This window comes from Fringilla coelebs (genome assembly GCF_963513975.1).
Source record: "Fringilla coelebs genome assembly, chromosome: 6".
Classification (NCBI taxonomy): domain Eukaryota; kingdom Metazoa; phylum Chordata; class Aves; order Passeriformes; family Fringillidae; genus Fringilla; species Fringilla coelebs.
Window position 1 is genome coordinate 10,453,628 of NC_140034.1, and position 70,927 is coordinate 10,524,554.

Sequence of the window (70,927 nt, forward strand, 5' to 3'; positions counted from 1 at the left end):
CAGGCAAACCTAAGCGGGTTTCTGGCTCATTTGTGTCCTGGTCTTCAGCAGACTCTGAGCTGCCCACCCCTGGGGTTAAGCTGTTTGTTTAGGGCTGTCCCTCTCCAATACCAGCAGAATGCTGGGGCTTTACTGAAGGACTGTAAGGATGCAGGAAAAGAAGCGATTCTGGTAAATCACGTGTCTCAAGGATTTTGAAACTGTCCAGGCTGCCAGACATGACACAAGCTCAGATTTCAGCCTGCTTTAAGCGCCGTGTCAAAAGCAAGGCTGCAGCTACCAACAAAGGCAGAGCATGGCCTGAGTCATTTGCTTGGAAAATCCAGATCCCAGTTCTTCCATTTGTGGACAAATGACACAACACTGCCCTGGAGAAACAGCAGCAGTGGTTATGACACTACACTGGAGGAACAGCACTCTGGGTTCATTTAGATGCCATCTGATTTCTATTTTCATAAAAGCAGAGATGTTTATGTTAGCCTCAAATGTTTTGCACAATACTGGGCTGCTATGTTTTCAGCACTGATAAAATTTCCCTTTCACCTCAGAGAGGATGCAGATGGGTGCTTCTCTCCTGGCCATAAGTGAGGGCTGGGGACAATTCCTGTGCTGGCCAGGTTCTCCTGGGACTGCCAGGCTCTGCCAGCACAGGCAGGGGAGCACTGCCGTGCCACTGACATGCTGAGGCTTTGATACCAAGAGCAAAGGCTGTTCCCCAGCCTGGGCTGACACCTCCAGCATCTTCCCCAGGGCTGTGTTCGGAGCTGGTGTCAGAGGGCCTGGACACAAGACCAGCAGCCTGTCCTCTCACAGCCATTGGCTTGGGGAAGGCACTGTTGTTGGCCAGAAGGATCTCCACTGAAGTCTCCACTCCATGCCTGTGAGCAGGAGAGACATATGCCAGTAATGAATGTGTAGTCAGTAGAGGGTGTAGGATGGGTCTAGACCATGAACAGAGGTTGCAGAAGCTGGGCTTAACTTGGCAAAAAGTAAGATAAAGGAAAATTTGACAGCAGCCCACATGAAAGGTGGTTATGATGGTGACAGTCAAATTTTTTCAGTATCAGCAGGGGCACCAAGGGAAAATGGGCACAGGCTGTAGTTCAGAAAGTTCAGGTTAAACATCAAGGAAACACTTCTTCCCTCGGAGAGGATTCAGCCCAGAGTGGTGGCAGACTTGCTGCCTAAAGGTTGTTGAAGACTTCTCTAGGCAAAGACACAGGATGGCCTGAGCTGGTGTTGGCAGTGGTCCTGTTTTGAATGGGAAGGTGGAGTGGACTTCCAGAGCCCCCTTCCAGAAGTGGTGTCATCCTGTGAGGCTCACAGCCAGGCCAAACTGACTTACAGCTTGTGTATTTATGTGTAATGGAGCATCACTTCACTGACTGACAATAAACAGGAGGTGAGGGTTCTCTGGCCTTTTTTGGCAAGTTTCTTCCCAAGCATGGTGCAGCAGGGAGGTGGATGGAGCAGAGGGCTGGGGTGAAGGACACATCTGTAATTTTGTAACATTGACCTGTTGTACTAAGAGAAAGGGCAAACAAAGAGAGGGAAAACATAATAGACTAGAGGGGTTTGCATCTCCTCAAAGGCAGGAGTCTTTCTCTTCGCCCCACACCATGTGGGACTGACAAAGTCCCTACCAGGGACCAGATAAAAGCAGAATAGAAGGATAGGAATTTTCTTGTGTCACTGAATGGTCCTTCCCAGTCTGAGGCATGCTGGCACCAAGGACCTGCATTTTTGTATTGCTTCCTGGGAAGCAAGGCCTCCCAAGAGGCTGTGGCAAAGCTGGAATTTCCCACAAGGCCCTGCTTTCTAAGTCATTGAACCAAGAAGTGGTGCTTGCTTGGAATGTTTGTTCTTGTTGACATGACTGAAGAATAAACACATGTCCCAGCTGCACACAAGGACATGAGGCAGAGCTCCAGGCTCCCATTAAGTCCAGAGCAAAAGATTTGGGAGTTTTTTATGAGGTAAAGTTGACTGGAATTAATAAATGGAATTTATAAAGGGTCTCTTGTAAAGACATTTTCTGTATTTAAGGTAGCATCATCTCTGTTTTGTTTTTCTACTGGGTGACAAGAAGAAGAGAACAGAAGACAATTTTTATAAAGAAATATGGGAAGACTGGTTTACCAGTGTGACTTCTTACACTGCTTTTGGAATTGAAAATGAGGTTTGGCAATGTCTGAGGATGACCTTTCACAGTGTCACTCCCTGCTTCTCTTGAATCTCTGGGCAATGCACCAAAATTATTAAAATGAACACAGATTTCAGATAGTATGGAGCCAAATGACCCAATCTGCAAATCTCAAACACTTTGGGCATCTGGGAGCGGGTGCAGAATGGCAGCATGGCTCAAGCCAAGCAGCCCAGCATCCTCTTCATGCCAGTGTCAAGAATAGGTGCCCAGAGATAGCTGGAGTGTTGGGAGAGGCATAATCCACCCTCTTATACTCTCCCATACCCCAACACTTTTCAGTTTACACATTTCCTGAGCCAGAGCAGTGTCTGTATTTGAGAGCCCTCAATGTTGTTTTGTTCTTTCTGTCCCTTCTCCATCCCTGACTGTTTCCTGCTTTCAGCTGAGCTTTTAGTAACCACAGCATCCTGCAGCAGGAGATGCTGCAGCCTAATTACACCTTTTACAAAAAAAAAGGTTTCAGTTTTCTGTTTTTGGATTATGCACCTACTGTCTTAATCTGAAACCTTTTGTGTGGGAAGAGACAGTTTTCCTCTTTTTATCTTATTTAGTCTTCTGCTATTCTGCAGCCTCCCATCCTCAGCTGGCCCATTTCCAGCCTGAGGAATCCTGTTCTGCTCATGCGGAAGCTCTGCCCTGTCTCTGGACTTTCTCCTCTGCTATCACATCTTCAAGGCAAAGGGACTCAAATGGCACAATTTCTGAGCTGGTGCTGTCATGAGTTTTTGTTATGACATAATTTTCTGTTCCAGATTTGTTCACTTTTTCCCCCGCTCTTAGTAACTCCTCACATTTAATTTGAGGTTTCTTCTCTCTTCTTTGCATTAGGTAACATTTCTACAGAGCTAGAAATGCTACCTAATGCCCAGGGTCTCATTTGGCTTCCTGTTTTGTATGTAAAACAAATTTGTTTCCCTTTACATAATCTCCTCTGCCACTTGAACACCTGTTTGCTAAGTATCACAAGGTCACCTTTACTGCCATGAGCCATTTGGTATCATCTGCAACAGCTGTCACCTGCCTGTCCACCTTGCCCAGCTTTCTGCAGACATCCCAGCCCAACCCTGCATAGAAGAGCAACCCTGCAATATGAAAATTGCACTGTATTTCCCATCTTTGCTCTGTTTCTTGTCCGTGTGAGAACTTCTCACTCACCTATTGCTCCCCAGTTTCTCTCTGAGCCTATAACAAGAACTTTCCAAATGCCTTTTGGAAACCTCAGTAGGCTACAGCCTCTCCCCTGTGCTCCCTTGGTCTCCCCTGGGGGTTGCTGAGGTCCAAGCTGGGCTGGTTCTTCCCTGGTGAATCACCATGAGACAGGCTAGTGACACCTGACACAGGGGCCCAGACTCTGTGGGTGTCTTCCAGGTTATTTGAAGGCATCCAAGAGCTCCCCTTGCTGCAGGGTCTGTGCCTGCCACCCTGCAGACCCTGATCTGGAGGGAGCTTGCTGGTCCCTCCTCCTGTGAAGGACACTTCCTGGGCATGGAGCCACACTGCAACAGGGATACTATTGCTTTGTGCTCCTCCAAGGCTCACCAACAGATTTAGGCCCTTCCTACTTGAATCTGCTCCAAAAGGAGACAGGTCTGCCAGGTTTCCTAAGTCTTTGACACCTGTCTGTCCAAGCACATCACAGACCTGCTCTTTCTCCTTCCACACATTGCATTTGAGCTTTGCATCTCAGGGAAGATGGTTCCCTCCTTGCTGTGCCCTGTGTTTTGAATTTTCTTTCATGAGAATCACGGAGCAGCAGATGGGGACTTCCTGTGAGGCTGCTGCCTTCCACCAGGGATGTCCCAGATGTGGTCAAGATGATAACCCATGGGGAGAACCCACAGCACCCATGACAATGGCATTTCTCCTTCTTTTTGATGATCCTGTAGGTTGTTCCCTCAGTTTCAAGCAGATGGGCTTTGAAGCTAAAGCTGTGAGTACAGAGAGGGTCCTCAGCTTTAGATCTTGTAGATGCTTTTTTTCAAATTCAGAAGTCAATATATGAGGGGAACATGTGGCAGAGAGTAAGCATGTCTGTGGAAATGACACACAGATAATAGCTGAGGAAAACAGATTATTTTCTGGGGTTATTTAATGGTTATTTTTGTTGTGGTGGGGAAATGACCCATTTGTGAGTGGGAGGGAGTGCACATGTTTGGGGCTGCTGTTCATGTGACAGTCACCCTCTCTTGGTGTGTCCCATGTGGGGCTGGCCCCTGCTGCTAGCTTACAGCAGTGCAAAGCCCATGGGTTCCAGGGAGGCCTTCCAGAGTGAGATGCAGACAACTTTGAATATAGGAAGGTGATTTAAATTGCCAGATTTCCAGGAGCTGCCGGAAACAAAATTGTTCCAAAGCTGTAGAGTTTCTTTTATGTGGGTCCTGAGGCCCTGAGCAGGAGTGGAGGTGGCCAGCTGCCCTGGGGCATGGGATGGAATTTGGGTTATTTCCTCCAGGCTGGCTTGGCTGTGATGTTCTCCCTGGCCAAGGACACAATGACCTTTCTACATCCCTTCTTTTTGTAAAGTAGTTTAAAACTTGCTTGTTCCAGCCTGCAAAAGCTAATTTACAAATGAAGTAAAAAACTCTAGGGCTGTGATATCCAGCCTACAGCAAGATAGGACACCTTTCTGGAATACACCAAGGAGTTCCAGGAAGAAAATTCTGCCTCGAAGCATTGACTTCCTGGAGTTAACTTTCTGTAGGAAAATACAATGTTTCCAGACCTAATAGCCTTCCATATCCTGGTCTTTTCCCAGCACAAATAGTTGCCCTGTATTTTCTGGCCAATTAACCTGTGTTGATTGAGATGCAGCTTCAGCTTGGCATGAACAGACATGGTCAAAGAGAATGGAAAATTTTATGTTAAGTCCTGTGGTAAGAATTCACTGACTTAATTCAAGACTGTAAGGAAACTTTGAGATAGAAAAGTGAAACTGAAACACATGAAACAAGAGAAAAATTGGACTTATCCACTGAGCAACAGGGAAAGTACAGGGGAAGTGACCTGTTGTGGCAGACCTGTGGTCTTGCTGCACCAAAAAGATATTGCAGGATCTTTACATCTTCTCTGATTCCTGTGTCCATAATTTCTGTTATTCCCTGAATATGACTGTTTTTAAAGGTGAAGACTGGCACCAGAGGCATTTGGGCCAACAAGAGCAGAAGGCAAATATTATCTCTAGGTCCTTCTGCAAGGGTGCTGAGGTGTGTTTTGTCATGCTGGAGCCGGAACAGCTCTTCCAGGTTGACTTTTCATTTTTCACACAGATCCCATCATGCATCTGGTCAGGGATGATGATAGAAGTGCTGAGAGGAGAGGATATGAACAGGAATGGTGGCAGCGTACGGTAACAGCATCATCTGATGAAAGTCCTGGAATGGCTATGGTCCAGAACAACTGAAACCATCCATGAAGTGTGATTACAGTGTTGGCACTATTCATGAGCTGTCTGTTCCTCATTTGCACTGCTGTCCCTGCTGCATCAGTTTTGCAACAGTTGAAGAAAAAGGCAAACAAAACCCAGCCATTCATGGTGGTCAGGGAAGGAATGTGAGACTCAGAATTCCCGCAGGGATGCTCTCTCTGCCCTGTCCATGCCCCAGCAACATGCAACGCTGGGACTTTCCAAGTTACATCTTGCATCTCCTTGCTGGCGCCTTTTGCATCACAATGCCCCAGGTGTTGCACAGTAGATATCGGAAGGAAGGGTGGTGGGAGATTTTGCTCCATTTCCAAACTTGTTGCCTTAGCCTGATTGAAAATCTAAGCTGGTCTGGTGGACAAAGAGTGCTCAGGGACCTTTGGGCAGGGCTCAAAAACCAGCTGCGAGACCACGACCGGCCCTAGGACTGGCCACATCTGTGTTTCGTGTCCTGCTCTGCGAAATGCAGAACAGCCCCTTTTCCCAGTGCACAGACAGAGTAAGCACTCGTCACTGAGCTCTGATCCTGGACACAAGGGACCATCTAAATAGACACTTGGTCCAAGGAGGGACGAGGGCGAGAACCTCTTCTCCCACTGAAACAACAGTGGAGTTTGAGTTGGTGGGAGCAGAGAGTGATTTCTGCAGGCTATTGCTGTGCATCTGGTCTGAAAAAAAGTGTAGTCCACTTCTTGAAGAATTTTTTGGCTTGGCTTGATTCCATTTAGTTGGCAGCTGAAGCATGTTTCAGTGGTACCAGGCAAACGCTTTGCACTTGTAGCAAAGATTTTTAAGGCTAGTCCTGTCCAGATTATCTTAGTGCTAAATCTATGCAGAAAAAAATGACTCAAAATCACTTGTGTAGCTAAAACCAAGCATAGATATAGAAATATGGATTGTGTTATATTGAGCCAACTTGCAAGTTTTAGACTGAACTATACAGGCTGTTTGCATCTGGTTTCCCCAGCCATTGTTAAGGAGACATGAATGAGATTGTTCAAAGTTCTCTTGCCAATGTTTTCTTGTAATGAGGTATAAGTTAAAGCAAACAAACTCAAAGTGAAGCAAACACAATTCAACTGCGTGGAGAAAAGCCAATAAAAATAATGCTTGTGTCCTTATATTTGGCTTGGTGTGGGCTGACCTATTGGACACACATTGTGATATCAGCTGGACCGGGACATGATGATATATGTGTGTACTGCTCTGAGATACTGGGCAGCTCTGCTTGTGCTAAGAAAGGTGGCTTGGCTGGGGACCAAAATGGCCTCTTCCCCACAGAGATACAGGCTAGAGAGCGAGTTGGGCAGGAAAGGAAAGTGAGAGAGCAGAGGAAACATGAGACCAAGCGCTGAGAGGGCATGTGCATTCCTAGGCTGATGAAACTGCCATCTGTCTTGGTTCTCTGCAGAGTAAACACAGCACCCACAATGCCAAGGAGGCTGAGGACAGCAATTGTGCAGCTGCTGGTCTGAGGGATGTTCAGCTGCCATGGGCTCCCTGTGCACCTCTGAGCTTTGTTTGCCCATCATGATCTCTCTAGGTAGCTCTTAGGAGGAGATTTTTAGCCAAATGTGCAATTGCTACCTGGGCTCTGACTGCAGAGGTTTCCTCCTCTTCACAGCTGAGCAGCCACATTGGAGATTTCAAAAGGTCACACCACTGATGAATTATCTGTTTCCTCCATGTGATAAATGAGAAAGTTCAGTCTGCTTTCCAGAGCTGGCAGGTCCCCTCTGGGACCAAGACTGTGTGTCCCTGACACTGGCTTCAAGAGGCAATTTGGTGCTCATTTCTTCTTGCAGTGAGCCCCAGACCAAAACAGGGCACTCTCCAAGTTCCCCATGGCCAACCCTCCATGCTGCACAAACACAGTTCATTCCTCTGTTTCCTTTTCTTCTTGGCTTAGGTGGGTTGTTGTCAGAAGTAAGCAAGGTAGAAACATCCATCAGGACCCCATGGAGATGGAGGCTGCTGATGCCTATGATCTCCAGTCTATCAGCTGATCCTGTGCCAGCAGGATCAATGCCCACTGGGAGGGGTTCCTTGGGACCCCAGCAGACACAGCTCAGTATATTTCTGGCTTGGTGTAAGTCAGGAACATTTTTGCCCCAGCATTGTGCAGTGCATGTGAACACTCTCTGTGGTTCTGTGATCATTTCCTTCCTGCTCCCCCCTCAACTGATCTTCATAATGTGCAGCATTTAGACAGTTTGGTCTGGCTATAGGAGGTGATAAGTGATGCTTGATGACCTTCATTAGTGGCATTATTTTAATTCAACTGCATGAAGAACAGAGGGGAGAGCAGTCCTATGCTGAGAAACACATGCCTCTGCTTTAAAGAAAGTGCTCTGATCTGGGTAGGTGGCAGCTAAAATCAGGGCTAGGAAAGACCTCTGGCCAAGCAGCTCAAGAAGGGCCTCTGTTTTCTGGATGCTGTGACTGAAGACAGGGCTGAGTTTAGGACAAGATGCTGTTTGTGGGACTAATCACTTACAGATTGGTGAAGGCGTATCTGCAAGGCTGTGGTTCCTGTGACAGAGAGGCAGTGGAGGGCAGGGTAGGGCAGTCTTTGCTCCATGTTCTCCTGCTGTGTAGCTCAGTTTTGGCTTGTCACACTCTGTTACCTGAATCTTCACCCTCAATAGAATTCCAGCCTCAGACTGGCTTCTGTGTGCAGCACAGCTGTGGCTGACAGCACTGAAGCTTTGCAGGTTGATGAAGAAATCTTCTTTGGAAAAAGAAACCTCTGCCTCATGTTGTGGATACACCACAGCATTTCTTGCCATGCTTGGTACTATATAGGGGAAGGGAAATAACCCATTCTCCACTTGTGTTTTTCCAAGAGAAATGAAAATGCATTAAAGAGAACAGAAACACAGGAGAGTCAGATGGTCTGAGCGTTGACAACATGTCATCTGTCGCTGGCGGTGCTCATGTGAGCTCTGGCAGCCGTTGCCTTGCCTACGGTTCAAGGCAAAGAGTGAACTCTTCCAGCTGATTGCATCACTGACAAATATAGACCCACATGTCCTGGCTGGTCATTATCTGACCTTGCAGACTGTGTCTCCCTAGCTTTCACTCACAGTTCTGATGTCCCTCCTGTGGCTCTACCTGTGCTCTCCTGGACACTTTCCTCAGCTCATGTACTGGAGACCCACACCCAGGCCCCTAGGAGATACCTTTGCTGACCTCATGTGTCCTGCCTTTGGCTAGGAGTATCTGGGGGAGCTGGGTCACTGTGTTACAGTGCTTCAGCCCCTGAGTGTGGTTTTGTTGTGTCTTCGGAGATGGAATGCCATGGTCTGTTTGCGATAGCCCATTGCTACCCAGTCACCTCATGCTGCAGTCACCCAAGCAAGGTGAAAGTCAGCACAAGCACAGCCAGGTGTTCATAATCTGTTCTTGCACCTGAGAGCTCCATGGCTTGTACTCATGAGAGATGGAAATGAAGGTACAAAAGGCTTGCCTGAGTGACAGCCTCTATGAATGTTCCACCAGAGAGGCTTCCTGCCTCTTCCTGCTCCTATACTGTAGTTTGTACCCATCAGGAACCTCAGGGACCAGCTCTGGGTTCCCTTTCTGGTGCTGATGCTAGGTCACCCTTCCCTTCCACAGCACAGCTATCTTCCTCTGACATCCTCCTAGGATGTCCAGACATGTATCACCTTTCTCTTGGGAACTCTTCCAGTTCCCTCCTTAGTAAGGAAATAGACAACCCCTTGTTTGCAGTGCTGGATGTTTCCCATCTTACACATGTAGGCAGAGGCTTCCCTTCTGCAGCAGCTGTCTGACAAACAGCTCTGCTGATAGGAGAGGTGACATTGCCCCTGGCCCTGGTGACTTCTCAGCCTGTTCTAAAGAAGAACACCTCTTGCACCAGACCTCACAGGCTTCCCCAATGATGCATAGGTGAAACACCTAAAAAACCAACTACATAGCTCATCACTGGCTCAAGAGAGCAGCCACCTCAGCTTCTGAGTGACTGACATTCACCTTGTCCTTTTGGGCATACCCTGCATGCATTTGTACAGCAAAAGTTTCAGAATGCAGAGAATTCAGAATTTCAGGACTGCCCATTTGACAGTCATGAATACTGGAAGCAGTGATAGTAGAGATTGTAAGATGATAGCATGTTTTCTGGTTTTTGAGTAATTTTTTAAGTTAGGCAGGAGCTGCACATCAGGACCACTGAGGTTCTTGATGGCTCATGGATCTGGACAGGACAGAAGTCTTCTGCATGTTGTTTGCATTTCTGTCATAATATGTTAAAGCTCCTACAACACTGTGAGCTCTTATGGCCTGAATTTTCTGATCTTTTCCTTGCAGAGAAAGTTAGCAGAAGGAATACTACCAAAAACCCATGCTGGGACTCAGATATCTAAGGCCATGCTGTGGCAGAGCATGGGAACAGAAAGGGGATTTCACACATCAGCACAACCAGTTCTTGAGTCCCAGACTTCACTGTTTGAGTTGCCAAACAAAATATCCTGATTAGCCCACTTTCTGTGGAGGAAACGTCAAATTTCCAGAAAACTGTTATTTGAAGGGCTGAAACTGGGCAAAAGGCTGGATACAGAGTGTCTATAAGAAAACCAGTTGTATGGCAATGGCAGGTGTGGGGGCGCTGTGTGCATGTGTAATGCACGAGCCTTTGACTAAGAAATAATCTATGTATTCATCACAACTCCAGTTTTCTGCTCTCAATAATCTATAGATTGTATTGCCTCCATTTCTGCCAAGAAAGCACCCCTACAGAGGATATTTCTGTGTATAGAGAGGTAAACAGATTGCAGAAATCTGCTGCGTGTTGATTCTCTTCATGATAATTTGCACATTAACGTGGAAGCATTGCTCATGTACTACTGAAAGCAAGAATTTGCTTTTCAATTCAAGCTATATTGAAATGTATGAAAATAGGCAATTCATAATTTTGAATTATAAGCTGAAGTTTGCAGTATAGAGTTGTTCATAAGAGATAGTAGAAAATTACAGTGGAAAGAATAACATCATACCTGGATAGTCAGTGTTATTTTGTACAGAAATAGGCTTTTATACAAGATAATGTTACATGAAGAGATGGAGTTCTGCCTGTGGTCTACAGGGAACATTGAGGGGAGGGTTTTGAGGTAGGTGGAAGGTAGAACTTGTCCTTTTCTTAAGTGTGGTTTCCACCCAAGAAAAGTTGGCTGAAGAGGTTGTTCTGGAAAATGCATGAATCTGGTCTTTCTTCAAAAGCTGCTATTGATTTCATGCTGTACGTGCTGATCTGACAAAATGTTCCCCAAGTAAACGCAATCTGAGCCCTTTGAGAGAAGCTTCATAGAGAAATCAAATCAAACAAAAATGGGAGCTTGGGCAGTTCATGCATTCCACAGTAATACTTTAGTCTTAGTGATATTTTTAATGGATCTGAATGGGATGCTGAGCTGGACAGTTAAACAAAGACTTACAGAAGATTTTTGAACATGGCCAGAGGCATGGCAGACACTTGACGGCTGCACTCCCACCTCAGTCTCTGCTTCTGCAGCCTCCTGTGTTTCCCTTACAGGCATACAGCTAAGCTTATCTGGATTACTCCTCATGCTGGTTGTTTTTGCCAGCTCCAGGACTAACCTGAGGATCTCACCTGTGGTATCTTCTCAAGCTGCCAAGGCTGCTCAGCAGCAAGTCTAGCTCACGCAGCATGTGCAAGAGTTTCCTCCCCTTTTTCAGTAACTCTTTTCCAGTAAATCTTAGAAGGGGCCTTTTTGCATCCTGCTGGAGGGACACAATGCTGCTCAGAGCTGCTTTCTACAAACCACCTGTGTCCAGACAGTACAGTAGTAACACCTCTGAATGCAGTGTGACCTCTTCAGAGGACATTCCCTTCACACCCACTTGCCTCAAAGCTGGTGTGGTCCATGATTGTGGTCTAGCACAAGCTAGTCACAAGCAGATGGCTGCCAGGATCCTACTGGGCTGAATGCCTCTCTTGGGGCATTGGAATTACCTCTGGCAGGGGGAGTGGGTAGCTTGAGCCAAGGTTTTTGGTTCTGTGTAGCTCCATGGAGATTGTGAAGGGGCTGTGTCAAAATGAGTGAAGTTGGGGATGGGACCCGGGCTGAGACAAGGGATCTGCTGTGTGGCAGCATGAAGATGACAGTCCCTGTTCCACAGGTCAGATGGTTTTCACCACTTCTTACAGCCTTGGTGTAGAGTAAAGGGGGCTGCAATGAAACCAAAGAGCAGAAATAGCCCTCTGTTAACTGGGACATGGCACTGTTAACTTTATCCTAAACCGTGCACTCGGTTGAGCTCTCAGCTACACTGCTCTTGCCAGTGGGACTTGGGGGTTGGCCTCACGCCTTTGGGATAGGGCTCAAAATCTCTTGCAGACTCCAGGACCAATATTGTTCTACCTAAGGACTTCTTATAACCTCCTCCCATTTGAGAGGAGTACTTTTGAGAGCTCAGCTTTTCTGCTAAATAGTAAGTTTTCCTCTTTTATTAGTCCATTATGAGAGTTATTACAGCTCAAGCGCTCTGTCCTATTTGGATAAAAACTGCTTGGATAAATAGCACTGAATTCCTTGACCTCAAATGATGGTTTTTCTGGGCGCTGATACATAATTTGCCCTGGTGTGTCCCATCTGCTGGAAGGTTGAGAGAACTGGAAGAATGTGGTCCCAGGGCCTCATTGGGTAGTGCTGGGAGACATCAGAAGACTTGTGGAGAGGTGAAAGAAGGTGCTGAATACCTGAGGGGAAGACCCAGAGAAGAGATGAACAATGTCTCTGTAGGGAAGCCCCCAAGCTGGTCAGTTCAAGAGGGGTTTTTAAAACCTGATTTCAGGAGGATAAAGCCCCTGGTAGCAAGGAGAAATGGTGCCCAGCAAGTGTGAACATTCACTTCATGGTAACCTTAAAAACTTCATACTGCTTTAAAAAAACACAGTTAACTTTTCCTCTGTAACAGCCCCTGAGCAGCCTAATGGGTGTGTCTGCTCCGTTGCATTTCCTCTCTTTCCCCCTAGGAAGTGGGATTCACCTCTCTTCCCATTACTATGGATTTGTTTCTTTGCTAGGGTGGAAATCCATGTTTCCCGCATTGATGAGTAATTCTTGAAATCCCCTGACATTAGCTGCCATCTATTATTGTGGCTACAGGAAAGCTATTTTGTGTTTCAAGCATATCAGAGTGGTGGTGTGGCCACATCCTTTTCTAAGTCACGCAGGAAGGCAGCAATTACTCTTGTGGGTTTCAATCTACAGCATGGGAAACCATGATTTTGCTAGAACCACACTCAAGCTCACTTACCTTTAGCCCATTCCCAAAACATCCGTCCTTCCTGGTGCTCCTGCCTGTTTGGTCCCCAGTACTGGCTCTTGACCCAAGCAGGAGGCAGATGATGGAGCAGCAAGTGAAACCTTCCTAGGAGATGCTGGCCTTGCAGCCCGTGTGCCCTAATTCCTGTTGGGAAGGAGGCTCTGCCATCCCACTCCTCACTGCAGGTGTGCCTTTCCTCTGGGATTCTCCATGCATTGCCAGGCTTCAGGTCTCTTCCCACTGGATTGGGGTTTCCAGGTTTTCTTCTATTAAAGTTCATATTACCTATGCTAAAGGCAGAATTTGAAAATGGATGTTGGCAAATTGTTGCCACATCCTTGGTGAAGATGTAATTGCACATACATTTCCTACTTTACAGCAATTAGCAGGTGAGGAATGTGTCACCCAGGCACGTCACTGAAGCCAGCACTGTCCACCTGGAAAAGCCCACCTACCAAACCACTTTGCTCTAGTGTGTCTCTCTCTTAAAATCAGCACATCAGTAAATCCTGTGGCCTTTAGTTCAGTGCTGGCATTTCTTTGTGGATTTTAGAGAGAGGATACAGGCTGAAAGGGAAGGAATTGCTGGCATCCTGACTTCTTAACCCTTTATTTCCAGGTTAGCAGTTCCCAAAGTTTCTCATCAGGCCCTAAGAAAACATTCCTCTTGTTTGTTTTCTCCTCATCACACTCACACTTGAGTCTGTGATCTCTCTGGAGGTTTTGGCTTCCTCAGAGGTTCCCCAGGTGTCCCTGGGGACTTGGCACATCACAGGCGGCTCCTGCAGGAGCAGAGGAGGGAGTAATGCCTCAGACCACCCCCTGCTATGCTATGGTTTGTGTCCTTCCATCTTTTGCACTTCAAATTGCAAGTCTTCTGTCAAATGATGGAAGTGCTAGGTGGGATGGATGGGTAGGGAGCCAGGAGCGTTGTGAGTGTATGTCTGAGCTCAGCCTTGCCCAGTGTGGTGGCTGTTGTGCATTGATGTGCTGGGAACACTGATGACAGTAATGCCACAGTAGCTGTGCTCAGGAACCAGCTTACCTAACTGTTCTGTAAAATTTATCTTATTTTTTTAAATCTTGGCTATCTGCTCTGCCTCCAAGGAGGGGCAGGCATCAGCATCAGCAGAGGTTGCATGATAAAGAAAGTTGAGCCACACTGACCTCAGAAAATTTTATTTACTTAGTTTTTAGAAGTGCTATTTATCATATTGAACTAACACTGTTATCAGAAGACATTTGTGCAACCTCCTGAAACTACCTGGCTATGTGTAATATGTCGCCTATAAATAAATGCCATTTTAAATGTCGAGTCATGCGGGAAGATAAATAAATTAGTTTCCTGGGCTCATTAGAGATGAAAGCTGGGGTTTTATAGCAGGATGAAGAGATTGCACAATGCACTTCCATATGGCTTATGAAATGTGTATGAAAACCATTTTCTCCTACCCATGCTAATTATGATATATAAATAGATACTGTTTCCCTTTAGGCACTTACTTATCTGGATTTTTTTTTTAAAGATCAGTGCAATCACTTGTATGATGCATTTCTGTAGGCCTTTAACAGATCTCTAAATCAAAATACATATTTTTATAGCAACAAAGTGACCTTTCACTAATTGGGAAACAAAATGTTACCCAACAGGTGACAGTTGTCATGAGTGCTCAGCACAGTCAGAAGTCATTTTGGCATTTGCCTTTAAACTGTAGCTGAGATGAGTGTTTAAATAATAATTTTTTAACCTATGTGTCTATATGAGTTTTGTGTGAGTGTGCTTAAGGAAGGAGAGAGCGATTTGTGCTGCCTGACGCCAGGCTGCAGATTAAAAACAAAGCATTGTTTTTCATTCATGGCACAATTTTGCTACAGGACCTGTTGGCAGAAGGCTCCTCTGAGCATGTGCCCACCCACTGGCCACTGCTAGTGAGCAGCCCACCCTGCTCAGTGAATGTCTTACAGGGGCAGCAGCAATGCTTTTCCAGTCTATAGTCCAGCAAGACCCCTACTTGGAACCAGTGGGTGATATTCACCAGAGCAGGCTGGGAGAAATGGCCCTCTGAAGGACAACATAGCGGTGGCAACACAGTAAACTGTCACTTTTCTAGCATATTTGAATACTGTTTATTATAAACATTGCAAGTTAGTATCTCTAACTGAGAAAAAATAAAATTGGATGCAAAAATACACTGGTGGTATATTGCATATACATATAAATACATTCTATAGTTTGCACAGTCATCAGGCATCTTCCTTCCGGACTGACTTTCCACAGACTGATGCAAAAGTTGAAACAGGAGAACAGAAGGGAAAGGTCTCCAAATATACACAGTGCTGTTTTGGCAAGTGATTAAGTTTCCAAAAAAACTGTGCTGTAAGAAACAAAACAGTTTCACAAGAGACCCATTTGTATCTTCACATCATATCTATCTCACAGCACAAGGGGAAAGAGAGAGCAAGAGAATGGTGACACATACAGGGTGCTCAGTATGTAGTGATGACATTTGAGACCAGTTCCACACCCCATTCAAAGCCTGCATTGTTAATGGGGTCTGGAAGTCCTCTCCTTGGTAAGAAGGACTTCAGTAATATCCAAAGTGTTTTACCAGATGCTGGCTTAACCCAGACAATCCATTTCAGTAGGCAGCTTGTTCCCAGCCTCTGTTTGAGGGGTCCCTCTGTGCATATGCACTGGATGGGGCCACTGGAGAGGGGCTGGCTGCCAGGGGCCCAGGTGCTCCCACCTCACAGATGTGGAGGAAGCACACGCTCTCCAGGGCCACTTCTCCACTGGAAACCCCAAGGCCCTGGGCAGTGCTGCTGCCCTGGGTCAGAGCCTGCAGCTGCTCCAAGGGGACTGGCAGGAGCCCTGCCACAGCTGAGCTGCAGCTCCTCCTCCCCAGGAACCTCGTACCTCTCCCACCAACCTAACACAGCTACCCTGCTTGGCTCTGAGGAAGGCAGATGGATTGCAAGAATGCTCACATGGGATTTTCCCAATATCTCGAGAGTTCATGGGATGCTACACATCTCTGAATGTTGGTTTCAGTTTTTGTTTCCCTTCATTTCCTTAGAAGATAAAAAGCTACATAAGTGGTGCCTGCTTGGTCTGTGATGTGGCCTCTGTGGCACTCTGAGAGGTAGATGGAGTTCAGAGCTCCAGGGCAGTGTCCAGGCAGAGAATGTGGTGGCACCAAGGAGACCTCAGAGGGAATCCATGACTGGTCGGAGGAGCAGCCCCAGTCTTTGTGAGCACTGCACCTCCCATGGGTGCATCCTGTGCCCGGCCCCACAGGGAGGACGATGATTCCCACAGGGATGCTGAGCACCAGACTGGGACAAAGCACTTTCCATAGGAAAAGGTGGCAGTGTGTGCCATGCATTGCTCCAGGAGATGGTCTCCATCCCCAGCTCACCCCACAGTCCAGCACAGAGCAGTGCCAAGGGATGCCTTGGCCTAGGACACGTTGATGTTGGAGAAGAGTGGGGCCCTGGGCTGTGTGGACGCTGTGCTGTCTGCCAAATAGCCCAGGATGCTCTTGAGTTCACTGCGTGACAAATTGGCTTTGATGTGCAGGAACGCTTCCAGGTGCCTTTTGCTGTGGAAGAGAAATGGGCAGGTGTTATTTCCTCCCACACACTTCCACATGTCAGGGCCACTGCACCAGGATGTGGCTCCCACCCTGTGCCATGTGCTGACATCTCCTGTGGGTGCCAGCCCAGTATCTGGCAGTCCTACACAAGACCCTGCACTGTCCTGGGATGTTTGGGGTACAGAAGGGAATCTCCAACGTAAAGGAGAAAATCAGGCCAGAATTTGGAATATATCAGCAGGCTTTTATTAATATCTTCCTTTGCTTTCTGATAGGACTGGGATTGCCACAGCCTGGAAGGCAGCCCCCTCTCAGGTTTATAGGCTCAGGCTGTATGAATCTCACCTATATTCATATTTGACTGCTTTCTGGGTCAATTAAAATTCCTTATGAGTATTAGCAAATCTGTTTCAGCATCTCTTACCGGATGTCTGGGTATGTTGTGGCAAGTGTTGCAACTTCAATTTTAATAGCACCTAAATCCTGAAGTCGGATTATTTCAGCCAGTTTGGGGAGTGCTGAATTCAGCCACGTGGCTTGAGATCCCTGCAAGAAGAAAAAGTGGTTAGCAGGACATCATGGTGCCCCCCACCCCAGGAACTGCCTCCTGAGGCTGTTTCTTGGCAAATAGAAAGGACACATCAGTGATTTTAGGTGCCTCATTGTTTTCAGTGCTGTTTCTCCCTGAGGAAGCCTTGGAAAAACTGGATTAACTTTTTGATGGTTTTTAATCCTCTCACACAAGTGTTGTGTGGTTTGCTATAAGACTGAGACTTCCACATCCACCTCAGCAGATTCTATCTGCTCATTTCCTTTTCCTTGGGTTTCTGCACTGCCTGGTGTGTGTACTAAGGTCTGATGGGCCAGGTGAGTCACTGCCACGTGCTGCTCCGCCCCAACTCCAAGCACAACCCTGCCTTTGGCATCTCCAGGTATTGCCAAAATCAGGTAGAAGCCCCAGCTAGAGCTTTTTCTGACCATTGGAATTTCCAAGGTGCAGCTGCCTGACCTCCTACCCACTCTATGTGAATCTCAAACTTGTTCCTTCTCCAGTCAAATATGCCTGGGGTGATGGAGGACAGGTTTTGGCTTAACTGTTAGCTTTTATTCCAGGCAAAATTAGAGGCATGGAAGGAGGGAGATGATCTTAAAGGACAGAGAAGGATGGGTGTTCCAGCTGTGGCTCTCATGGAGAAATTCCTTGCATACCACAGACTCCTACACTGCCTGCTTTAGCCCCTGGCTGACCTAAAAGCTGCAGCGTGAGGGAAATCAAGGGTGAAAGGAAATCCATACTCCTGTAAGGAAGCTGTACTGAAACCAGAAAAGATTATCTATGTCTTTTGACCCTATTAATATAAACCTTCCAAAGGGAACTGCCTGTGGGAGAGAGGAAGATGAAATCATGTCTCTGCAAGCAGGGAGGGGCAGGCTGTTTACAGGGGACCCTTTCTGCCTACAGGCACTTAGACCTCTTACTGCCTAAGGTCCAGCCTCCCAGGAAATTAGGCTGAGTTGAAAAGGTTAACAAAAGTTCCCAAAATTACTTTCCTGTTTTTCAGTGTGTCTGTGCCCCGTGCTGATGTGTTCATGGCAAGCACTCACGTACATTGCTGGTGCAGAAGGCTTCCAGGTCAGCAGCATTCTTGGAGATGTGTTGGGCCAGAGTTTGCTGCTGTGCTGGAGTTTTGAGGCTGACCTTCCTCTTTAGCAGCCTCACAATGTACTCTTTAACCAAACGGGCATGGATCTTCTCAATGATGGCCTGTTGGGAAGGAGAGGAGGGAATCATCATCCATTTCTCCTTTGCTTGGGGACATAGCAAACCATGTGTGTGGATGGAGGACACAACCACCCTGGGTGCTCTGAGCCATGCCCCACCAATGCCTGCTGCAGATTACACAGCAGGAGCAGCCCTGGTTGCCAGCCTCCCAAGACCAGTTACGGCACATCCGAGATGCTGAGACTTTCTTTGTGCTCTAATAAAAATGGGGATTTCCGAATGTTCTTTCCTTCTGGGAAGTGCAGAAAAGATCTAGAAGAGTAACAGTATTCCAGAGAAACAGGAACTCATGCTGCTCTTCCTGTTCTTCTCTCTAACATATAAAATATCATCATTTGTCCCAGCTACTAAAAACACGAAGACAGGAAATCAAATATTGTCTTATGATATTTCATATATAGTCCAGCAGCAATGAGGATGTGGTTCTGGCTCAGTTCTCTGGGATTTGTCCCATTTGCATCCACCTCCTCCAGGCCTTAGGGCAATCAAATGAGACCAAACCATGCAACTGCATCTGTGTTGCAAGATTGCTAAACCAAATCTGTAATTAAAGCCATGTGTTGGGTGGTCTCTAAAGCACTTTCTCTGCATCAGGGGTGGTTTGCTCTGCAAACAGTGCAGCAGAGCTGTAGGAGTCTGCTTCTGTCAGAGGAGGGTGAGATTTATGTGCCTTATCTGGGTGAACTGCATGCTGATGGAAACCCTGCCTGAGAGGCTTTCTGATGCCAGGCCAGCTCACCAGAGGTCAAGGCAGCTCAAGCTGTAGAGGATCAGAACTGAAAATGCAGCCCCAGCGCCCAGAATCCCTCCAATATTTCTCTTGGACTTACATGGTAAAACGGGTCCTTTAAGGTTTGGAAGTCTGAAATATGTTTGCTGGTGGTTTTAATGATCTCATTCATAATTTCACTGCTGGAATCCCACTTATTCTCTGTAAACTTCTTGTACATTGGCTGAAAAAAAGGAAAATCTGCTAAGTTACCTCAAACAAATTCTATGCACATGTATATTTGTATATTTCTACATGTAGAGTATCCCACATAGCGAGAGCGAGGTATATAATCCTGTGCAGGGGTGTGTGGTGATGCCTTACAGGGACAGGGGAACAAGGGGCTGTGTCCCCTTCTTGGCTTCTCATGGTGAAGAAGACCAAGGGCTTGAAAGGTTAATATTGGAGGTGTTTTTATTATTTCTGCCTTTTTTTTCCCCTCACCATCTTGTCTGACTAAAGAATTATGGAACTATCAGGGGAAAAAAAAATTAATCCTTATGAGATATTTTCAATCATAATTTTTCTCAGCCACAGTAAATAAATGTGAAATAGAAAAAAATCTCACCTCTGTTCTCTTGTGCCTTCCAAAAGGCTCTACAGAGAAAGGAGAGATTGTGGCTGATCATTCCTGACTCCTACGTTTCCTTTTCCTCCAAAATTGCTTAACTTGAAAAGATTGTGTTATATATATATAAACAAAAAAAAAAAAAAAAAGGAAGGCAGAAGTACAGAAATGCCCTTCAGGTCACCTTTATGGGGAAGCCAAAAGCTGCATAATTGTAGTTTATGCCATTAGTGATGTCTTCCTACAGTGTGGAGAGCAAACAGCTGCAGGTTGAGACTCCCTGCTGTAGCTGTTGTCTCAGATGCCATCAGCAGGTTTTATGTTCACCTGCACAGTCATGCCTATGTCACTGCACCCATTTTGCCTGCGGGCTTGAGGACCAGCTCAAGGTGAGCTTAGTGGGAGTTTTCTACCAGCAGTGTGGGCTGGGACCAATCCTGTCCCTTCTGAACTTGGCTGATTTGAATCAGAGATTGGAACAACAGATAGCACAGCAGGAGAACATTCCCTGCTCTGGTATCACCTGAGCCATGGGGCAGGAGGATGTGGGGCACAGATATGGTACCTTCAGCTGGGCAAAGAGCTGTTGAAGCAGCACATCAAAGCCACTGTTTTCAATATCAGTGAGAGTGCTGAGGATATCGGCTTTACTGTCGTCCTTTTCTGCCACGTATTTCTCCGTGTAGTCTCTGCAAGAAAATACCAGTCAGGTCAGAACAGTCTATCCTCAGAGGAGAGAGAGATAAATTCAGAGGTCTCCAAACCTTCTGCAGGCAGATGGACCTACCTCTGCTCACTCTGGAGTACCACCTCCCTCTATACATTGCCTGCAGAGGAAGGAGCAAAACCTTTTCTTTTGGACCCTTACCTAAAATTCCAGCAGTTGTTAATATTTGCAATCAGTATAGACTTGTAGTATCTATGCTTCTTGCTTTTCTCCTTGAAGTCTTCAAAGGCATCCCTGTAGCTGGAGGGGAGATGGGAAGAGGAGGGGTGGGTGAGTGGCTGCCCAGGTGCTGTGCCAGCCCCACTGCCCACAGCCCCTCCCCAGCTCACCTCCTCAGGAAGGCTGGCAGCTCCTTCAGCAGCCGGCGGGACAGCTCCTCACCCACAGCCTTGCTGATGTCCTCAGCTCGCTTCTGGCTGCTGTAGATACTCTAACAAACAAGTGAGATCAATTTGAAAAAATGTTGCCTGCTCCAAAAAGGCCAAGTTTGCTGGTAAAGAGGCTGCAAATCCTTTGCACCCAGCTCTCCAGCATCCCCCCTGCAACTGATACAGGGACCACACAGAGCAGCTGTACTTAGCTGAGAGGTTCAAAAGGAGCATGAAGAAAATCTAGAAAACAGCTGAGAAAGCAGGCAATTTGACACTTGGTTTTGTTTCCTTTTTTTTTTCTTTTTTTTTTTTTTAATATCATTAGATTGCATTTAAATGAACAATTTAATCACAACAACCTCAACAGATGAGAGGTTTTTTTTTAAAAAATAAACTCAACTAATCTTCCGCAGCCAGAGGATGGAAAGGGGCAGCTCTGCCTGTGGCACTTTCCCTGGGAGGAAGAAAGAGACTCCCCATTTCTCAATCAACTGAGCCTGTCTCCTGTCTCTCTGCTGCTGGGGATGCAGAAGAAATTGCACAGGAGAACGAAGGCAGTTTTTCTTCTTGTTTTGTTCATAGAGGAGTTTGCCTCTGTCCCATGGTACACCAGGCCCAAGACAGACCATGGTTTTGAGCTTCCCTGTGCCACCCACCTCTGCCACCACTCTACACAAGCGACTTTGCCTTTTTCTTTTCTGCATTTACCATAGTTGGTCTCAAATCCTAAGTAGGTAAAAGATGGAATTGTTTACTCTTAATATAGCTCTGTATTACCTGGATAACAAAAATTCCTAGCAGTTCACTCTGAAAATGCCCATTTAGCTTCTCTGGTTCCTTGTCTTCTTTCCATATTTGGATTTCTTTATCTAAACATCTGCTCAGTGAATTTTTGACAGAAACCTTTAGGGAAGGAAGAACAATGGCATTTACTACAACAAGGATGCAACAGCTCCTGCCTTATCCAGGTTTTTCTCACCCACCCACCTTTTGCCTGGCTCAGCAGACTTTTTCCTCAGCCTTGGCTGGGATATAAAGGTTCCTTGGCAGGAGATGCTTGACCCATGACTTCACAGCAACAAGGACAACCCCCTCACGATACCCACCTACACAATAGTGAGTTTTTTAAGGTAGGAGTGAAGATCCCACCACACCTTCACATCCGGGGGATCAGGAGGGCAGAGAGGGGAGCAGTGGGCAGGAAGGTTGCAGCAGCTACATGTGCCAGAGCCCAAATTCCCCCAACCACACACTGTGTGTGTCACACTCAGAGCCACCTGCTTTTGCAATCCTTTTTCATGAGCTCTTCTGATGCCACACAAGTGCTGGAGAGGGAAACAAAGTGCTCTCAGGTTTTCTCTGCTCTGACCCCTCTGTGCTGCAGTGAGGCCACTGTGCTACAGTGGTAATGGTCTGTGCAGTGTCTGGCCCATGTTGCTGATCCCCCAGTATCCTGTTCATGCGCTTTGCAGACCTCACACCACCTCTCCCATATGCAAACCATCACAGACTACAGCTACACTTGGAACTCATCTTCTCATTTTCCAGGAATTCCAGCCCCAAATGCCAAAAGCACTAAGCTATGGGAATACTGTAAAAGTGGCTTCTTGTTTCCATTAAGGGAAGGGTGATACAAAAACCAGAGCAACTTTTGTTCTCTGCAAACCAGGCAATTCTCCATCAAAGAAAGATTTGTCAAGACCAGAACTCCATGCTTTGTGCTCATCTAAGGTCTGGCACCTCTGCAGATACCAGGAGTAATCCAAGATCCTTCAGAGATTCTGTGAGAGGGACCATAAATCCCTCTGGAGATTTATCAGACAATTAGAAAGTTACCCATAAAGATCTGTTGTTGGATTTTCCCCCTGTTGCTACCACATGATTTACAAGAACAGAGCAGTTCTTTTCTCCTGGCTCTCAGAGCTAAGCAGAAGTTTGCTCTGCAAGTCCCAGCTAGCAGAAAGGTGACCTGCTCCCCAAAAACAAACAAAAGCTTTTGCTTCTCCCTGGAAGGGTGTGTGGTTCACTGGTGAAAAAGTGTGTGTGCAGGACAAGTCACAGCTTCTCTGAGGAGTCATATGGGAGCAGTGAAGGGAAGAAGAGGATTGTCTGAACCTTTCTTACCTCTTCACTGTCAAGGTATTTATTTTCAAGCTCTTTGCTCAGACTTGAAGGCAAAAGGCTTCCAAGCTTAACTTTATCCAACTCCATGGCTAAAGCATGATCTTTTCTCATGTCTCTGGAATGAAAAAAGCCAAACAATTGTATTTTCCAAGGGAAGTGTAATTCAAGACAGTTGTTTATGAAAATCACTAACACTTTTTGAGGGTATCAGTGAAAAAACAGATGGAAATGTACATTGTCCTCAGTCCAGGCAGGACTTGGAGAAGCCGAATGGATATGTGCCAGGGGTGAGACCTGTGAGGGTGGGACCACAAGCAACTCTGTGAATGGAGTCATGGTCTCTCAAACTCCTGAGTACCAGCCACTGTGCTCTGGTGGGGATGGGAAAGCAAGCAGGGGAGTCTAGCCCCTGGACATGACCTTTCTCCATCCATACAGAGAGGCAAGCAGATGAAAAGCTGGTGTTTGATGGCTGGGAGGTGATCCCTCAGCAGACCCCTGGATGTAGCCTCTGGGAACACTCCCAAAGCAGCTGCTGCCCTGGCCAACACTGTCCCGAGTGCTGGGCTAAGCCCTGCTCCTCACAACTGCTCACTTCCAAACACAGGCTGGTTCAGGCCTGAATATCCTGATCTGGAGCACAACACTGGCTGTGGAAAACTTCCGGGATCAACAACGAATCATTACACTCACCAGTGAAACACAAAAAGGAAAAAGTGGAGCTAAATGACTTTGGAACAAAAGAAACATTGCTGGTATCTTTACTGGTTTCCACCTAAGAAGTGAAAGCCCCCAATTCTCCACCCAGTGCTATTATCCACAACAAGCAATGTTTTCAGTTTAATAACATACAGAATTTATGGGGACCCTTGGATTGTGTCCTCTCACAGGGGGGCACCCCTGGCTCTCCTAAAGGTGAAGAAAACATAGACTGTGGGTAACACCTAAGCAACATCCTCCATGCCCAGGATAATTGCATCTCAGGTTGTTCTATTTATTGTCTGACCTCTGGTACAAAGGGCTGAAATTTCCGAATTTTCCAAGAGTGAGTCCAGGTCTGCAACTGGAATAGATATCAAGGCAATGAACCTGACCAATTTACCCCACAGATGAAGCCCTAAACATTTGTGTGTCTGTTGCCCAGAAGCCAGAATGGTGAAACAGCCCTTCATTGACAGACCAGCAGCCTTGAGAGTGTCCCTTCTGGTTGTGCTGGCCAGGACTGTAAAGCAGCACATCATCAGTAACACCAGTGATTTAGCCAGGTGCTGGACTGTACTGCAGTAATAATAACTCATAAATCAAGCAAATGCCTGGGTTTGCAGCCAGTGAGCCTGTTCTGATTTCCAAGGGTAAACATGTATAAAAGCCCACTTACTTTGGATAAAAGTTGTGCACCCATGAGAGAAGGAGGTAAATATCCTTGTCTTCCAGATGAGACTCAGCATTTTTCTTTGCCTGGGAGGCAAAATAATTGTGGTAGAGTTCTGCATATATGCTGAACACATTAAACTCAGGAGGATAAAGCTTGTTAATATACTTTGCAACCACTGTCAAATCTTCTTTCATTGTCTTTCCCATGTGCAGGAGGTTCTGGCCAACTGCAGAGAGGTTCTCAGTTCTAGGAGTACGGCTTGTGTCTTTCATTCGAGCCTCTACTGACTCCTTTACTGTAGCCATCCAGAGATCTTTCCATTTCCTAGGTCTAAATTGCATATTTTGGTCAGGTGGATTCTCTGACATGTAGTTCTGATCTTCTTTCTCCTGTTCTTTCAGAGCCTCCACTGCCTGCTGTAGCAGATCTGGATTTGTTTTTGCAAGCAGCACAGAATCTTTCAAGGTGCTGAAGACTTTGTGCTTCAGAATTTCATAGACAGACTCGATGTCTTTCTGACTGGTGTTCAGTCCCTCCTCACTTTTGCTAGACAGGCTCTTCTCCAGGGCAAACAGATGTTGAATGGCATCACAAAGCTTTTGCTCTCCAAGGAGATCCATGACTTGTTTGACTGGCAAAAACAGAACAGCCTTTCTTTAACCAAGAGTGAAGATTTAGACTTCTGTTTTACAAAAAATGATGGTTCTGGAATACTTTTAAAAAAATGCTTATACTTCCAAAATGCTAGCTCTTGGGCTCCTACACCATATAGAAAGCCTGTTTAATTAAAGATCATATTACTTCTAGCTTGCCTTTAACTGGTGCAATGGAAACTTGAATACTCATCACCAGTGTGTTGCATATGGACAACTTTTCATGAGCCACCTATAATTGTTTCCAAAATTCAGCCTTGTGGAGTTAGTTAGTTATTGCTCATCCCCCTTCCCATTAATATGACCTCAAGTCAGAAGCATGGCATTAGAAATAATGTAGATGGAAAGATGTAACTAAAGATGTGCTGAAGGAAATACCACATGGGTTTACCAGAAATAGATTTGGCACAACCTGACCTGTGAAATTGTTTGGGAGGACACGTTTAGCAAGCAAGATAAACACAATTGAACTATCTTATCTGAACTACAGCCAGTTACTCAAGACAGGGAAACCTGGGAAATTATTAGTTAAAATGGCAAAGTTATATCCCAAAATAAGATTTGTTAGGTGTGTAATGGAAGACCCTGGGTGGAGAAAGCTTACATTATTCATGAAACTCATCTTACTTCATTTATCCTTAAAGATTGTGGCACAAAAGCTGGGAGTGCCCTTTTGGCATCTGCTGATTGCACAAAGTTCAGAGACATTATGAAATGAGGGCTCGGTGTATTTTACCGGAACAATGGGATAACTTGAATAGTAAATGGGCTGAAATTTAATGGCACAAAACACAAGATAAAAATGCAATAGAACAAAAGTTACTTAGCAACAAACAGGATTTTCTGCTGCAAGCTGGATGTGAATCAGCATGAGATGGAGGAGGAAGAGAGACACCTGGAGAATTAGTAAATCCTTACTGGGAGGTGGTAGTGAACATGTCAGTTACGACCCCAGGATGTACTCAGTGAGAAAGATCCAGCTGAGATAGGAAAATAGGAATATATTGTACCACATATTGGTGGTGTCTCATCTGGAATATTTTCTGCAATTCTGGTTGCTTAAAAAAAAAAAAAAAAGACATTGGGGATGAGGCAATGCAGTGGTAAGAACAAAAGTACAAAAGGCCTGTTTTCACAGCAAATTCAAGGCCAAGAAAGAAAACCACCAGTTAGGGAAAGCATTTTACACATGGAGACAGAGATGCCAATTACACAGGTAAAGGCTTGTCTGGAAATGAAATAATTTGTAGTAAAACAATGAGGCTTTGTAGGAGGAGATGGAGGAACAGAGTTGAGAGTTACACTTTGCTTTCTCACCCACCCACAGTTCTCTGTGCCCCCAGGGGAAGCAGAAATAAGTTTGTTTTGGACAGAAAACCTGCAAATGGACAGCTCCTCAAGGACTGTGCCCTTGGTACTTAAAGACTAGGACTTGAGGTCATGTCTCCCTCAGCCAAATTTTCCCCAGGCTTCCTGGAAAAGTCACTTCAATCTATCAGTACCTTTGTTTCCCTAGCGGACAACACCCTGCCTCACACAGCCCCTCCAGAGGAAACCATGGCCCATGAAGTGGTGCAAGGAGGATGGAGGAGCACTTACCACTGGGTGGCTTGGTCTTTTTAACTATTTTAAATGCACTTTTAAGCATTCCCTTTATTCCTTTGTTTCCCTTCTCAGGGCTGTCCCCGGCAGAGATGCAGCTCTCATTGCTGGTGATGGAAGAGGCACGCGAGGCTCTGCAGGCTGCCTCTGGCCTTTCTCTCATCTTCTCCTGGTCCCCGGACCAGATCTCATCTGCAGAAGGTTCAGGACAGGCAGGGACTTGCTCAGCTACTGATGGTGAAGTGTTTTCAAAAGGCCTGTTTGCATCAATGCAACCCTCTGATCCACTGCGTATTCCAAAAGGACTTTGGAAAAAAGGTAACATTTTCATCATTTTCCTTCTGGCCTGTAAATTTCAGGAAAAAAAAATCAGATTATAACACTTAGGAAGAAAAATACCAAGAAGAAAGTATGGCAAGGCATATGTGTGGGCAACATGGAGAATGTTACACATCTGATGTGAGCACAGGAGAATTCCTGAGCAACACCATTCCAGCTAATGTCCAGTCTAAATTAAAGAAAAATCAAAGAGCCATTTTGAGGGTGATTCCAGTGTCCTGATTTGAGACCTTGAGCTTGTCAGGCTCTCCCATGGGATGCTGTGTGTCTGTGGACATGAGCATCGATGGGCACATGAATGATGTGGGTGGGATAAGTGTCCTGTGCCTTCAAAGCAACCACAAAACTCTCATGCTCTTACATGGCATCGGGATCAATTCCCACCTTACTCAAGGCCTTTTTTCTTGATCTGTGCTCAAGATAAGTGGGAACAAGGCACGAGGATCAGGGTAGTTTAGCCTTGTTTAAACAAATATGATCCTGCCAGAGTCCTGCATTACCACCAACACTCTTACACTACAAATAATTAACAACAGAAATTTGTTATTGTTACAACTTCTTCTCAGAATTCATATTTAGAATTATGTTCCTCTATAATTCAATAGATCGCAAAATATTTATTTGTATAACTATAACAATTTGTGTAATGATTATAATTATGCAATTATTGTAAATAAATAAAGTGACTCATAGTTTCCAATTCTTATATTCTAATAATGCTTTATTTAAAGTGACTTTCTAAGAGACTGAAGCACATTAGTACAAAGAACTCTCAGGCAAGTTTTGGTTTGCTTGTACTGAGTAATGGCAGAAAAATTAGACTTCAAACAAATGAAGAATTTGGCTTCAGTTATACAGCTGCAATGTGGTGATCTTCAAATACCTTTGTAAAGTTTATAATGTTGATATGTGTCATGCTGATACAAAATTTGATACTTATTTCTGGGAAAACTGGTTGGAAGACTGTAGCTTTTTATTCTAAGTTATACAGAGAGCAGTGAGAGCCTGGCTGAGAGCTTTCCTTCTCCCTGCTTTGGATGCCAGGCCATGTCCAGGATTAGTAATGCTATTACCTTCTAAACACAACAAATACAAAAACTCATTTGGGAAGGAGTTCTGCTTGCATGAGCAAGTAAAGGGGGCCTGAGCACCAGGGCTCAGCTGACAGGAGTTACAGAATAGTCTGAGCTGGAAAGGACCCACAAGGATCACCAGTTCCAACTCTGAAGTGAATGGCCCATACAGGGATTGAACCCACAACCAAAGGCATTATTGGCACCATACTCTTAACTAACTGAGCTAATCCCAGGTTAGCCAGCAGCTGTGCCATGGCTGAATCTGTGCACATACATCTCCCTAGCACATGTACTGAGGAGGAGAGGGGAAAGGAAACCCCCTGCAGTTCACTCCAGCTATACCAGGCAGGATGCCTCAAAAGAATCCTGAAAGCAGGGGAAAAAGAGTTCCTTTTTGTTACATTTCCACTACAAAAATACCCAGAAAAACAACCAAACCAACCAACCCAAAAAATTCATGGCAGCAGGCATGCTCTGCAAGTGACCTGGACTTGCCTAATTTTTGTAAGGCTCTTTTCGTAACCTGCATTTCCCAACAGAACACTGTGCTTAGATTAATTCTGCCAAATCCCTTCCTTCCTGTTTGCACAGACTTGGACTCAGCGAAGTCTTTTCTCTCTCTCCTATTATTTCAAACAAAGCAGTATTGGGGTTTTTGTTTGGGTTTTTTTTTCCCTAACCAAAGAAAGTACCTCATCCCTTCCAAAAGGCTAAGGTCTTTCATTCTGATGAATGATGATCAGAAAGGTGGACTTGGAAGTTTTGGTTCTTCTTCAATGCCAAGATAAACGCACTAGATCTTTGAAAAGCATCAAAGTGACACCACACATACAAGACTCCCTAAGGGAATGGTTAAGCTGGTTAGAAGCTGTGTTTTTCACATCTGTCAGAACTTTGTCATGGTAGCGCTCAAAAAAAGCCAGGCTCAAGCACCTAGGTAAGGCTGTCGATGCAAAAGCTGCCATGCTGTCACATTTGGCCAGCTTGAACTCTTGGCCAGGGATTATCATGTGGCACTGCTGGTTGGCCTGTGTTTGTATCTGCAGCAGGAAAAAACAATAAACCTCAGCTCCCACTTCTGCCTTGAAATGCAGCCCCAGTCTTAATGTCAAGGGGTACCAAACACTCCCTGTCCATCTCATTATTGTTAGATAACCAAGACCTTACTGTAAGAAATGCTTTTAAGAAACTTACAGAAAAAAATGCCAACACTTTCTGCAAGAAATACTCAGCTTAAAGGAGGTGGTCCTGGTTACATCTGGGGTGCACAGGCAGGAGATGCTGTGCTAGCACTGCACCTCCTGCCTCTGTCAGGATGTACTCCTGCCCAACACAGCAGACAGAACACACCAGGAGATGGCTTTGGCCTGGAGGGCTGCAGGCTGCTCCTCTATGCCTGTGCTCTTCTTACAAATGAAAGCCTGCTAAAACTCCAGCAGGCTTCTGATTTTTTTAGCAGGAGAAATGCTACATCATTTCCCAGAATTCAAATTCAAGTCTGGGGAAATGTAATGATTTGAGGTCAAGAGTTGACATTGTTCCCAACTCAGTATTATTACTAATTTACTGTTATCATCGTCATCCTCATTATTGTTATGTGGCAACATGGTTTGTGCCAGGGGAGCCTTTAGCTCCAATTATTTCTGACACAGCATATTCAGCTTCTGGTTTCAAACCAGAAGAGCAGCACAGCTCAGAAAGCACCCTCTGCCACCTTGTCCAGATGCCCTGCAGTACTGGGACTGTGGTGCTGTGACTGCTGGTGTAGCTATGGTGGGATACAGTGAGCTCTCTGCTGATAACAGCTTTTCTGGGGTGGGCAGCAAGGGCAAAGGAAACACTTGGAGCAGAGTCAAGACACAGGAGGATCCAGCCCAGACTCTGGGTACAGTGGCTTCCCATTTTCTCCTTTTTCTCCTCAAAGGGAATGGCTTCATGCAGAATGATCTCATTGGTCAGGGGTAGCTCATGGTGTGCCAGAGAGCACTCAGGGGAAGAGATTTATTAATTATCCCTCTTCTGAATTTTTTTGCTGAACTTTTTCTTGACTTCTTTTTCCTGAGCTGCTGCCAGTATTAACAAGCATTTGTTTGGATTTTTGGTCCTCTCCAGCCTGCTGACCATGCTAGGTCATGAGGATTTATATCTCATTTTAGTGAATATCTCCCATTCTCCCACAGCCTCTCAGAAAACCAGAGTTATCTAGCAAAGTTGTCTATCTGCCCACACAAGAGAATTGCACTAGGCTAAGCCATCTTTGAAGCAGTAGTGCAGTACAGGCAGTTTGAGTTTAATGTACCTCAGACCATTTGCTGACACCTAGTTTGGTGTACTTCAGACCATGTGCTGACACCTAAACAAACTGCAAATTCATCAAAGCAAAGAGTCCAAAAAGATGCCAGACTCAATCTCTGCAAGTTGGGAGTCCTCCTAGGAGGTGAGTCTTTTTCCTACCATTTTTGTTATCTGGGTTAAGTGCTAAATGGAGACACCACAAATCTGAGGGCTCCCACTGGGCTCTGCCTGGGAAATCACAGTCTGTAGAAGAGCTGGGTCACCCAGTGCCCCACCTTGACCCTCTACTGTGCTGCTCACATCCATAGTCCTAGCTGCAGAGCCCTGTGAGACACCCACCACCCAATATGTGCTCCAGCAGCATCCTGATGGTGGCCAAGTTCTGCTCCTAATGGGGAGCTGAGGGAAAACAAAACTTCTCCAAACAAGCCAAGACAGGAGCAGAAATTCTCCAGAGGACTCAATCCATGTGCCTCAGCATCACCAGGCAGCCCTGCAGGGCTGGGGTGATAGGGAACCCAAGGCATTCTGGGGAATGGCAGTGGCAGAGCATGGAGAGGACCCCAGGGTGTCTCACCCGGCACGAGAGAGGATGCTTTAAGCCAGCATAAAACCATGTGTAGATACAACTGTGCAGTGCAGTCATTTCCAAATGAGACTGTGATTTCCCTAAATTACTCACACACACCTGAAAACCATCCAGAAACCATCATTTCCTGTTGTTAGTGAGAATCTTTCAAACAGAGAAAGAGAAAATGCTATATATTCACTGTTATTGGGGAAAAAAACAGAGAATGCACTGTAATACTTTCTTCTTACTTCAAGTCTGAGCAGCATAATTTTGAACCGTTGCTGCTGAAAGAGCACCCTGCTGCTGCTGTCTAGAGTTTTGTTTTCATAACGAAAAAGTTTTTAGTTCCAAAGCCAAATCCTTCTTTAAGGCCTAGAGTTTGCAAAGTTCACTGCTAGAGCTAACAGCGACTGAGAAGATAAACAAATTCCCTGGGAGCTTCTCTCAGCACTTTCAAATTCTTTGGCTTTCCAGACATCTTTTATAGAGAGGGTGAATGAAGCAAACCCAAACCTGAGCTCTCTGCTCCCTTGTGATTTTCTTTATCAGAGCTGAAAAGCCTCAAAGCCCCTTGGTGGGCAGCAGGCAGCTGACACTTTGGACAGTGTTTCTTCAGGTTTCCTGTCCTGAACTTGGGTGTCAAAGTGAGGCACCATGGCTTCTAGATCAGCCATATGCTCCAGTCACAGAAAGTCTCTTCTTCACTTTGCAGGAGCCTCAAAAAGAAATTCTTTTGAATCCCCAAGGATCCTAACCCTGGGGCCAAATTTTTCAATTTGTGCCGAGGAGCTGATGCAATGGATATGGGTCTACTGCACAAAGACAGAAGGGAATTTCTACAAGCTTTTCAGTACTCCAGGAAAAGGCAGATCCTAGGAGCTGTGGGACATCCCTGACAAAGAAAAAGCAGTCACAAAAGGACAAGCATGGCAATGCAGCTTGGGCACAGTGACCCTGGCAGGGCGCAAGTCACAAGGGCTGCCCAGGGCCATCCAGTGTCCAGGCTCTGAAATGGTGTTTTTTCAGTGCAGCCAAACTGAGTGAATCACAGTCCAATTACTTTCCTGTGGTTTGGGGGAAAACCACTTCCTTTAAACAGAGACAAAAAAGAGAGGGCAGAAGTGCCACACTGAATCTGGAATCCAGTGCCAGATCTGGGTTTAGGACACTTTGGTGCCCAATACCTACATCTGGATTTTAGGAAAGGTGTTGAAAAGCAGAAGGGTAGGAAGGAGGTGAATGGTTAAAGTAGTCACTGCTTGAGCCTGTGCCCTGAAATTTAGGGGAAAAGTAACACAAATCAGATCCAGCAGTCACAATGGAATTACCAGGCACAAATCCTTGCCCAGCTCTGGGATATGCCTGGAGCTGCTGTCTGCCAGCGGTCCAATTTATTCCCCATTCTGATAATTACAAGGTGGGGCTGAAACCTGTCCCTATGCCCGGCAACCCGTCCTCCGTGGGTGCCCCTCGTTCCTCGCTCTCAGACCCAGCAGAGAGCCCCCGAGCTCCCCAGCAAGTGAGCCCGGAGCGGGGCAGCGGCTCGGGAGAAGCGGGATACGCCGGCCCGAGGGGAAGGGGAAAGACCCGAGACTGACGGACTTACTCTGCGGCGGCTCCCGGGCGGCGGGGCTGGACGCGGGCCAGCAGCGCTGTCACTGTCACCGGCACTGTCAGAGGGTCTGTGCCCGGGGCGGGGGCAGCCCGGCTATAAGGGGAGGAAAGCGGGGGCGGGACCAGCTGCTGGGAAACTCCAGTTGCACCTCCCCCCCCCGAGAAGGGAACCGAGAAATCCTCTCCGCGGGAAAGCGGCCGGGAGCAGAGTGCCTGGTGCCGGGGGTCGGTCCGTGCGGAGGAGCTGAGCCCCGGCGCCCTGTCCCGACAGAGCGCTGAATGCCGGGCCCTGCGCTCCCTGCCCCAGGGCTTGGCTGTGCGATGTGTCCCATTGCGGACTTGGAAATGCGCCGTCGGGATAGAGCAGGTGCCTCCAAAAATGCCGTGTTCTGCACCTGAGGTGGTCATCTCTGGGTGTTCAAACAGCCTGGGGAATGAGGAAAGGGACCTGAGACTCTTGGTCGACGGCAAGTTGAACATGAGCCATCAGTGCCCTGGCAGCCAGGAGGGCAAGCCGTGTCCTGGGGTGGGGGGGATCAGGCACAGCATCGCCAGCCGGGCAAGGGACGGGATTGTTCTGCTCTGCTCTGCACTGGGGCCGCCTCACCTCGAGTGCTGGAGGCAGTTTTGGGTGCCACAATGTAAGAAAGGAATAAAGCTATTAGAGAGTGTCCAAAGGAGGGCAACAAAGATGGTGAAGGATCTGGAAGGGAAGCCATATGTGGAGCAATTGAGGTCACTAGACTTCTTCAGCCTAGAGAAGACGAGACTTAGGGAGACCTCATCACAGCCTACAGCCTCCTCACAAAGGGAAAGAGATGAGGCAGGCAGGCACTGATCTCTTACCGATGGCCACCAGTGACAGGACCCAAGGGAATGGCCTGAAGCTGTGTCAGAGGAGGTTTAGGCTAGATATCAGGAACAGGTTCTTCACTCAGAGGGTGGTTGGGCACTGGAACAGGATCCCCAGGGGAGTGGTCATGGCAGCAAGCCTGCCAGAGTTCAAGAAGCATTTGGACAATGCTCTCAGACACATGGTGTAACTTTTGAGGTTGACCAGTGCAGAAATGGGTGTTGGACTTGATAATCCCTGTAAGTCCATTCCAGTCAGTATATTCCATGATTCTTGAAAGCTTTGCTTTCTGAGCAGGGCACTGCCACCAGCAGGCTGTTGGGGATGAGGTGTATGCCTAAAAGCACAGTTGCCTGTATCGAGGTCCTGCATCGTACCTTCCCCAGAGCAGGGCTCATGGCACTCCCAGGAGACGTGAATACCTTCCAGCACCTTCAGAGTGGGGATTGACTCCCTGCCTGGAGACTGAAAAGGACAGGCTGCCTTCCTTACCCCAAAGCTTCCAAAAATCTGTGTTCCACTTGTGGGTGGAAGACCTTCTTGAGCCTTTCAGTACTTGAAGGGGGCCTATAAGAAAGATGGGGACAAAGGTTTTAGCAGGGCCTGTTGCAGTAGGACAAAGGGTAATGGTTTGGAGCTGAAGAAGGGTCAATTTAGATGATAGAACAGGAAGACATATTTTATGATGAGGGTGATGAAACGCTGGAACAGGTTGCCCAGAGAGGTGAGAGCTGCTCTCTCCCTGGATACATTCAAGGTCAATTTGGACAGGAATCTGAGAAACCTGATGTAGCTGAAGATGTCCCTGCTCATTGCAGGGAGGCTGGAGTAGGTGACCTTCAAAGATCTCTTGTAACCCAAACCATTCGATGATTCTATGACTTGTTTTCCTTATTTCTGTTCCTGATTTCTAGCCACCAGCATCCCTGGCCATGGAGTGTGGTTCCCTGTTACCTGGAGAAGCATGCTGCCACAGCAGGGGCTGGCTGGAGGGCCTGCTGACAGCAATGGCTGTGGAGGGTCTTTGCAGAGGGTCTGTGAAGGCTGTGGGGGCTGTGCTATCCCTTGCTTAGATAGCTTCAATGGGAAGCATCTTCTGCACACATCTGGATGAGATCTGTGTTGAAGCAGTTGCCCTGCAGGCAGAAAATTAAAATATTGTGATCCTGCAGAGCCTACCTCTTCCCCCTTTCCTGGGAAGCTGCTGTGGGGCAGGGAGTGGGGCAGGTAGAAAGTCCAAGTGCCTGGTTACTGTGCTTGAGAGAATTTCTGTTTTACATCTGATAGCTTTGGTGTGATGCAAAATGTAAAAAAATGGTCCAGGGATTTAAAGGTGAGTGTGAACAATGAGCTTACCTGGTGCTCTTGATGCCCACACTCAGCACCTGTGTGGCCGCACAACTTTTGAAGGGACTACTCAGGTCCTGTGTGGGGACATCCCCAGCAGCAGACATGGTCTGGAGCCATGGTTTGTGCTGGAAGGAAGTGCCCCACTGAGCTGGCACAGTGCTGGAGAGCAGATGCCTCTCCTGGTCTGTGCTTTTTGGCAGGCATCCTATCTGCTGGCACAGCCACTTTCCTCTCTGGCACTCTTTTTCCAAGAAGTCCATGGTAGCAGGGAAAAACCTCACCCTCAGCAACGTCTGCCAAGACAGGAAGCAGAAGCAAAGGGGCCACCCTGATGGGCTAACCCATGATCTTGAAAACACTGATTCATGTCATGCCAGCCTTTGGTTGTCCTGGACAGAGGGTTCCCCTCTGGGATTGCCCCAGGGTTGGGTCCCCTTACTCCTTGACAACCAGTGACCAGGAATAACCATGGTCATGGGATGGAAATGCTGGGTGCCACATGAGCCTGAAAATCATTGGAAACAGTGCAAGATTTGGCCCTGGAGTGCTGAAACTTCCTCTGTATTTCATCACCACCTCCAATGCTAGTGAGAAAGGGAGAGGAGGCAAGGTTTGAAATCTGCAGTTAGAGCCTGTTTGGGGACAGCTGGAGGTGAGCTTGATGCTGCATCCAATGACCTTTTCATGCAGGAGGTGAAGGAATATGGCTCCTGGAGGAACCAGGGTGTCTGGTGTGCTCCAAGGGTTAAACATACACACACACACAGAGCTCTGGGCATGGCTGGGAAGGCAGTGTTTGTGACTATCTGAAAGCAGAGCATGCTGTTCTGGATGCAGGAGGGAACCTGGGGCTGGTTCCTCACATCCTCAATCATGTGATCCCTGAAGGATGCAGGGATGTCTATCACAGATGTGCTGGGAATCTGCATTGGGAAGTGGCTCAGTGACACAGATCCACTGAAACCTCTCTTTAAATATTCAGAGGGTCTTTGCACTTGGCTCAGACAAATGTCTCATCCCAGATTACCACTGGGGACTGTAAGAGACTTGCAGTTAGGGATGGGAAAAGTCAAGGGAGTCTGATGCTCAGTTGGTATACATCTGCAGCAAATGTAGCTGCAGATTTGTGGGCATCCTGGGTTGTTTTCTTGAATAAATGTTTATATAGAATGATTTATGGGGGATCCAAATTATATCCGTGTAATGGGATCTGTTGCTGGGCCTCATCTCCGTCTGTTTTAATTTCAGTGGGGTCAGGGCATTTCTGCCAGCAGAAAGAGGAACAAGAAGCATCTTGTAATTAGGTTTTAAATTAAAAACACAGAGTTTGGGTGTCATCCCCTGGCTGCCCTTGTTTACCCAAACCAAATGTATCACAGCACTTTGACCTCCTGCTGTTACAGCAGCATGACATTGCTTGTCTGCGTACCTGATTCTTGAAACAGGTATCTTGTACCTATGTAAATAATTCTGGGTAGTGGGTAACCAAGTTAAACCAGGCTGCACATCTTCCAGTGCTGCACAGGAACTTTTCTGTGCTCTGTAGCTACTCAGTGTAGTGCACAGGGCTACACTGATATCTATGTTGATAGCTCATGCTATTTTAGAAGTTAACTGAGGCCTGGAATCCCTGGAATCTAGGGGTTTACGCCTCACTTCTCTAATACACAGGATATATTTCTCACCTGAAACTTACACTTAAAAGCAAGATGTGCTTCAGAGATTTCCCAGCTGCTTCCTTAAATTTGAACAGTGAGTTGCATAGGATTGTTTCCCCCTTCTCGGCTGAGCATCAAAGTCAATTTTACTGCCAGTCCTAATATCCAAATTTAGCTGAGCAGGAGCCTGCAAATGGAGGTGTCTCTACTAGAAAAAGTTGTGAATTCTTTTCATTAGACAATGAAAGATCTACCTGTAAAAATGAAGATACTATCAACAAGAAGCATTTATAAGGAAATTAATTTTGAAGTGTAGTTTTAATTTCCCCTTTCAGGGTCCTGAAGAGCTGTTATCCTCATTGTTAGCTAAAGGTGTGTCAAGAAGCAGATTGTCATGAGGGCAAAGATGTTCTTCCTGGAGTCCATTAATTCAATATGCTTATTCATTGAATGGTATTTGAGATTTTTGTTCAAACTTGTTTTCATTACCTTTATTACCTGACAGGTAAGATAATAATTTCCCTGTGGGATTTTCTATGAGTTTAACTCATTTGCACTGAGCAATTCCAGCTGTGCATGTTTCAGAGTAGAAAAGCAGCAGGTCTGGGTGCAGGTGGCTGGCAGCAGTTTTCTGAGTAAGCAGGCACTCCTTGCCACCTCCTGCTGGGAATATGTGGCTATCTCCTGGGGCTGGGGGGACACATAAAGCCCAAGTAGAGGGGCCTGAGTTGGTGCTTGGAAGAGTCAGTAAATACTCTCATTGTGGGGTTGGACTGAAAAATCAGGGTCAGGTAATATCCAGCAGCTTTTCCATGTGGGAAGGGGTGTGTAGCAGCTTGGGGAGGGAAATAGGGAAGGATGTCCCTAGGGTGGCTGACCTTCCTGCAGTGATGGGGGAGGCATGTGAGGCAGCGTGGGGTGAGGGTTGCATGTGCTATGACACAAGCTGCTTATAGCTCATTGCTTTTCATCCTCCTGTGCTGGGAAATAGCTCTTTTATTTCTGTGCACTGTGGGATAATTTTATAGAAGTGGGGTCACGTGCAAAAGGGGTAGCAGAAGAGGATTTGGGGTCCTCATTAGAATGTGAGGTAAAAGACCAAGAAATCACACCTGCCATATTTCTCTGGCTCTTTTCAAAACTGTATGAAGTATTAGGTCAGCTAAAGAATGAAGGATTGAGTTCTGAAGGCTGGCTCAGCTCTGCAGACCAGAGCAATGTCAGCTAGGTCATGAAGGGGCACAGGTCTTCTCCGTGAGTACAGGGACATGACAGGTCAGTAAGCTGTGGAGGAACTTGCTGGCTCCAAAGACACTGTCACTGCTCAGCAGCTGGGGCAGAGCAGCCAGGAAGTGTTGGGGGTCTGGAAGAGGTGGATCCAGCTTTCAAGACTTTTGTGCGTTTTAACTCTGATCACTTGGGTCCGCTTGCAACAATATTATTTCCAACTGATTGAGGTGTCTTCCTCTCCCCTGTTTGTGATGACTACAAGTAATAAAAAGGATTCCTTTTTCTCCATCAGCAACCAGGCTGAGAAGAACTATGTGTATATACCCAAATGCTGGCCTTACAGCGCAGGGACAGGAGCAGAGCCTGGGCAATGGGGCTCTGAGTTCATCAGCAGATTGTGTCACAGTGTTTACCACTGAGGGAAAAGTTCCCATGACAGGCCATGCTTTGGGTAAGAGACATAACCAAGGAGTGATGGGCAAAGATTGGATACCCAGGACTTTCCTGGACAATAGCAGAAGTCACTAGGATGGAGTTTCACTCTCTGTTCCAGTTTCTGTATGTGTCAGTGGAGTGAGAACCTCCTAGACTGCAGCTAACTGGACTTCCTCTAGGTGCCCTAGAAGAAGGCGAGTGAGTGGAGAGCACCTCCTGGGGTCCAAGTCTGAAACCTTTCAGTCTGAGGGGACTGTTGTTTCTAGCCAGTCTGAGACACCTGTGAGACCACAGGATACAACCTTTCACTTTTCCTCTTATTTAGTGACCTTCTTCCCGGCCCCAACTTTGTTTTCATTTGTGCTTCACAACCCTTGATAATTATGCATGTGCTAATTTATATGCTTTTAAGTACAACATCCTTTGTCTTTCAAAATTATCACAGAAGCACACCAAGGGATGGATGTCTACTGTCTTTGAAGCCTGCTTTTGGCCTTCTCCAAAGAATTCCATGTGCAGGCTATGTTTTGTGACAGGTGGGGAGCAGACTTTTCACTTTTCACACCTATGGAAGCTCACTCTGAGGTTAAAGGGAACCATCAAGTTGGCAAATTCTAATATTACCTTACTACTTGAAAACAACATGTAAACCTAAGATCTTGAAGCCAACCAATATGAAATATTTAAGTACTAAAGCACTTACCTAACCTAATGTTCTCAGATCCAAAAAGTTTCCTTCCTCCTGCAAAATACTTTGTCCTTTCCAACATGGACCCTATTGCCACAGGAGGAATCCTGACCTTGTGCTGAGAAGATTGATCTGCTCATGATTTTTTTGAATCCATGTGTGAAAGCCAAGCAGAATCATGTTCAGCAGAAACATCCACGGCAGCAGTTTATCTTCATCCTCTTGTCATAGTTCTGCCTCTGTTGTCTTCCTCTCCAAGTGATGAAAATCTGTTTTTTCCTAGGTCTCTTTGAAGGAGGTTGCTGTTAGCGGTCTAACCTGCAGCAAAACTGTGATTTGATAACTTCAGCTGTGTGAACCCCTCTGGGGAACTTTTCTACCAGTGGTACCTGCCTCACATGATGATAATTTTTTCTCCTCTGGTCATATCTGGAACAAAATAATTCCAGAGAACTTTCCTGATTTTGGTTTCTTCTGGCATTAGAGGTACTACATGCCTGAGTAATGAACCAGAAGTTCAAACCTGACAGGAATGTCCTAAACCTTCATCAAAGGAAAGGCTTGTATTCAAGCATGGTCTGCATCCCCATCCTGGTATTTCTGCTTGAGGAGTGGTCGTGGCTGAGGCTGCTGACACCTTTGCTGTGATATTCTGGTGGAGGAGACATTTGTCCCTGAGGCTGCCCTGGCACCCTTCCCTGGCATTTGAGCAAGGGAGGTGTGCATTTCTGTGGTTGCTCTGACATGGAGAGGGAGGAGGGATTCATGTCAGAGATTTCTGGCTGGGGGCAGCTGTCCCTGACATGCTCACAATGGGCAGGAGACATCACGTGCTGGAAGGGAAATCCCCTTGACCTGGCAGCCCTGGCAGCCAGCTGTTCCCAGTTTGCTGTCCCTGGACCTTCAGCCAGGCATCTTCATAGCCTGGGAAAAGTCACCCTCCCCCAAGAGTCAGAGGGAGTGATATCGTCCCCGTGTTTGGCGCTGCTTGCAGTCTGATGGCCATCCTCAACCTCTGGCATGTGATGGCTTGGGGAGGAATAGCAGGTGCTGAGGGAAGGGTGTAGCGTTTTCCTTTTCACCTGAAAGAAACCAGAAGTGTTCTTCCTGTGTGGAAGTTCAGTTATCTAAGCACAATTCACCCCTGAGGAGTGGGAACTCCTTCCTTCTATCCCGCTCCTGTTGGGACATGGAGGGCAAGTTGTGGGGTCACAGCACCAGCCTTGGGGTTCAGAGCAGATCGGGAAGAGCCTTTGGCTGGGGCCATTGTGGGGGATTCACAACTGACTGTAGTACAGATATTCTGAAAAACATGGCTGCTTTGGAGATGGTTCAGGGATCCTCTGACTGAAAAGCAGCGTTATTTTTAGCATCCCATTTTAAAGGTACTCCAGTGTCCTTTCTTTATACCAGCTTACACTTGTTTCTTTCTATAAACACTGCTTCTCTGTTTACAGCTTCCTAATGCCTTTGAGGTTCAGCATGAAGACATAAGGGGCAGTTCTCTGTGAAGCCAGAAAAATTTGTATGTGTGCTTCCAAGATGCAAGTTGCTTTTCTTACAGTGCCCCTGCATTAAATAGGGTTCTCTAAGGGGGACACTTTTCTGGGGACACTTTTCACTTGTATGTCCTCAGAGACTAGCATATAGCCATGGGCTGAGGGAAGGCAAATGGGAACTGCCTCATCAGTTAAGCTACAAGAAATGGTGCAAGGAGCCACATCCTGAGCAGCATCAGACACTTGTGCTGTCTGCAATGTGGCTCAGTGCTCCAGATGTGATAGCACAGCTGTGCTGCACAGCGCAGGGCTGGGTGTCCTGACAGAGCTGCTCTGTCAGCTGAGCCCAGGAACTGCCAAACCCACCCTGTGTGGTTTCCTGACACCCAGCCAGGGTGTCAGCAGCTCCTGTGGTGTGAGAGGAATGTGTTCATCCATATTTAAGAGCTGGGGCTGGGCCGTGCCTGTCCTCACCAGTGCTCAGCTGGTGGACCCTGTGCAGTCACCCATGGCTGTATCTGGGCTGGCACAGGGCTTGTGTGCAAAGGATGAGAGGCCTAATTTTAGATCAGGGAATGCAACACTGGAAAGGTCACTGAATGGGACCAAATCCCAACTGGTCCTCATGATGGCAGCAGCATCGTGTTTAGGCCTGATGGAACTAATCATGACCTTTCACTGCAGTTGTTTTACCCCAACCCAGGTACCTCCCCTGGACCAGGGCTCTCTCCCTTGGGGCCTCTCTTTTTGCCCAGCAGGAAAGGCTGTCCATGAACTCCCCATCACAGGATGGTGGAAAGTACTGGAGGAAAGCACCCAGGAAACTGCAAAAACAGTATCTCTGTTTGAGGTCTTGACAATGAAACACCAAAAAGTTCTTCTGTTTTGAACTTCCCTGTGGGTCCTCAAGGTTTGCTCCTTCCTGTTCCTTGCCTCTCTCCTGTGGCATTATGCTCATGTACCCAAGCAAAGTTGGGCTTGATAAATGGTGCAGAGGGAAGTTTCCAGGGGAAATCCAAGTAGCCATGAGGACAGCCTGTGTTTCAAGCCCTCTGACTCAGCAAGGAGCTTATTGCTTATGTTTCACTGTTGAAATCAACAGAGCTGTTGCTGCCAAGTTTACTGACAGAAGAGAACAGCCCTTCATTTCTTTGTAAATAGGGACATATTTCTGAAGGAGATTTACAGTTCTCCCGATGACTGAAATTCCCACTGATCAGGCAATGAAATATTCCTTTTCTCAAAAAAAATCTGAGGAATCTTGTTGGATCTTCAGGGCAATAACCCTTTCTTTTGCCTTCCCTGCCTTGGCACAACCTGCACCATAGGGCTGGGTAAGGTGCTTTGCTCCTAGAATTTTTCTCAATAACACAGTGGCCAGACATGGATTCTTCCTAAACCACTTCCTAAATGGATAGGGTTGTCATAATTATTTTGAGCATCACCTTCAGAGAAAAGAGGAAAATATCTAAAGTAAATAAATGCGAGTGCTGGATAGGAAATCCAGTGCTGCAATATAAACTCAATAATTTGGACGCAGTATATAAAGATAAGCCCTGTGTGTGTGTTTTTAACTCCTCCAAGCTTCTCTCTACCTGCATCAGAAAGAAGCTGCTTCACTCATCAGAGGTTGAAAGGGCAAGTTATATATATATTTATTTTAACTGAGGAAAATAATATTCCTTTGAGGGTTCTGTTTGGTACACCCCATGCAAGCATTTTCCCAGAAATACAGCTGGAACAGCAACAATGCAATTCATTTTTCTTGCTGTGACTAAAACAATGGCATCTAAATCCACACACCAAGGCTGAAGGTCGACTGATTGTGGAGACATAGCAGTTCTTGTTTTGAATGGATTGTTTATAACTTTGGGAAATGGAATAATATTGCTGTGAGTTGTCACGCCTGCCTACAGGCAGTTTTTTAAATTCAATATTTTCTTCTGCTTTGGATGTTTAATAGAACACAATTAGACCTTCATCCAAGTATTCCCACCCAGCTGCAAGGCAAAGAAGACCTCTTTTTTAAAAAATAAATTCACTTAGGAGACACAACCTTGAGCTGTCTTAGTATTTAATCACTTGCAAAAGGCATTTTGGTGGAAATGAGAAATCCCAGACCCAAGGGTCAGGGCCAAAAGCGGAGGAAATTGTGTGTTCAGGTTCAGCCTCTTCCCTGCAGGCAGTGCTGAAATGTAACATGTGGAATTCCATGTGGTGCTTCCAAATAACAACTCCTTCCTGAGCTTGCTGGGAGAACATCTTACCACAGACAAATCCAGCCTTTGAGCTGTTTGGGCTATTGTTTCTCTCCATGTCTGCTCGAAGACAGCGCTTCCGTCATCCCAGGAATGGTCTTTGTTTCAGAGGGTGACTAACAGCTGCTTAGCAAGGCACAGGGTGGATTCAGCCTTGAGATCACTGAGGGAAAGAGGCACTGTGGGCTTTTGCTGGTGCTTTGGAGGCTCAAGGCCCTTTTGTTTGAAGAGCTCTCAAAATGAAAGCATGAGAAATTCATTCCTGAGCTCCAGCTGGGGCCATGAGGGGAAGATGATGGTCCACGAGTGCATGACGTGCTTTTGGAGACGAAAGCCACCAGACTTTCGGCCTTGTGCTGCCTCATGAATCCCTGATGATTAATTCCATGATTGCCTCTTACCCACTCAATGAGCTTCTATTCATAGCACAGTTCTTTTGGGAAATATTTTTCTCCCAAGTTTTGGAAAAATATATTGAAAAGTTGTGAGCTCCCTCACTCAGGAAATGATCCCCAGCACTTTGTGCCTTGCTCAAGGTGCCAGACTTGTGTGATTAGTTTGATTTTCCCTTCATTTCAGTTCTGGGATTACCCATGATGTGCTTCACCAGGAAGTACTGTTGGATAGGAGCCTGGTCTCGTGGAAGGTGTCCCTGTTCATGGCAGGTGGGTTGGAATGAGTTGATCTTTGGCATCCCTTCCAATTCTAACCATTCTATGATTCTGTAAAAGCCCCTGGTGGTAGGGATGATATGGTGTCCTCAGCAGTCCAGCCCTGCCAGCAGTAGTGGTGGTTTTGCTGCTAACTTGGGTCTACTTACTTTGGTAGAAGCTTCTCTATGCCTGACCTCCACAGAAAATGGAGAAGAGCACATTCCTTCCCCTTTGCAGCCATTTTTTAACAAACTGGAAGACAATTATCACATCTGTATTCTGTGCCTCCCCTGGAAATACTTCCTTAGTCCATAGAGAGAAAAAAGTTGAAGGCCCCTACTCTGCACTAACCAATATTAAGCAAAGCTCTCATTCTCTATGAATGCAGCTTGTGAAATAATTCCTGTTTTCTGGGCTTTCTTCTGATTCTCAGCCTCTCTTTCCCAGCTGTAGTTTGCCATCCCCTTCCCTGGGGCTGAATGCAGCCCCCTTTCTGCCTTCTGGCTTGGTTTGCTTTTTCTGCACTTCTGCACTGTTCACACAAAAGCAGTTCTGTCTTGCCTGGCGCCATTCTCCCCACAGTCCTGGGAACCAAGGCATAATCCTGCATCCCCTAGCAAAGCCATGGCATGTCCCCAGTGCCACACTCATTATGGAGCTCAGGCAATGGGCCTACTCATGCTGCCAAGTACAATTTCATGCCTGGCCAAACAAACTATGCCTGGTCAAATGTCTTGGGACCTAGGTGCTCGCCTTTAATCTGCCATTCACCCTTTCTGCCTCATTTAGAAACAGCTACAATCTCTGTGCAGCTTGCAGGAAAGCCTTACACTGACAATTCAAGATTTTCAGGTAGTATGAAGATGGCAGAAATACTACAACACCCTTTTTCCAGAGTTTTCTGTGCCTTACATATTCTTTTCTGGGAAAATGTATTCTAATGGTGTCATATGAATTTACAAATACAAATTGAGAGTACTACACTAGAAGAATATTTGCAGTGCTCTGTGTGACAGAGATCAAGGCAGGCAGGCAAAGTTCATGCACTCAGTGTCCTCAAGCTGGGACTAGAGAATGTTTGAGTAGTTTTTTAAAAGTTAATCCACTTTTTCTACCCATTAATGTACATCAGCCTTCACCTTTTCCCAGTACTGTCTTTTTGATGTAGCAGTGATAGCAAATAGTTGAAATCATTGCTCCAGCACCCTGACTGCTCTCTTGCTCGGGTTCTATGGGGGAAGTGGGCCAATCCCAGTAGTAATGTCATGGTGTCATTAGCAGTATTACATAAAATTGTGCTCAAGGAATGCAAATGCACAGTGATGCTGAGCAGAGCATTCCTGTATCTGTCCAGTACCAAAGAACCAAAATGACTGGCTTTGGGGCAGTAAATCCAACCAAAACAATATTTCATGGAGAAAGATACAAAATACAGAAGATAAATGTTTGCTAACCTCTGGTGCTTAGGAGAAGAGTGATATATAACTACTAAAGCAGTGAAGCCTAAAACTTTACTTTTCAGTCATCCCTGAGATAATAATGCCCTGGCACCTCTTGTCATCCCAGCTGTATGTGTTGGGGTAGTGTCAGGCCACATCACCCAGCCTGTAAAGTGGATGCAATACATCATTCCTCTTCTTACTGATCATCCTTAATATTTTAAACCAACGGAGAGATAGATAATTTCTGAAAGATACCACATGACAGGGAGCTAAACGTTATAGTGGTGCTGCACTAAAAGGCTCTTTTCAGGAATATTTTGACTGATTATGATCCCCAGCTGAGGGACAGCCTCCTGGGCATTCACTGGTACTTGGTACTCTTGGTACTCTTCCTTTCTTGCTTCAAGTGAGTCTCTTTCACATATCTTTCTTCCAGGAAAGAACAACCTCACAGAGCAAAATTAGTGAAATGGTGGCATCTGATGGCTGGTCTCAGATGGCAAATGCCAGCTCATGCACCCTGACCACTGTCACTGACCTTTGCTTTTCACCCCAAACCAGAAAAAAACAGTATTGTGAAACATCACAGACCTCTGAAACAAAAAAAAAAAAAAATCTTTCACCACCCACACAGCACTGTCAGCTGTGCCAGATCTGTCTCCCTGCCCCCCAAAATGCAACATTCACTCCTGAGAAGCTAAGTCTGGAGAAAGTTTGCCTTTTTCATTTAGTTTGATGTTTTTGAGACAGCATTATTCACTGGAGATGCATCTGCACATAGTAGCTTGGGCCATTTGGGGTAAAAGTGAGAAGAGTGTCATGGAGGGAATGCAACTCTGTGCTGGGATAGAAATGAGGATGATGGTGTTTTTCTTCACAGAGAAACAACAAGCAGAAGGAATTAACAGGGTAATAATTGAGCTTCTTGGCACTTTCCTACAAGAGACACATATTCCACATTTAAAAGCCCTGGGAGGCCTTTCTTCTTTTTTTGGAATGTGAAATATGGCTGTAATGAACACAAGGTCTTCCACAGAAGACAGCTGGACAGCAGCAGCTCATTTTGGAAAGCACATCTGTTCCTTTTTCTTTGCTCAGCTAGCTCCAGGGTCTGCTCTGCAGCCCAGACCGAGCATCCCCCTGCCCAGAGGTACCCCTGCTCCTCACCTATCCTGGAGCCCCCTCTCCACTTGCACAGCTGTTGGGGCAGGGCTGAACCATGGCCTTGCCATGATGGGGTTAACCTTAAACTGCTTTGCTCAAGAGCAAGCAGTCAGAGAGCAGCAGCTCCCAGAGGAAGCTGGCTGTGCGCCTGGCACTCACTCACAGGATGCCAGGCTGCAGGATCTGAGTTTCCCAGGAGAGGCTGTGACAAAAGGCTGACCATTGTGCCAAGCTTTCCTCCATGACTTCAAGAGAGCAACTTGCTTTTATTAGGAAATGGAAACAGAGCACCTTATCTAATCCCAGGGACAGGCAGCTGGGGCCTGAGGAAAGGCAGTGACTTTGTGAAGGTCTGCCAGTAAAATTATGAGATTGAAAACCCCAGTATACATTTAAATAATGCACTTGGGAAAATGCCACAGCTGCCTTGCGTGTGGTGCTTGGATGAGAGATGCATATGCAGTAGAGGGAAATTTCTGATGCACAAAATCTCTCGCTGAGGTTTTAGTGCCTCAAATCTGGCACTCCAGGAGTGCAGCTTTAGAAGTCTCAGGCCTAGCTTGCACAAGCCAAAATCCTCTTTGTATCTCTCCCACTCAGTCAATCCTTCTTACAATAAATGTAAGTCTCTCAGCTCACAGACCCATGGCAGGGGTGGGGGGGGGGGGGGGGTGTGGGGGGTGTGTGTAATCACAGGGCTCCCTGCTTGCACCATGTCCCCAGGACAGGAGAGGGGAGCTCTGAAGTGTTCATGTGTTCTGCACACCTAATGGGAGACTCAGATGATACTTTACTTCTCCTTCTCCATAGCAAATACAGGGAGTCACCAAGCCGAGTGTTTGTGGGATTGTCATGAGATGTATTGAAGGGTGATGCAGGGTAGAAATTCCGCCCAGGATTTCCTGCTTCAGGCTCTCAATTTATACCTGATATTTCAAAGCCATCTTTAGAAAAACACCTTATCTTGACTGTGGAGGTAAGAAGTCTTAGAAAAATTTTCATATGGTGATTGTGAATTAAAGGTGCACTCTGTGCTTCTTTATCCATCAGAACTTTTCCCTTGGCCTGTCACCAGCATCTGCTGCTCACCCAGGCTGAAATTTATACTTGTGCGACCCAAAGCAAAGAAAACAAAAGAGACGCACTGCTGATGCTGTAAGCTTTGCTGCCAGAAAAAACAGTGTTCAAGGCTATGCCATGTCCACATTTATTAGTTTAGTCGGTCATAAAGACATCTCTGTAAAGTCTTAGATTAAATCCTAAAGGATAAATTGATTTAAATAAAATCACATTTACATAGCTTTAGGCTGCTGAATGCTTCTTTCAGTCTTCCCTGCAGATGCTGCATGTAATGCTTTGGATCCTTCATGGAGTTAACCCTGTAGTGATCCATGCCCATCAATGGGATGATGCTGGTTTACACCAGATGAGGATCTCATCTGTAGCACTGTCTGTCCACCTCACATTTGGTTTCATACTGCAGTCAGACTGTAATAGATTTCTTAAAATGCATTTAAACACACATGAAAATGGACTGGAGGCATGGTGGCACTTTCCCCAAGTCAAGGAGAACTTGGAGCCTCCCTCCACATGGCATATCCAATCCAAACGTATCTGTACACGCGGAGATGAGATGGCATGAACGGATCTTCAGTCCAACAGGAGTTTTGCAAGGCAGCCCTTGACTGAGGAAAACCTGCTGAAAGGCCAGAGGGGCCATGGGGGCCACCCTGGAGGGGAGAGCATTCCACATGCTGCGGGTCCTGGCCATGGGGTTTGGTTACCCAGTGTTTTCCTCCCCAAGCAGGTTGTGGTTTCTGGCTTCAGGTCACAGCGTCATGACCTTGTGTCAAGCCAGCTCAGCCAGTTGGTTTGTGGGGGAGGAAATAAAACTTGGGTCCTACCACATCCCTGCCCAAGCTCTGCCCCTTGTTTGCTCATGGGCACTAATTATGAGGGAGGCTCTTGCTCTGCTGCTGTATAATTATGCAGAGCACAGCCCAAGCCTTAATATAGGGCTGAGGCCTTAATATAGCTCTGAGTGAACTGCTTTTGGTTTTCTCCTGTTCTTTGAAAGTATATTTAATCTTGTACCAAACAGTGGAGCAGCCTCCTAGCAATAGAATCCACATGGAACATGAGGTGGACACTGTGCCAGGGCTGGAGCTGCTGCACAGGAGGTTGATGTCTTGGTGCATTTGTTGTCTTTGGGTTCTGAACTCGGGGTGGCAAGTTCAGGAAACTAGTTCATTTCTCCACAGCAGTCAAAAATTTGGGTTTGCAGAAGAGCAAGGTGGGTTAGCAGATTTTGGATCATGTGTAGAGGCAGTATAGGAGGAGGCAGGATGCTGACTTTGGTCCTGTGTTAGAAGCAGCTGCAGATTACTGGAACATCAATTTCAGCGAAGAGTGTGCCGCCCTTTCCTCCGCTGGAGCTCTCCTGTGCGTGGCACACTTGCTGAAAAATTGCCGATCTCCTGGTGCGCCCCAGCCCCCGGAGCGCCAGGATGGCCAGGATGTGCTCCTTCCTGCAGAAACCAAACAAGACCTGGCTCAGATCTGACCAGCAAAACCAGCCCAGAGCAAGTTGGTGGTTGTGAGCAGCCGGCAGCTGTGCTGGAGACAGAGCAAGGCTATAGCAAAGTGCCAGGGACCGACCCCTCACCACACCCCTCACCACAGCCACCAGGATGGGGGTCTGCAGCCTCTGGAGGTAACAAACCAGTGAGCAGCCCCTCCTGCCACACCACTCTGGTGGGACAGCCTCCTGCTGCTGGTGCTGCAGGGAATTTCCTCCTCTGTCTCCACACCCGTGGTGCTCTTTGCGTGATTTCCAGAGTGGCTGTGGACTTTTTGTGTAATGATTATTTTGAGATGAGTAATGGAAGTGCTAATATTGAGGAAGCTGATAGGCACTAATTAGATTAGAGCTGGAAAGCCAACATGAAAACATACCCTGTTCCAGTAATCTCAGTGTATACAAATTCATAATGTCTCTGAGAGCTCAGGGGAAAAATTAACAGGGACCTGAACAGGAAGCAATGCAGGTCCAGCAGGTTCCGCCTCGTTTTCCAAACTTCATTGTTAAAATAATGTTACTCAATAATGGAAAAGCAGAAATTAAATAAACCAAGAGGACATGTCTTAAAACCTGGCTTAGATCTGAGGCTAATGATGAAAAAGTAGCACAAATCACAGCCTTGTAAATGGCTTTTCTGACTGGAAATTAGTTTTCAAATAACCATCGTTGATGATTAGCCATCATTTACCTCCCCCATCCTTCCCAGAACAGGCATTGCTGGGATTAAACCTTTATTGGGGTTTATTTATTTGTTTTGTTTGGTTTGGTTTTTTGTTTGTACCTATCTTTTTTTGTAAGATTGGTATGATCACCTAGGAAATTGCTCAGGAACAATTGTTCCTTTACATGTCCATGTCTTGAATTCCCCCACACAGATAACCCTGAAGAATACCTGAACCACCCAAGTTAAATCTGGTCATGAAAAATTTTGAGCCTAAGTTTTAGGGAGTATATTTAATGTGATCTTTTTTCTCAATATTTGAGGGTCCACTACAATATTCTAGCAATTAGTTAAATCTTATGGATTATTTTGATTGCATAAATGTCATCCAGTTCTGAAACTTTTGGTGCTTTTTGTTGTGTTTTTTTTTTTTTCTGAAATTACTCTGATGAAATGGAATTTATTGCAGTCTGTACTACTGATATTCATTCTCAGGGGTTGAAAGAAGAGCTGTAGAAGAGAAGGTAACTTCTGATTTGCCGCTGCTTAGCCATGCACAGAGCTAGTCACTTTCTTTACTTTTCCAGGAGTTTTAAATTTTCCAGATGCAGCCTTGGAACAGAAAATGGAAAGTACAAAAGAAAGAATTTGTAATTTATTCCAAGATTTAATGATTGTGTTGAGGCCGTTTCAGAAATTGCAGCTGAACTGTGTCAGTGGCTGCCACACTTTGAGGTCTGGGCCTCGGAACAGGAGACAAACTATTTGCTCCAAATCTGGAGCCTGCAAATTTGCAAACAGGGCTGATACTGGTGATGCAGTGGAAAACAAACTGGAGCTTCACTGTAAAATGAGGTTCATTTAGAGCAATAAAATAGAATTCAGTGATAGAATGCATTGGGATGGGTCAAAACTGTTTCAGGAGAGCTCTAGACTTGACATTATGAAACATTTTTTAAATGAGGTGTTGGAGCAGGCTTCCTAGAGAGGTAGTTGATGTCTGGCCTGTCAGTGCTCAAGAGGCATTTGGATAATTTACATTAACAGGCCTTTAATAATGTAAAACATTAACTTTTGGTCAGGCCTGAAGTGATCAGGAAGTTGGCCTGGATTATGACTCTAACTCCCTTCCTAATAGACTGAAATGGTTCTATTCTATTCTATTCTATTCTATTCTATTCTATTCTATTCTATTCTATTCTATTCTATTCTATTCCATTCCATTCCATTCCATTCCATTCCATTCCATTCCATTCCATTCTAAAATGAAAAGGCTTTGAAGGTAATTTGTGTGCATTATATGATACAGCACACAGGGGGGAAAAAAGTATGCAGCCATAAAGAGAGAAAAATAAGTTGAGTTTCCCACTGTTGCTGGCATCCTGATCTCTAATGTGTGGCTACCCACAAAGAGAAGCTGAAGAGCTCAGCCCAGGCACAGGAAAAGCTGGTGCTGTTTGGGATGGAGCCCAACAGTTCTGGCATCTGCCACTTCACATACCTGATATCTGGATAGTCCTGGCACAGCTCCTTGACATATGCCTTGATCTTGTCTTTTTTCTTCTCCCCAATGATGCCGGCAATGTGATATATGACGGGGAGGAGCCAGTCAGCTTTGGAGCCCTGGGGACAAAGAATCACATGGGGACATCAGGGACAGCAGCACCTGCTAAATGCCTTTTTCCCTGCGGCCAGAGCAGGGCAGTGGGATGTACTGGAGCGAGCCAGGACTGGTGCAGGCAGGACAGGCTGCCTCAGGCAGGCAGCAGGGTGCTGGGTGGCAATGGCAAGGCACCCCTGGGGGCTCTCCCAGACCTGACCCTGCACTTCCCGATTCCCACGAGCACCCAAGCAAGCCAGACCCTGAGCAGGGCATTGTGGCTGTGGTCCAGCATAATAGTGATGCCAGCACCGCTCTCCTGCTGCCTGATAGTTTTATGTGCCTCATCTCTGAGATGGGATTTAGTGCCCTGGATGGCTGACTTTCCACAAAATCCAATTAATTCAACTTTGATTTCCCTGAAAATCCCAGACTGTTGCTGTGAGAGATGGAAATGTTAAAGGTTAACGACTCAACCAACTGCAATCATTGTTTTTGACCAACTGACCCCTAAACTGCAACAATAAAGTCTTGTTGCTGGATCTACAGGTGGTGCTGCCTTCTCTCTGCTATCTGCCTTTATCCTTTCTTTCTTTTCCTTATATATTTTCTTAAGTGATATTTTTATACTTTTATAATGTTATATTACTATACGTAATAACCAAAATGGCTACATACCTCCTTTCCATTGTAATCAAATTGTTTTAAAATAAACCAGCCATATATACACACACACATCTATCTATCTAATCTATCTGTCTATCTATCTATCTATCTATCTATCTATCTATCTATCTATCTATCTATCTATCTATCATCTCACACCAGTCATTCAGTGTTGTGCCACTCCAATCTGGCCCAAGGGATTTATTGACAGGAACCTCAGTTACCCCACCTTCATGGCTGGGTTGTAACAGTTGTCCAGCCACAAAACACTCAGACTGCCACCACTTTTTCCCCCACATCCTGCTGTACATAGATTGTGTACCCAGATAGAACTTCACATGGGACTAAACTACATGAGCTGTATCCAGGGCAGGGTTCCTTTGGTGACAAAGTGCATCCCATGGCCTGAGGGAACAGGCCCAGGAAGAAGTTGCCACAGGATGAGTGTGATGCTACAGCATGTGAACCACCCTATGCAAAGCTCCCCGGGAACACATTAAAACACCAGGTGCTGCCATCAGAGAGCTGCTGGCTGAACATGCACAAGCTGCCAATGCAGAGAAGCTGCCAGGCTGGAAACCCACACCATGAACCTGCAGTAACCACCCTGCTCACTCTCTTTTCAGCGCTTCTGTATTTCTTGAGGCTTGTCCTCCTCAAGAGTCTGGTCTCTGTGAAGCCAAGTGGGAAAATTCCACCTCTGGGAGTGGGGCAGCCAGGGGATGCCAGGAGACAACTCCCATACCTGATCAATGAGTGCGTTGTGAATGATTGCAGCTTCCTGGCTCATCTTTCTGCTCACTTGCTGACGTGTGTCCCTGTTCATTTTCCATCTGGGTTTGATGATCTGTATGACATATTCCTTCACCACATATTTATGAACTTCATGTAGAAATTCCTGGTTAAAAAGAAGCAAACCTCATGGGGTTTTTTATTCATTCAAGATCAAGGCAGTGAGAGAGGGCAGGGAAAGCCCTCAGGTTTTGGCAGCAGCTGAGGGCATGGAGGAGGTACAGGAAAGCAGCACACCATCAGCACACACTCACTCGTATTTGCAGTCCCCAGAGTTATAAAGAGCAACCACTGTTGCAGAGGAGTCTGCAGGTCTTACCACAGCCTGGAAATGATGGTGTGGCCCCTCAGCATTGCTGTGCCCAGGTGTGGGACTGGCTGCCTACCTGCCCCAGGGGCTCCCTCATGTGCTGCAGGTGCTCGGAGAACTGCGAGACTGCCGACGCCAGAGTCTCTGGCCTTTCCGTCGCCAAAATCCAGTTCTTGGTCAGGATTTTCTTAAGGAGAGGCTGAAAAAAGACCAATGCACTGATGGCATGGAGATGTTCAGAGTAGCTGATGATGCCCTAGCTGAAGGCACCCAGCTATACACCTGATCTCAGGCTCGAACTGAAAGCACAGAGCACCCCCTCTGCATGAAGGCACACGAGGAGCAGGCTGGGTTTCTCTCTCCACCCCAGGGAATTCACACCCATGTCTCCCCTTCCTTCCTGCATCCCAGTGAGAGAGGAGAAGCATCACACTCTGAGCAGGAGATGTTTTGGCATTAAAGGCTTATTTAGGATACCTCATTTTCTTGCTCTGTGCCACCCTCTGATCCACCAACTCTATTTCTTTAGGCAAATAAATGTGGTTTTCTAATATATTAGGGAAGAAGGAGATAAGAATGTTAATCACAAGCAACTCAGGCATGACTAGAACAGGCTGTGGTGGGTAACCATGTATGCCAGTGTTACACAGAAACAAAAATTCCCTTGGTAGTGAATCTCTTGAACATTGGCCCAGTAATCAATCACCTCTACAGCCTTCTCCATAAGGAAATCAAGCTCTTTGTGTTCACAGTCCTTCCAGGAGGCTCTCTGTACTCCTGCAGAACTGCATGAAGTCTTGCTGGGATTTTCCTTCTGCTACTTGTTCTGATGTGGTAGGGGGAATGGCAGCTGGGAACATCTCCAGTGTTATGCCTCATGGTAAGGGATGACATGGGAGTGATGGCAGTGTTTCCCATTTGTCCTGGGTACAAGGTACTCTGACCAAGTGTTCTTAACAGGTTATTTTCCTTTGTTGGGTCCCTAGAGCTAATATACCTTCATATAGAAACAACAATATCTGCTAAAGACTTCTGGCACCTGGAAGACCCTTCCCTAAAGGTCAAATGCAAAATATCCTTTCTCTGGCATGTCCCCTTTTCTCTTCCTAGCTCTCATGATCTCTGTCTTTAGACTCCTGGCAATCTCCTTCCCAATTATCTCCCCCCTTGCTGTGCTCCCAGCCTGCCTGAGAGCTGTTTAGAAATGCTTTGACTCGGCCTCTCTCAGTTCTCACGACATTTCAGCTCTCTTGCTCAATGCCTTGGCTCAGGGCCTTTCCTCGTCTGCTGCTTAGGCTCCAAGACAAGATCTGCAGTCACTGGAAAGTCCCCTTGGCCAGGAGGGCTTGGCTTAGGTTGGAGAAATTCCATGACTGTCCTAGTTTCTGGAAGTTATGTTTGGGGATTTAGAAAGTGAATTAGGATAAGTGAAAAGGGGTGGGACCAAAGGCTTGATTTCCCCCATCTCTTCTATAATACCAGCTGTAGCTAGCAGACCCCAGCTGGCTGAGAGCAGGAAGGTTCATCTTCAGCACCTGAGAAGCACAAACTTCATTGCAGCTCATTGTCTTTTAGACTACTTAACACAAGTCAAATTTTATCAGAGTTTTATCAGTTGATACAAGACCTTTAGCATTCTCATTCTGGAACAATCAGTCTTTTGTCACTATAGGAACAGCCTGGAAAAATCACCCCTACCAGAATGAATTCTGTCCTATCTGAAGAGGTTTCTGACAGACTGTGATGGTAGATCTATGAATCAGTAAGTCAAAGTCCTGAAAAACCCAAATGATTTGTTAGAAGGAAAAGTGTCCCATTAGTGGTGTTCAGCTGGCCTCTCCTGTGCTTCACTTCAGATAAAATGTTCCCCACTGCTTTGCCTGAGAGACTGGAAGCTGCTCAATATCCTTTTCTTTTGATTGCTATTAACAGCTTGAAAAATGTATCATTGCTTATAGCAAAAAATTCCCAGGATGCTGGAAGTATTGCTTTTTATGGGGGATTCCACAGGTGTTAAATACATTTTGGAAGGACCATAATGTCATGTGCTGCAAAATGAGGTTTAGTTGGTGAGACAAGGGAAGGGCAATGACCCTCAGCTGCTGCACATAACCCTTATAATGAGGAAATAATGTGGCAAAGATCCTCTTACCTGTGTTTTAGTTCTTAATTTTGTTAAAAAAATATTTGTGAAGTTCCTTGTCAGAGCTGCCAAAATCTTCTGCAGTTCCTCAGTATCGACTTTAAATGCTGTTTCCAACCCTGACCTACAGAGAGACAGAGATCACCAATGAGTTAATGTTAAAATGTAAACTATTACATGGCCCTAAGCATCTTATCTGGATTGGCATGTTGGATATTATTTTTAAATAAACTTGTGTTTCTACTACTTCCTCTTGGAAACACTTACTGAGTCAAAGTAATGGCTCTTTTTGCACAATCCTGTACAATGAAAATTAATCATAGATGACTAACTGTGGTTAAAAAGCCCCTCAGATTTCCTCATCATGTGCAGTGACAGTGCAGCCATGCAGAGCAGTTGTGAAGGCCAGTTGCTTTTTCACTTGAGCAACATCTCTGCAAAATGATTTCCAGGTACCTGGGAGAGAACTGAGGGCTGTGGGGGGAAAGTAAATAATTAAGCCAGAGAAGGGAAAGCTGCTGACCCTGTGTCCCCCAGAGCCTGTCTGATTCACTCCACACAATGTGTATCAGCATCAGCTGGGATGGTAACTACAGGGAGGGAAACCTGTGGAATTTCCTAAGGACAGTGCATATTTCTGCAATGTTTCACCTTACGAGAAAGAAAACTTCTGAGAGGTTGATTAAATTCTGTGTGTGTGTGTGTGCTTTAGGGGCATTGTGACCTCCTGGCTTTCTTCTCAGTTTCCATCCCCGTCCCACTGTAACATGCTCAGTGTTGGTGAGGAGGGGAACTGAAGCAGCACCACCACAAAAAAGGGCATCACCTGTGATGCCTGAGCATCCCTGGATGTGCCACATCCACTGCTGTAACCACAGAGAACAGCAGGTTCCTGTCACTGCCCAGATTTATATGTCTGAGTGTGCCCTGGCAGGACTGCAAGGCACCCAACACCATCCCTGTCATCCCAGGCTGGAGCTCAGGACTGTAACTCCGGTTGAACATCTGAAGTCTGGGTCCAGCATCCAAAAAAATTGTGCTGTTAGGATACCTACCTCTGCCCCACAAGTCATCACCCCAGGCTGATGAATGTTTAACTTGACTCAGGAATAAACCCATCCCCCAAACACTTCTAGCTCCCTGCCTGGGGCTGGCGTCTCCCTTCAGCCCCTCTCCATTGCCCAGCAGGGAAGGGGCAGCGAAGTCCCGCAGTGGCAGCAGGAGGCAGGGAAAGCCATTTCCCCGGCGAGGTGAGCATTGCTGGGGAGACCGTGCCATCTAGAGACTCGCTGGCGGTAGTGCTCGCTGCGGCTGGAGCTGCGGCTCCTGCGAGACACAGCACGGAATCCCCTCCATCCCCTGAGCAATTCTTGGCATATGCATCCCTGCTGGAGCGGTGCAGCAGCAGGGGCTGGAAATCACACCCCAATCTTTTTGGTGGCCAGAGCCCACGCACTAATCCTGTAGTGTTTTGCCGGGCTGACAAACAAGAGCATCACATCTGCATGGCAAAGATGTCCCCAGATGCTGATGAGCCCCTGGAGCTCAGCACGGGACTGATGAACCAGACCCTGGGACATGCACTCACTGGCACCGTCCTGCTTATAGGGGAGTGCTGGATCTTTGACAGTCAGCCTGAGGATACCTGTTCTTCACAGGCACTTTCCAGCATGTGGCTTGAAGTAACTAATTCATGCAAAGCCCTGGAAGTTCCAAATGCCAGCAGCAATGGCAGGCATTTATTTTTGGGTTGAGTGCTTTCATGGAATCTCCTCCAGCCCAGTGCCAAAGGCAGCCTTGATGCCATGTTTCTGAGTTTATTCTGCTAACTTCCAAAACAAAAACAAAACAAAAGAAAACAAAACAAACAAAAAAACTACCCAAACCCAAAACAAACAAACCCCAAAAAACAGAAAACAAAAAAAAACCCTCCCCATAGGATAAAAAAGATGCTCTGAAAATGAGTTCAAAACTCACATGCAAGCACTGCATCCATCCATATTTCTGTCTTTTCAACCTTGTGGCTTTTATTTGCATCCCTTGGGGGAAATCCTCCTGTGAGGATTTCCCTCTGTGGAGGCCGAGCACCCACCAGGGCACCTCAAGGAGAGCTTGGTCTGTCCTTTCCAGATCCTGCCACCCCCAGACCCCAGAAACATGGCTTGGGGGAAACACTTACACCAGGTCATGGAAGCTGTTGATGTAGGCAACAAGGTGGGGCACAAAGATGGGGCTGTCCTGGGCAGTGCTCCACGCCATGAACTCCTGCTCAAACCTGTAGGAAAATACAGCCAGGTATCACTAACGGTGGGGCACTGAGAATGCCCCGTCTTCTGTGTACATGGTGGTGTCAGGAGACGCCTGTGGCTGGCCCAACTTGTCCCCTCTGTATGCAGACAAGTTTTTTCCATCTGTCATAACAAGTGTGTGCAGTGGAGGGAATAGATGGCAGATAATTGTGGGTTTAGGATGTGCTCGCTTCAGCAGGTACGCAGCACTTTTGGAGAGATGCCAGGGATGTTGGGAGGCCAAATCTCTGACTTTTCCTCATGCTGAGGGTTTAATTGCAGGTGTGGTACACAGGCTTATAAGTCTGAGCCTTCATTTGCTGGCTTTTGGGGCAATATATTATGTGCCTTTTGAGAACACAGGGCTGATTTTATACCAGAAGATGTATAGGAATAGGGCAGCACACCTACCTTCCCTCCCCACAAAACCTCACTGTGGTTTTTAGGTAGTTGGTTTTTTTTTTTTTTGTAGCTCCAATTTCATGGGGTTAACAGCTGTTTCACAGCAGCTCCATGCTGAAGGCAGGAGCTCAGGCAGGCTTTGCCTGGTGGTCCCATTCTTTGTTAGGGTAAAGGAACCTGCTTGAGCTGGCCCCAGCCACTTGCATCTCAGGTTTGTTTAAGTAAAAGCTTAAGTTTCAGTGTTCCCTTAATCTGAGAGCCCTGGCTGCTCCAGCTTGCCTTTTATGCAGTTTTTGGTTTAAAATTTAAAAAAAAAAAATTAAAAAATAAAGAAAAGGAAAAAAATTAAGGAAAAAATAAAAAAGAGAACAAAGAAAAGAGAAAAAAGAACAAAGCAAAAAAGAAAAAACATTATTTCAACTATTTCCTTTGGACACTGAGTAGATTTTAGGGACTCGGGAGGCAGCCCAGCTGTGTGCTTTGCCAGGGTAGAGCAGAGAGGGTCTCATCAGCCCTTTTTTATGCCCATAGCCAGAGAAAACCACTCAGCAGGATTCATCCCAGGATACCCTTTTGGGCAAAGAGGCTTTTGGTCTGAGGGGTCCATAAACACTGCTTGCTCATGACTGAAGCTCCAAGTGATCAGTATCCAATGTCACAAAAATCCTGGGTGGATGGGACTGCAGTGATCCCATCCCTTTCCAGGTAGCAGCTACTTCCCAGACCTCTGACATTAGATATTTGGACTCACAGAGTCCCATCTGGGTCTGTTTATGACTCCCTGCAAGTTGTTTTGCAGCTTGCTTTTTACTGGGCTCACTGTGATCTCTAATTCTGCCAGGAGCAGCCTTGTGCCTGCTCAGTGCCAGTGTCAGGTCCAGTGCCTGGACCTCTTCCCCATTTTTTTTACCAGTGTGGGACTCATTTAGAAAGAAAGTACTGCCCAGAGCAGTGATGACCTTGGTATGAATTCAAGTAGCTCTGCCATGCACAACTCAAGCATTTTTGTTTCCAGGCCTCCACTGATAGCTCCAGATGACTTCACGTGCTGCCCAATGATCTAGAAAAGGGAATGAAGAAACTCCAGTGAGTGGGACAAGCACTGGTGAAACATCCTTCCCATGGATCTCAGGCAGCTTTGTCTGGTAAGAATGGCTCACCTAGCAAAGGGGCAAACAGCCAACTTGTTGCCAGGAGGTTTTCATTAATCTCTGGCAGTTTTAAAAATTATAATGCAGAATGGGCCAAGAAGCACCAAATGATTTGTGATGTTATCATTCACCCCTAATGCCCTTCTGCTGTCTGAGTGTAAGTTAGAGGCAGTGGTGGCTGGAGCTCTGGGGTGTCTTGGTGTCATCCTCCTCTTTTGGGGGAATTGCTGAAATTTCCCCAACCCAAGGCCCAAGGGGAGCTGAGCTGTCCCATGTATAAGCCCATGATAAGGGTGACCATAAGCCCCATCCCTGAGGCCCCACACAAGCCCCCTTCTCAGGAGTGATACCAGGGCAGCACAGAGGGTCAGGCATCACCCTGAACTCGTTTGCTCTGGAACTCCTTCCAGATTCCCATTCCCACAACCTCAGCTGCACTTCTGGACCGAGGTGTGTTGCAGTCCTACTCTGGTACTTCCCGTGGCTTCCTATCCATCTGCTACATCATTTCAGACCTGCCTTCCCTGTGATCACATAATGTGTCATATTCCTCTACGGAAAAAGAATCACATCAGCAGGCAAAACTCTTTGATTTTCTTTCTTTCTCTCTCCCTCTCTTTTTCTGTTAGTATTATTTAATTGAAGTGACTCAACCAATTGAGTGATGAGAATTAATCCAAACCCCTCCTGCCTTTATTACCCTGCAGTCCCTAAAGCTAGTAGGGGCTTTTGTTTTTTGTACTGTTTAAATTGGAGTGGCTGTCACTGCCTACAGCCTTTCCCCAGCTTCCACAGCCCTGGGACAAAGTTGCTCTTTAAGCCAAAGGTTTTTTCAAAGAAACCTTTTCTTTCCACCTTTTTTCCAATTCTCTTTCTTCTTCCTAATCAAAGAGGTTTAGGGAGTTTAAAATCAGCTGCCTATTATGTTGCTGACACAATTGACAGCAGGTTTAATTTGCAGCTAGAAGGCAAGCGGGAGAGCTAAAAGTTGTAATAAACGGCATTTTCTGCTCTAATGTATTCTGCCAGTGTGTGACTTACATAAATTATCGCAGGAGGCGGTACCTCCACCCCAGAAGGAAACGATCCAGTTTCCCTGGAGCCACAGAGACACCTCCCCCTCCCCCTTTCCCCGAGCTAATTAAATACCGTTTGAATATCAAAAGACAGTGGGGCGTGGTAGAGGTTTTCCTTCTCTTCTAAATGAACTTCCTTCTCCCACTTCTCGGTGACCTCTAGTCTCAGGATGTTTCCAAAACAACTTTTGATTTTCTCCTAAATGTTAAACATAGGAAGGAAACATGCAGCTCAGGATAATGAAGCAAACACAAGTGCAGCACCTCGCTGCATTTTGCTCCATCAGCACGTGGGTGCGGCCACCACGCAGGGCATGGAAAGGTGAGCAGAGTCACAGGCCTTGCTCCAGACCTCAGGAGAAATCAGGAGCTGTGCTCTGTGTGTGCAAGGTACTCCCAAATCAAAGGAGAGTAATTTTCCTGGCAGGGAAACAGTGGATCAGCTGTTTGTTTGACTGCAAAGTCCTCCAGCACTTGGAATGCACCAGGTCAGGATTAAAGTTCAAACCAGTGCTTTCCAGGGTACATGCAGTCAGGCCAGCAGCAGCACTGTTCGGTCCTGGCTGATAAATCAATCTTGTTGCTGGTGAAACAAAGTGATCTTTCACCAGCACGGTGGAGCAATACTGATTTCATTCAGCTGGGTACCTTGAGCTCACCTTGAGCTGTGCCCTGATTCAGAAATGATTTGCAACAAAATGTCTGAGCCCAGCAAAGAGCCAGGAAAGTCTTACACAGGGTGCCAGACAAGGACTGCAGAAAGACAATGGGGAAGGGGCTTCATCAGAGGACACAAACCATGAGTGTGTTTTCTGGTGGGGATGCCCAACGTCTGCCAATAGCACACCTCACATGGGCTGGAGGAGATCCCACACAGGGACAGTAGCTGCTAAAATGCCTTTATCCCTGACTTTGCAATGCAAAGTACAATCTGCTGAAGCCCAGCAATGACCTTTCATAAGTGTCTGCCATACTGAGTGGGTCTGGTACAGTCCTGTTGGCTCTGCTTGGGTCCCCAAGATGGTACTCAGGAATGTTTTGCTTTAGCGTACAGGACACTCTGTGTGGGGCCAGTAGGACTCAGGACCTGGTGGGCTGGAAATCACAATGTAGTCATCCAAGGCCTCTGTCTGGGAGGCTGGGGCTCCTGTACCTTCCCTGGGGGGTACGTGGGGACTAGGTCAAAACTCTCACCTTTGCAGAAGCAATGTAGTCATTTTTCAGTTTATCCCAATCAGCTGGTGTTAACAGCAAGGACAGGTTTTCTGTCTTAACCTCTGGTTTGAGCTCAGGATGACCCAGAAAGAATTCACTGGAAAGAATCAAATGAAGAAATTGTAATGCCTCAGAGTGTGAATAAACTGATAGAATATTCATGCAGCATGAGCTACATAATTACTAAGCCATGAGAAATGTACTTAAAGCTTAAATTGTGCCGCTTGTTTTCAAGGTTTAACAAGAAAATCTTTCCTTTCTATTCAAAATCCTAATTATTCAAACCCAAAATGATCTAAGGTTCCAGCCCACTTCAGAAATCATGAGACTTCTGAGTTGTTTGGACATGAAAAGTGCTATGAGAATTTACTTTTTAAAATAAACAACGTGAAGCTGATTCATTTGACTAGAAGCTTGCAAAATGCCTTTCAGGGTAATTCCTGTAGTAGCGTGTTTCTTTGGAGTTAGCCCATCTCCCTGCCTCCCCTGCAGTGTCATATCCCAGCTCATGTCAGCCTCTGGTTTGTCCCTGCACCATCCTGATCCAGGGGAGGTGGCAGAGCAGGACCTGGAAGGCACTGCCATGCCTGGGACACGAGCCACGTTCCCCTGCAGATGGAAGTGGTGGGTGGACATGCAGCTACAGAGTCTGACTCCAGAGAGGGCTCAGCTGACACCAGCCTTTGCTGCTCACTTTCCTCTGGACTGACATGTAATCAGGCCAGCTGATTAGTACAGAAGCAGGGGAAGGGAGGGAGTGCCTCTGTTCCTCTCTCTGGGGCAGGAAAAATGTTATTAGCCTGCACAACTGAATGTGCTACTCCTGCAACCTGCCACAGACTGTGGAGGCACTTCATCTTGCAGGGCACTGAAGGTGGAAAAGAGAAAGAAGAAAATATTCATGCCCTTGATGAAGGTGGGGCCTAAAGTTTGAGCTGTCATCTTGTTAATTGAGGAACATGCCTGCAATGTCCTACACACAGCCTGCACATTTGCTCAGCCACCAAAAAGGGTTCCCATTGCCACACCAGCACTGTGCCCACAGCTGGGCTCAGATACAACTGAGGACTGTAATCTACAAAGTCAAGCTGCTGCAGAGTGACTGCTCAGCATAAAAAAAGTCCAGCCTGCTGGAGTGTCCTGGAGTCAATGGTTCTGTGGTCATGGTTCAGATTTCCCAGAAAGGAATGTCTCCACATGTGGAGCATTGCACAGCCCAGCTGCTACCAGAGCCTGCTGCTCCTTTTAAAGGAAAACACAGATTTAAATATGGACTCTCCACCACAACTGAAAGGACAAATGTGTACTCAAGGCTCAAGGGGCCTATTCCCACCTCTTTCTTTTTTTCTTTCTTTTTTTTTTTTTCCATTTGTTTGAATTGTAACATCAAAATGAGCTTGGGTCAGTCAATCTCTTCCTTTTTTGATTATTTACTCCAAGAGAGAATGAAATTTTTTTGAATGGGAAAATCAAATGCAAATAGCCCAGAACTGCCAGGTGACTGCAAGCAGTGCCCAAAACAACTGCAAACTCTCAATAAGCCTTTTCACAGCAATTTTGAGAAATATTGCAGGGGCACTTTTCTTTGGTACAGAACCTGGCTGCTGAAGCTCATTTGCTGCAATGCCAGGGTGGGGCCATGCAGGAATTTCCCTTCAGATGAGATCTGCAGGGATTTGGGGTGCTGAGGGGGTTACATACATCATTATGGTCACCACACTCGAGGTGGGGTTTTAAGAGCAGCTGGGTTAAGTTCACAGAAGAAACCTCTTGAGGGCTGTTCAAAACAAAGACCACCTGCAATGGAAATGTTTCTTACCCAAAAGCTACCGCAGGCTAGGGGTGTTCTGGGCAACAGTGTGCTGCTGCTTGCCCTGCTCTGTCACTGCCTCCTTTCTGACCATTTTGACCCACTGTTTGGCTCAGTGCTGATACTCCTGTCTTCACTCCTTCTTTGTTTTATTTGAGGGCTGCCAATGGGTTTGTCTTTCTCCCTTCCTTGAACATCTGGTTCAGACCATACCTGGAGGCCAGCTCCAGACAGACACAATTTTGCTTTGACAGAACTGTGTTCACATGCTTATTTTCCAGAACCCCTGAACTGCACGGAGCTACGTCTCAAACTTGTCCCATTCAACCAACAAGCACATCTGAGACAGAGCCTTTGTTTTCATGTGTCTAATTACCCTCGATGATGTCTTGACTCCTCTTTTAGAGGACTCTGACCCCATGCAAGGGGGTTAATGTGGGCCATTTCCAAATGTATCACAATTTTAATTAAACAGGAAGAAGACATCCCCAACAGGCCCTGCCTGTGCCTGGAAAAGTCACTGAACAGCTGTTGGATCTTGCAAAATATATGCAGAAAGGAGCACGTTTATCAGAGCAGGTTTATCAAATGCAGGGAGGAGCTTCCTAGCACACAGGAACAGCAAGCAGGAGAGGGAGGGGAAAATGGAGATGTAGATCTGTAAAAAGCAGTAAGTGCTTTATCCCCAAACCTTTGTCCCCACCCATTAACAGATTTGCTATCTGGCTCTGCTGTAGTCACTGCATCTCGCTTGCTTGCTTGGAAAACTGAAAATGGCCTGGTGCTTTCAGAGTACCCCACACCCCATGGCTCCCTAGCGGAGCCAGAGGGGCTCCCCAGAGGAGGCAGAGGCATTGTGGCAAACACAGCAGCTCACCTGTGGTAGGTGTTGGCCACCCAGTTAAGCAAGGTGTAGAGCTCGTGGAAGTCCAGTGGTCCCTGGGAGAGTTCTTGCAAATGAGAGGCAATGGCATTGTGAAAAGCTTCCACATATGTGTCACACACCTGGTACTCCTCTGGATAGCATTTTTTTACTGATGACTTGATTTTCAGTAAATCTTCCTTCAGGTGTTCCTGGAGGAAATGTAAGTGGAGATCAAGCCAAGAAGTTGATTCTTCCCTTGATGCCATGGGTGCCTTCAGGACTCTTTTTCTTGCACTCTCGTTGACAGCTTCCCTCCATTGCTCCCTCCACTTTCTGGGCCTGCCCAGCAAATCTGAGCCAGGACGAGCAGCATTGCTTGTGCTGGAATGAGCTGCTTCTTCAAGGGCAATTAAAGTCACCATGGAGGTCAGCATGGTATGCTGTAAAGTGGGATCCTCCAGTGTTCCCTCCACTATGGACTTGATTGCATTTGTGATGGAGTTATAAAGCAAATCCACATCCTTGGATTTCCGTACAAGCTCCTGGGGGTTATCGCTGTATTTCTCAGAATCCCGTTCAGAGATGGTCTCATCTTCCATTAGCTTGATACTTGCAAATGCTTCCAAAAGTTGTCTTTTCTGAATAAGTTCATTGATTTCCATTACTACAGAAACAGGGGGAAGGGGTTGGGACAAAGAAGGCATTAGGCTATTGACAGGTTGGTAACAGGACAAGATGCCTGACAGGAGGACTTGCAGGGGGCTGTTCAGAGTAGTCAGGTCCCAGCAGTGCCTCTGAGACTGCCCCTGGGCCTCCCTGATCTCCCCAGCTCCTTTTGGACACAGGAGAGGCCGCTGCTTCTGGGACATACACATACAAAATGATACAGAAAAGCTGGAGAGCACTCAAAGAAGGATTGGTTCATAGCACATCATTTCTGCCCTTAGGCTTGTCTGGACACAGGTTTTATGCCATATGTACCAAGTAATCTTTGTAGCATGAGAGTATTTTTATGAAACAGAAATATGCCAAATAACCAAACTATTGATGCATCACAGAACACATAGATCTTTGAGTGCCTACATGGTGCTACAGTTGCTTCTGCACTCAGAAAGGAGGGAAATTATACCAATTAACTTAGTCTCTTCTAGATAAATTAATATAAAACCTGTGTTTACACAAATGCTTGCAGTGAGAGACTAGAGAAATACATTCTGTTCTGTTTATCAAAGTGAGAAAACACCATTTAATCACCATCTAGGATAATTATTCAGGGAGGTGATGTTGGGTGCTAAATGGATCTTTAATTCAGCAATACAAGATCAGCCAGCTGGTGGTTGAAGGAAGACAATTGAAAGGCAATTAACTATTATGCAGCTTAATGGTGCACGTGGTGGAATCTCCATCACTTGCCATATTATCTCAGGATGGGATGTGTTTCTGACAGAGCTGCTCTAGTCCAGGCCAAACACAAGCTATTGGACAGAGAATGGGCCTTATTCGTGCAATTTCTCAGCTCATTTATTTCAGGAGATAAGAAAGCTTGTGATAACATTTTCTGCCACTCCTCCTCTCTGACCCTTGGAGCTCAGACTAGCCAAGTCTATGAGATGAGCTCAGATCCAGTTTACCAGCTCACAAAGTATCAATGTAAAGCAGTAAATCACTTCCCAGCACATTAGAGCACATTACAGCAGTGAGGCAGTGTCAGCCCATGCATCTGATCCCTGTGGCACCCTATGCAGTACACCAAGAATTTCTTTCTAGAAATTTAGGCCTGAGGAAAGGCCAAGTCCTGTTTCACCTCAGTCTATCTCCACGTGAATGCATTGTAGCCCCTCTGCCTTGAGAAGGTGGAGGACAGCAGTGCTCAAACCATTATCAAAGTCTTTGCAGTCTGCTCACACCTGGGGAAAGGTGAGACCTGTGCTAAAGGGAATTATTATCATTTGTCTGAGACCTATCTATAAAATTCTGACAAAACACATGAGAGTAACCAACCTGAGGAAGACCAAAATCAAATACTTGCAACATTGCTGTTGTGAGGATAGGTGGAAAGTCAATGCAACAGAGTAAAATATCTGTGGAAGTCTCTTAGCAAGGCAGTCTCTAAGATGAGGAGCCAAAGTGGAGCTTCTAAGCCAAATCAGAGCCAAACCATCTTTCTTCCCCTCTAGCCCTTGCAGCATCCTACAGAGCACAGTTGGAGGACCATCAGTCTGAGGGCTGAAGAGCAGAAATTGTCCAGGACAGCAATGCAGGCAATAGCACACTGCACTTGTAGGTATTGTCAGACCAGCAGTTCCCAAACTGTGCTCAGCAGCTTGGGGACTGATACGTGTGATGGGCAATATCACACTGACAGGCTGATAGGTTGGCTGCTGATATGGCTGAACTACGGTAGGGGAGGCCACAGAGCAGCATGTTCAGTGACAGAGCCTTGCCCAGGCTGGGCTGGCTGGCACACCAACATGCAAGGGGTGCCCAGTTCTTTAGCACCTCTGTTGGGCCCAAGCCTTGCACACTGTAAATTAATGTTACATTTATCCTGCCAGGAAAATGGTACTGGTGGTTTTGTGTCTTACCTGAAAGAGGTTTTGCTTCAATGGGCTCACATATTTCACCAACCTTCTCCATGCTATTACAGATTGTGGGTTTGTTCTCCTCGTAGCTCCTGAGTATTTGCAGAAGCCTTTTTGCATTCCAAGTGCCAGTATCTTCCTTCCCTCTCTCTTTCTTCAGACTTCGTTTTGATTTCCGGATGCTTAACATTGTTTTAATGCCTCTTTCAAAGAACCCACTGTCCCTGCTCTGCCAGTCTGGGCTGCTCAGTTCAGAAGCAACCTCCATCTTTTCCTCCCCTGGACTCTTCAGTGGAGAGGCTGGTTCTGAGGTCACACTCCTTGTGTCTAACTCCATATTTCTATTTATCTGGTCCTTCAACAGGAGGTTTACCAAACAGGTTGATGGCAATCACTGAAATGCATACAAGAGCAGAATTAGAGATGTCCTTAACAGGGTATTAGTGTGTCTCCAAAGTCAGTCCTGGTCTGAAAATCTGGCCCATTCCTTTCCTGTGCCTAAATACAAGGACAGAGCAAGGTGTTGTAGCCTGTAGCTGCTGAAACAATCTCTCTACCCACAGACAGCACCTGGTGCTCTGGAGAACTTCACTTAACTCCATAAAACAGGCAAATGGCAACTATTTCTCCAGCACCAAGGAATCATGAGATATCAGAGATGTTGAAATTTGTGTAAACATACCATTTCAGTGGGTAACAGATATGGTTTTACTTTCCATTCTTCTAGGTGGATTTCCAGCCATGCAGGAATAATAATCTTCCTGAATCTCAGTGGGTTGTTTCCACTTTCTGATGTGAATATGGCATCTTTGGGTTTTGTTGCTACTTCTGCCCTGCTCAAACCCTGAGCTGCTGCTGCTGCTGGAGGTGGCCCAGGGGTGAGTGGTTCCCAGCAGGTGGCTGAGCTCTGCTCTAGCCCTTTCCACCAAAGCCACAGCTGTCTCTGCACTCTGAATTGTCATGGTTACAGCACAGGAGGCAGTACAAGGCGGGAAGGGTTCACATCACTCATCCTCCCTCAGAGCACTGCATCCCAGTATGCCAAGTATGGGTATCTCCAGGGTCAGACAAACTCTGCACAAGCCACAGGGGATGCTGCAGGAGATTCCAGATTACCTGTCAGTGCTGCTGGGCTGCAGTCACAGCCTCTGCACTTGCTCAGTTCCTGCTCTGCTGCAGACAACCTCCCCTCTGCCCACCCTAAGGGCTGCTGAGGTGTTTGGAAAGAGGGAGGAGAGAGGTTTTGCTTTCCCTCCCTCGCAAAGGGCTCCCAGACCAGCTGATACAGCCCATTCACAGAGCCATTGTACATTGCAGTGCCCTGAGAATGGAAAATGTCACATTTCTCCAGAGCAGGCTTAAGGCAGCTGAGTGAACAGTTCAAATTACTAGAAACACCTGTTGCTTGAGGTGACACAGGAACTGCCTGTCTTGGGTCTGTCCAGCCTACAGAAGCCAGAGATTGAAAAATAATTGCAGTCAATAGACATGTTGGGACTCTAGAAATAGATCTCATCCTTCCTCAGTCAGAGTTTTGCTCCCTTGTGCATGGTTGTTTCACAGGCTGTGAAGTGCAGGGATGATATCTTCCCATGGGTTTGCTGAGCTGCTCACCCAGTGGGGCTCAGACCCTGCCTCACACACTCTCACAGGAGGGAGTATTTAACCATTCATTGCCTTGCTCAGGAGCTCACCATTACAGCCCATAAAGAGGGTGGGAGGGAGAGGAGGGCACCCCACTGCCCAGGGATTTCAGTGAAAGGAGGCTGAGATCTCAGCTCAGGGTTCTGCAGCCAGAGCAGAGCAGCAATGCTCAAAGGAGTGACCGACACAGTGGAGAGAGCCAGGGGGAAAAGAATCAAAGGTGTGAGCCCATGAGAAAGGAAAGGAATACATACCTCAGTACTGATAGAAGTGATCCCCTCCACAGCCAGCTGGGATAGCACAGGTGTGATCCACAGAAACTGGGAGCAGCTCCGTGCTGCAGGAAATCCAGGGCAGATGGTAGGTGAGCAGCTCTGCAGGACAGAGCTCCGGGCCAGCTCACCCACCTCAGCTGGCTGGGGCACCATCCCTCACATGTGTGCTGGCTGAGGGGCTCCCTCTGGGAGTGGTGTTGCTCTCCATCCTCCTTTATCCTCTGAATAAGGCTGCTGGAAGTGGAAAAAAAGGCTTGTCTGCTCCTGCCCAAGAGCTCCAGCACCTTCACTTGTTTGATCTCTGGGAAAGACTCTGCACTGTTTCACTTTCACTAGTCTGACCATTTAAAAGAAGAGGTGGGGAAAGAAAAATTCCAGGTTAATGATTACCCTAAAGGGGAGATAGGGCCCCGAACCAGGGGTTCTAAAATGGGGTGAGTTGCTGCCTTGAGATGGCCTGGGGCTGGGGCAATCAGGAGCATTTCAGGATGAAGTTCTGACCTGATGGGCTGAAGCCCCACATTATCTGGGTTGAGGGGTTCAAAAGCAGCCCCAGAGCTGCTGTGTGGGATGGCTGCATCTCACCCCCTTCTGCAGGTTAGAGTTTGTACAGGTCACGGTGGTTTGGTCCCAGTAATGATTGCCAGACGTGGGACAGGGAGTAATGTGTCCCCTGGTTAAATATTTATTCACATCCTCACTTTGCCCTGTGGGCACTTATTTCCATGGGGTTGCTAGCCCTGGATCTCTCCATTCTCAGAGCATTTGGGAACTTTAGAGGGAACTCAAAAAAGGAGCCTTGAAGGTTTAAACAACATTAAACACAGTCACTTGGTTTGCCATGGAGTTGTGTAAAATGATTTAATCCTGGGGCTCCTTCAGTACCCAGATAGAGGCAAGTCAGGCTGCCAGGTGTCCAAGGTCCTGGTGTAAAGCAAGAGGGGTAAATCAGGAGATGCCACCCTGCCATGGCAGTGTGCACTTCTTTGCTTTAGGAGCTTGCCAGCATGCCACCGTTCAGTGTGATAAGGGACCTCAAAGGGATTAGTGATTGATAAAGGCAATAAATGGCATTTGGACTTTGGGCTGTGCAGAGGAAAACAGAGGGAGAGAAAGGAGGATAACAGTCTCCTCTACCTCTGGGAGAGACTGTGTGTCCAGGCGATGGAAAATGTGTGGGATGGGAATAATTATGATCATATTAAACAGGAAAGCATGGCAGCATGGACTTTGTGTGAAATTGCCCTGATGGTGAGATGGGCAGAGCATCGTTTGTGGCTTCCCCCTGGTGCAGGGGGAGTCCTGCCTGAAGCCTCCCTCAGCCAGGCAGTGCAGTGCTGAGCTTTCTGTCCTTGGGCTCTTCAAAGTCGTGTGTAAGCCAGAGAGTGCCCTGCTGTACTGGGGAAAACCATTACTGATAATGCTTCTGCCACCTGGCAGGCTGACAATGTGAACAAAGGAAGTGAGCTATTTATTCAGACACAGGTTGGAGGGTGGAAAGCCCCTTTGGACACAAAGTCCAACTAAACCTCTTTCCATCCAGGTTTTAATTGCCTCATTCACAAAATATTTACATGGTGCTGGTTTGTACAGACAGGCTCGCTGCGTCTGGTGTGCTATCTGGGCCTCTCTGGGGGCTGTCAACTACCCCAAGACACAGCTAGCACCAGGACCTGCTGGGATGTCAGACAGAATCCTGAGGGAGCTCTGAACCTCACAGTCTAGATCACCTCTTTCCCTACAAGTCTTTCTGGTGCTCTCTCCTAGTAGTAGCTTTCAATGAATGCTCTTGTTCCTGGAAATGCCAACAGGGCAATGCTGTTTCTAGGTGTCTGTCCACAGAACATCATGGGAAATTCAAAATGTACTAGGTTTTTCAGTTGTTTTCCATTTTTCTTCACTTATGGTTTTTGCAAAGTATTCTGTCAAGTTGTAGGTGCATTAAAATCTGCAGGGGTGTTGCTGTCTAACATCTCCCTAATGCCCTGCACCCACAAACCTTGGAGAGGCTTTCAACTGCTGCTTTGCCTCCTGACCCTTTGGAATATTTAGTTTGGGGTTTATTTGATACTCATCTCTTCTCTGTGTCTTTTGCTCATATTTGTTGTCTTTCTTATTTCTTTTCCTGCAATAACACCTGTGGAGCAGTGTGTAGCGCTCCAGAGGTGCAGTGCTCCTTGGCAGAGGTGAGGGGCAGGGAGTGTGGTTTGAGGGGGTCCTGCAATTCCCTCCATAGCATCAAGGTTTTCATCAGCCCTAAAGACCAGGAGAAAAACATATTGCTGAGGCTCCAGGGGAATACTGACATGATGCATGTTCAGAAAGCTGCGCCAGATGCCCCCTCACAGCCTCAGCAACCCAGCTGGCACAGCCCTGGTGGGGCATGCTGTGACCCACTCCCTTTCTGCAGGTTTCACTTGAAATCTCACCCTGTGTGGGTGGAGGAGACCCCAGAGCTGCAGTGATTTATTGTAGCAGTGAGGTTTGATATTTTTAACAGCACGGGCAATGATGGATGAGGCAAAGACATGCTTGGAGGCTGCTCATGCCTCTGCAGCCATTTCCTCCTGAGGGGTGGTTTGCAGGGAAATGAGAGATATTGTTTCACCTGAAATATTTTTCTTTCTGCTTTAAGGTTGAGGGAGGTTTGAGCCTTAAGCTGAAAAGTCCATTTGCAGGAAAGAAGCAGGTGGTGATTTAGAGGCTGGCTTTTACAGAAGGGATGCTGGCCCCCAGGTTTGAGTGGAAGAATTTGGAAGGTGCATTTCTGCAAAACACAGGAGTGTTACCACATCTGGGAGAGGATGTGGTCCAGACCTGAGGATAGTGTCCTACACTGTTCCTAAATAGCATGGGAGGAGACCACTTGAACTAGTACATATCACACCAGGAAACAAAATCACAAGTGCTCATTTTGTTGCAGAAAGGTGGCCCAGGAGGATTTTCCATGAGGGCTGCCACTGCTGTGGAAGTCCATCCTAGGTGCTTTTGAAGGTTAGGCATCAAAGTTTTCCTTCCTCTCCTCCTAGAAAAGGTCTGGAACAGGTCTGTTCAAGCAGGATCTCTCACACTGGTTTTCTTCTTTTGAAGTGAAATTGTTTTAACACCTTCAGCAAGCCACCAACCCCCTGTGCTATGCCAGCTGTGCTGAAGCATGCCAGGACTCATGTGAGCCCAGCAGGAATGGCAGGGCTGGGAGACAGGCTTTTCCACTCTCCTGATTCTTGCTGCAACAGCC

The 70,927-nt window shown here is 46.5% G+C and overlaps 2 protein-coding genes across 2 annotated transcripts; both read right to left on the reverse strand.

Moving 5' to 3' along the window:
- Positions 1–15,078: 15,078 nt before the first annotated feature.
- On the reverse strand, positions 15,079–32,476 carry LOC311154801 (tumor necrosis factor alpha-induced protein 2-like). Its single transcript, XM_084207571.1, has 12 exons — positions 32,391–32,476; positions 26,501–26,849; positions 24,252–24,879; positions 22,874–22,988; positions 21,527–21,652; positions 20,708–20,808; positions 20,520–20,618; positions 20,217–20,340; positions 19,145–19,267; positions 18,141–18,296; positions 16,956–17,077; positions 15,079–16,537 (listed from the first exon to the last, which is right to left on the reverse strand). Exons 2-12 carry the CDS (start codon positions 26,835–26,837, stop codon positions 16,396–16,398), a joined length of 2,073 nt encoding a protein of 690 aa, XP_084063697.1. The 5' UTR covers positions 26,838–26,849; positions 32,391–32,476; the 3' UTR covers positions 15,079–16,395.
- A 15,517-nt stretch (positions 32,477–47,993) lies between these two features.
- EXOC3L4 (exocyst complex component 3 like 4) lies at positions 47,994–66,107 on the reverse strand (the record flags this gene model as incomplete). The annotated part of the gene is made up of 11 exons (XM_084207396.1): positions 47,994–48,156; positions 50,372–50,493; positions 51,882–52,034; positions 52,315–52,437; positions 54,391–54,505; positions 56,561–56,656; positions 58,031–58,131; positions 59,372–59,497; positions 60,493–60,610; positions 63,201–63,852; positions 65,774–66,107. The coding sequence occupies 11 exons, from the start codon at positions 66,105–66,107 to the stop codon at positions 47,994–47,996; spliced, it is 2,103 nt and encodes a 700-aa protein (XP_084063522.1).
- Between the last annotated feature and the right edge of the window lie 4,820 nt (positions 66,108–70,927).

What these genes read in the sequence shown, in the direction of transcription:
- LOC311154801 (XM_084207571.1), bottom strand. Translation starts at nt 26,837, where the DNA reads ATGATGAAAATGTTACCTTTTTTCCAAAGTCCTTTTGGAATACGCAGT. An exon ending in AACAACTGCTGGAATTTTAG is followed by an intron (nt 20,341 to 20,519) that starts GTAAGGGTCCAA and finishes ATTTTCTTGCAG; the next exon opens with AGACTACACGGAGAAATACG. An exon ending in AAGCCTTCTGCACCAGCAAT is followed by an intron (nt 17,078 to 18,140) that starts GTACGTGAGTGC and finishes TTCTTCTTGCAG; the next exon opens with GGATCTCAAGCCACGTGGCT.